Consider the following 72,089-nt stretch of genomic DNA (forward strand, 5'->3'; position numbering starts at 1 on the left):
ACTTCCACCTTTTTCGGGAAGTTAGTTACTTGTTTTTTTCTTATCTTTTAAGGGGAAAATGAGCTCAATTAAGGCACAACTCGTACACACCACACAAACAACACACAACACTCGAATTCTCTGCAAACACTTAGCAAAAAACACACACTTTCACTAGAAATTCATTGTATTGAGCTTGTTTTCTTCCGAAGTTGTACAAGGATCACTATTGTTTTTGCAATATAGTTGGTGATCGGTAGTTTCCATCACCCGAGGTTTTTTATGCCGGAGATCTTCTAAAGATCAAGGGCTTTTTCCTCGTATAAATCTCGGTGTTCATCGTTGATTTCATATACTTGTCGTTCATACAATTAACCAAGCATCATACCTCACAAAATCAGATTTGGTTGCATTTTCCTTGTGTGATTTTTGACCAAAACACTAATATAAATCATTTAACCCATTTATCTAAATGATTTAAAAGGGTTGACATCTTGCAAAGATTTAAAAAAAGTTTGTGTTTATAAATTGGTTAAACATGCAATAAATGAGTTGTTGAGTCCACCTATCTATATTACTATATAAAGTATACTAGTCTAAGATCCTGCGAAATTTACGGGTTTGATAAAATAATGCGTTTTCGGGATATAGATTCAAAGAACATTATACATTTATCCTTGTACGAAATACCATGATGGATAACTTTTAATCAACCACTTAAGGTTTTTGAACCTTTGGAACGAATAATTTAACACTTTTTTTGTTGACCATTTGAAAACCAATAATCACATATTAAAATACCTCATCTTTAATCAAATCACACCATCAAATAATACAAAATATTAATAAGAGCAATTCGTTGACAAACCTTGTAAATAGCAAAGTACTCCAAGAGTGAAAGCTAATTTCCATCACAAATGTCATGCTAAATGATACAATCATGGCTCGTTATAAACAAATATGATAAAATAATCTTTACAATAATATGGAATGAACTCCAATATTCAGTCTTTAATCTTTTTATAAGCATAACACCATAGCTCTTAATCCATCTTCTGTATAATTTGCAAGGTCCGTAAGTGTAGCAAGTTGGTATGTCCTGGAAATTACTCAATTTATATCATACAAAGTGTATTATTTGAGATTACTGAATTCAATCTTTAACATCAAATGAATAACCATAGACTTGCTTATCATCACTTTACACAATAAGAAAACTTGACCAAATTAACCACCTACTATCACTAACATCCTTTTCGTTGGGCTGCTAAAACAAAATCAATAGCTTGAAATTCAACCATAGAAATTCAAGGGGGTCAAGTTCAACCTACTAAATTTGTCTATTGATCGGGTATTTCAATGACATCAACAACTTAGAAGCTAAATATAATTCAATAAAAAACATTTGCATTAAATATAAATAGGCTTTGACTTTTAACCCCTTAAATTGACTTTGGCAAATTTTAGAACTTTTACAATTTTACCAGTTATACGCACAATATAATGAAATCGACCCATTTAGATAGAGCTCTAAAAAGACAAACCTCCATCACTCCATGATAGAAGAAATGGCGAAGTTAATGTGACAATCTCACAAATAAACTTATTTACTGGCTGTTACCCGCCAGGCGTTTTCACATTGCCCAAAAGCATCCTGGTTAAAAAAAAAACAGGTAAGCAATCATACAGATGTATTAAGGGTGGGTCATATTTGCAAACAAAAACTTGCTCATTTGCAAGCTGCATCAAAATCATTATTATTGTTATTATCATTTAGTTTCTTTCGGTAAAGGATGAAAAATTCAAGAGTAAAACTTGTTTTTACTGACCAAGTTGGCGATCTCTCAGTTCCCATGCTAGTTTTGTTAAATGCGAATGTCTAAAACCAATTGCCAATTGTTGCCTTCATCCCAAACTGCCTTGTAAATAACTCGAACAGATTCCGAACATCTCCAAATGCACCAACCGACCAGTCACCAATCAGTGTCTCCAAATCGAATGGAAACCAAGCATAAATCTATGATTATGCATTGCCCTTAGCAATAAAAGTGAAAAGTTAAAGTGCCAATTTCACAATTAGTAAAATCTAAAATGACATATACCAATTTGCCAAAACATAATCATATCAGAATTATGTCATGTATACATGTGCAACTCACTTTTGAAAATTATTGAAAATATTCATTTGATGATAAAATGACTTAAAAAGTTAAAAGTTGTTCAGAAAGTTAAAGCATGGATTGTCTATTTCTGTGTTTTTTTCCTCAATTCACTCAACATTTCAAAAAAAACGATTGTGCCCGCACCTGCATTCTCGAGAGCACCAAGAAGGTTTGTTTTTTTCTTGAGAGAGTGCGGCCGTAAAGTAACCCCACTCATCGAAAACCGAATCTGCACAAGTAACACATTTTCCCCATTCGTGACGCCAAAATTTCAAGTTGTCGCCACCTAGGCTCGCAAGTGTTGGCCAATGCTCTTGTAATTCAAGATTTAAAACTTGTAAGTATACATCACAAACACCATGATATACATCAGATTTATTATAAAAGTTCATAATGGATTCAAACTATAGATAATGCCTTACTGTTCCTAAACTGTTCTCGGAGTCATCGGTTAACAATATGAAGTCCACTTGTCCTCTTCATGGAATTACTCATGTGTTCCTTCTTTAGTAGGCATCATGTAAAGCCTACCATATTTTAATATAAAATACGACTTAAAGTAAAAAAAAAAAAAACCCGAAATTAATCATGTTTGTTGGCTTAATCGCTATGTCTTCTGTTGAGATACTCTAATAAATTCTTTCAAGTACCAAAATCACATAATGATCTTTGCATTAATGTTGCAAAATCAAAGCAATATATGTATAGACATAAGGTGTGATTCAAGATTTTTGAATACCAAAATCACCTCACATTCTATCAAAGACATTTCATCGAGGAGCATGTGGTATGCACAAAATAAACGGAATTTAGTAGTAAGAACTTATAATCATATCAAGAACTTGAAATGCAGATTTTACAGATTAAAAGAACCTCTAGAAACTAATCATATCAAGAACTTGAAATTGAGATTTTAGATAATTTAAACTTTTTGGACCCATTCTGACCTGCACTCGTGTCCGTGACAACCCATTCTGAGCCGCTACGTTGCCCGACTTCCAACCGTTTTTGCTAGGTTTACCAATAGTTAACACAGAATGTGAAACCCCAGTTGGCTGATATGAGTCTAATTTTTTTTGTGTTAAAAAGTCAGTTAACCAAACCAAATCGCTCAACTTTTTTAAAGTAAAGAATTGAACATTTGAACCTTCAACTAAAAACAGCTTGTCTTCTTTCCTGCTATCTATATTCTATAGCATTAATTAACTAACATATTGTAGTTCTTAAAATTTTGATGTTCACCCTAAAAACATATACTAAAGGCACCTAAAATTTTATAGTTTAAGTTGAAATAATCCTAAAAAGAGAAATGTTGCATCTTCTAATACAATAATTGGCTTACTCTTCAGTTGAAAAGCTTCTGAAGCACCAATCCATATCAAACATTACACTAACTATCCCAAAAAAGTTTAAATCGTCAGTTAACTACACAACTTTGATTTTGTTTCATTTTGAGTACCAGAATTAAACACAATAATTAAATGAGTAAAAGAAAACGCATATTCTAAAAAGGTATAAAAACATACTTTTCAAAACTTTTAAGAGAAATTTGGAACTGCATGCATGTTACCTTTTTCTCCTCCTTTATTTGGGCAATCAAACCGTGTTGATGTATAAACAATTATAATTATAAAAATGTAAATGAGATTGAATAATTTAGGTTATGAAACACAACATGCATTGTACCAGGTATCCGGTAGATAATGCCACATGCTGAGACACATAACAAAAAGTGAATATCTCAATATTTACTTAAAAATACATCCCTTCTTCCATACATCTAACATAATGAGCATCAATGTGTAATGTGTGCCTGGACTCTTGTTGAAAAGAATCGATATAAGAAAGCATGGTCATTAGTACCTAAGAAAGCACATGTCTAGTAACCTTCTTCATAGCCAAGCATTATAACCTTTCCAGCTCAACTGTTTATATCTTTAAATTATTTGATTTTTTCTTCTTTTTTTAATTCCAAATCTTCTACCAATGGTGTCAATAAATATTCTGTAATTTAACTGCAAAATAGATTATTGGTTATAATTCTTGATATATTATCAATTCAATCAGTTTTTATCAATCATACTCGTTTAAATCTTCAACGAAACGACATAGATGTATCATCTATGCTAACTAATCTAAAATTAATAGGATCACTCAAACAGGGTAGGGGAAATAATACAAAAAAAAATGCGAACTTGAATGAGGCTAGTAACAATTAGAATCAAAAGAAAAAAACTAAAAAAATCTGAAACATATCTGTTGCGATTCAGAAACCGACGACTGATTAAGGGTTCCTACAGAAAGAGATGCAAACCCTAATGGAAGAACAAAGGAATGGTGAACATAGATCTAACAAAAAGAACTTCATAAACGAAATAAGAACACTTAAATTACCTTGAAAGAATCAAGCAAACAGGTGGTGGTGGCAGCGTTATACGAAGATTTAGGGTATTTTTCATCGGAAGATGCTGTGATTCTCTCATGTTTAGGGCTCAATCAATTTTGAAAGATGAAGCAGATACAGAGGTTGTAGTCCGGGGAAAACAAAACATGAGAAAGATTGAGGGTTTATAATTTGAATAGACAACTTGCAAGGGAAGGATTTCATAACTGATGGAGAGAATTTCTGGGAGGCGGTATATAAATTGAAGGAGAATTGAGAGAATTGAGAGATGGCGCCTAAAACACAATTCTCTGGCCAAAGATCTATGCCACATCATGGTCAAATGGTCAACATTATTTTGCTTTAGTATAAGAGATTGATTATTGAAATATAGATGTAATTTCACAATGTTTTTAAGACACTTGTTCTAATATTTGAAGCATAGGATACAAGTGTTTTACGCAATAGTTCCTAATTTTCTCATATTTAATATTTTTTTTAATTAATACACATGATAATATCTAATTCATTACATTAGCTATTATCTTATTTACAATATTTTAAACTAATATTTAAATTTACATTACTATTTATATTTTTATAACTAAATACTATTTAAATTAAATATTAAATATATTATTACTAAATATTTACAACAACAACAACATAATAATAATAATAATAATAATAATAATAATAATAATAATAATAATAATAATAATAATAATAATAATAATAATAATAATAATCTTATTTATAAACCTTTAAGTTAAGATTTAAGTTTACATTTATTATTTATAATTTTATAACTAAATAATATTTAAATTAAGTATTATTTTTTTAAAATACTTAAGTATATAATTAATAATATTTACTTAATAATAATAACCAAATATGTTCATTGAATATTTCATTAATATCACAAGAAGGGCAAAATGGTAAATGACATATTCTTTATGCATCAAGATTTCTATATCAAATGCATTATAAAACCAATATGTATTCTATAAATCAAGATTTATGCTGCCCGACTTGACCCGACCAATACGTATTATTAAGTAACAAACGTATTATTAAAAAATGAACAAAAGAAATTTAAATTTAAATTTAAAATATTAAATTCTAATAAATATTAAATATTATGATATAAATAAAAGTAAATAAAATTATATTTTAGTAGGATTTATTAACATTTAAAATATACATTTAGTATTTATATTTTTATAACTAAATATTGTTTAAATTAAGTATTATCTTATTTAAATACTTAGTTATATAATTGCTAAATATTTACATAGTAGTAGTAGTAGTAGTAGTGGTAGTGGTAATGTTAAGCTCTTTGACAGACTCGGCTGTGAACATTCTCTTAGAGAATCGACTGTTTGACGAGGAAACGTCCGATTGTAGTGGCGGTGCGTGGTAGTAGTGGCGGTGGTGGGTAGTGGTGGTGGTGGTAGCGGTAGTGGTAGTGGTGGCAGCGGTAGTGGTGGCAGCGGTAGTGGTGGCAGCGGTAGTGGTGGCAGCGGTAGTGGTAGCAGTAGTTGGTAGTGGTAGTGGTGGTATTAGTGGTAGTGGTGTAGTAGTCGTAGTAGTAAGTGTTGTATTCGTAGTCGTAGTGGTCGTGGTCGTGGTAGTGGTAGTGGTCGTGGCCGTGGTAGCAGTAGCAGTAGCAGTAGTAGACAATAACCTAGTGGCATCTTAGGGGTGGGATAAGGTTTATGACCATTAGGTCATTGGTTCGATTCCCACAAGGGGGTTTTCCCAAATTTATTGGATTTCCTCCAGAATTGGTGTATAGGTATTATTACCTAGTGGAGATAGATGTGATCGAATGGTTCCGCTGATGGCACGATGACACTACAGTGAACCATCAGTCATTCAAGAAAAATCCAAATAAAATTAGTGTTTAAGACAGATCGGTTAGATTGCTCTTTCCAAAAGAGCTATATTTACTATTTATATTTTTATAACTAAATACTATTTAAATTAAGTATTATTTTATTTAAATATTAAAGTATATAATTACTAAATATTTATAGAACAATAATAATAATCCAAAAGAGATTTAGTGATATCCACCGTATCGTACGGACCAACCTACTAGAATTTGTGATTTGTTTATTAAACGAGTTAGATGTTAAGAATTTGTTACTCATAGTATAGTAATTTATGGCTTCTTAAAAATAATAGAGAACTAAATCTGATTTATGGTTTCTTAAAAATAATAGAGAACTAAATCTGAAAAAGGATTGTATAAGATTGTTGAGAAACTTTTTTTTTTTGAACGGCAAATTTAGATCACTGACGGACCACTGGAGTATAATCGTGCCATCAGCGGAACCACCCGATCATATCCATCTATCCATCTCCACTAGGCATAATGCCTATACACCAATTCAGGAGTAAACCTAATAAATATGGGAAAACCCCCTTATAAGAATCGAACCCAGGACCTATTGGTCTAAAGTCTTATGATCTTATCTCATCCCCAAAATACTACTAGAGTATAAAGCCATGGGTAGATTGTTGAGAAACTAATCATGTAACCCTAACTTGTTTATTAAATTAAAGAATGTGTATTTATGTCATCAACTACCAACCAATTATACATGTGTCATGATCAAAGAGTTTATTTTAATCTTGTTTACATGCTTACTCACGCCCAACGGGGCCATTGACCAAGACACTGCCTTTTATCGTAAGTTGCCTTTAATATATCTAAACGGATGGCCATCTATGATGGATCTACTAGTTTCCGATATTAACTATTAAGATTTATATTATTTCCAATTGAAATATAAAATTCATTTTTTATACATCTTGCTTTTCATAAGCCAAAGTAAATCTAATATATGACCTAGGAAGAGATTCTTAACCCACTTTTATATTAAATAGTACATGTTTTTTTAATATGTTTAGTGGTGTTTTAAAGTGTGTTTTGATTTGAAAATCATCAAGTGACATCGATAAATCATAATAAAGTGATTCATTTTTCATCTTTTTTATTATTTTTTTTTTGTCTTGAAGGACTTGCATATGACAATGCTAAAAGCCAATGAAAATAACATACTTTATGAGATTAAAGTTAGATATGATAATATTCGAATAAAGTTTTTAGTAAAGCCAAGTACATATTCACATTCTTATATGTTTCTATTGGCTTCATGTTTAAAAGTGAACTTATCTAAACCCAAGTCTTTTGAAGTAGGTATAAATCTAGTGGAGGTTTTCAAGCATCTCTAACTTACTTTTAGGTCTTTCAATTAGTGCTCACAAGGCAAATTGTTTCAATAGGACGCCCATTATATATCAAATCTGTAAGAACTTTCCTTGTTGAAAGTAAAGAATTTATCTTAATTATGGTGGAAGACTGCTTCTAGTTTTTATGGAACGACGACTTTCTTGCATTAGGCTATTACTTCTTAAATTGGAGAGCCCTATTGCCCTATTTTGGCCGAGCTATGTTGTCTTAACCGGGTCCGCGCTGGCTTCAGAGTTTGGCTTGGACGTTCCCTCGGGAAACTATACCACCACTTGACAGACGTTGTACCACCACAAGAGCTAAACAATCTCTGGCATAACACACGATGGGCGAAAACCCGGGTGGGCTCAGGATAGAACCTGACACCTTTGCAAGGAGGCTAAACTCTATCCATCATTTTCATTGCCTGAAGACTAATTCAACTAAAGTTTGTGTTAAGAAACATAATCTGTAGGTTTCAGAATTTGTAGGGCATGGATATCTCTTATGAACCGTAATGGGTTTAGATTAAGGTATTCCAGTGGCACTCTTGAAGGTCAATATAATACAAAACATAACAGTCACAATTATATAGTTCTGTTATGAAACTACCTACCAAAGTGAGAACAAAAGTTCTTATTTATCAGTTGGGAAACCATCATATCGTTTCAATTAATGCTTGCCGTTTATATCTATTACCAGTTACTCAGTTACATCAACATGAACTCCACCAACAGTAACTCATTTATTGCTAATCCTCACACTTGCTACTAGTAACAAATGGTCACAGATAAGGATACAATTATTTAGCATTTTAAAAGATAAAAGATAATCTTGTTTGATACTTAAAAATCTTGAAAAAGCCACGTCATTGTCACACCCTCCACTTTATTATTTCTTTTTCCTCTATAAATAGTTAAATTCACCACTAAAGTGAAGGCTCACGTAAATCCCGTTAGCACTTCACCTTTACCCCTATAGCTAGAATACAATCATATTCATTTGAGACCAACCATATATTGATTCATGAAGTTTTTCTTCTCGGAGCTTGGTTTTTGTTTCCGCGTAACACAGGCAACGGATATCGTCTGCGATGATGTCTCAACCACTCGTCGACGCCTAAGGCATGATAAATTCACCAAACACTGGAAGCCGGAGCTCTCAGCAATTGCTGAGGACCGGGGCACGCGCAGACAGAGCCATGAATCCGTCAGATCCGAGAAGAAACCGTTGAACAAAACCAGATCCACTGGAAAAGCTCGATCGCATTCGTATAGTAGCGGTGATTACAGGTAAAACTGCTACTCACGATTCTTGTCACTTATCATTTTTTTTTATAATTTTGTTAAAAAAAAGTTCATATAGAGTACTAAGGTGTTTTACTTAAAGACTCAATAAGAGTTGTATAATAACCTAAAAATTAAAATAAGAATAGTAAAAGTGTTACGGATTTTTAACATGTGATATTAGTTGTTTATTATTATTATTGTACTGTAAAAATGCAGGAAATTTACTCAGGCAATGGTGATTCCCGCTTTTTCTCCGACTCCGTTCGTCTTCTGATTAGGATGATAGGAGACGCTTGTTTCTACATAGTGTCTGTATATTGAAATTTGTGAATAATTTTACATTGGGTTGTAATTAAACTAGTAAGTTGTCCCCCGCGTTGCTATGTATTTGAAACGTAAGGTATATCGAATTTTATCGTCAAATAAAAAAGTACTATATTTGACTCGACTGGTTTTCGAAAAAAAAATTATGTCAAAACGTAGAGCTGAAAAATTACATCAAAATAAGTACGAAAACGTATTGTATTTGACCCGACTCATTTCCGGGAAAATAAAAGTCACGTCAAAACGTAGACCAACCGAAAACGTTACGTCGAAACATAAATCAACTTGAATTTATACCGCCAGATACATAAAAAAACACGTAAAACTCGATTACAAAGTCTTTACAAAATTAACGGGTTGGAAGTGTCAAAGCTGAAACTTGAGGGTAAAAGTTTACAAAAAGACATAAAAAAAGTCAAGGTATTATTCACACCATGGGCGGCCCTGGGGTGGGCAGGGATGACCACCGGCTAGGGCCCGATATTTCAAATGGCCCTTTATTTAAAAAAATTCCGATATGTTTATGTAAAAATAAAAAAATTAATAGGGTATATCCATACAAACACCAAAACAGACCCACTTACAAAACTATTCCTCTGATTTAGATTATTTATTAGTCCATTTGCATTAGGTTTAAACCTTTAATGAGCCCAACACCCAATTTCGTTAAGGCCTAAAGACACGTTTTTTCAAGCTCGAAAATGCTACACGAATTATTAGAGCCGGACCTAATTCACACAAGTTAATAATTGAAATATAGATAATGATATAAGTAGGATATTCATGCTTGCCAATTGCTTTATTGCAATAGAAACATAGTGTCTACAAATACAATTACAATCATGATATAGCTTATTACAATTATAAAAAGCATTATCGTTCTTATTAGTTACACAATAGTGGCAACCAACCACGAAAAAACATTGCCTTATTTTTAGATAAAAATCTCGATCGGCACTTTCTAAAGTATGATTGAACTTGTCGATTACCTTCTGTGAAAAAAACATGGGTCCATTACTAGTTGTTGATTGATGCATTTAATCACACAGTACCGGTAATATAAACATTATTGGTTATATACATTACAAAAGAGAGAACGTATAATCAAAATATCTTTTGGAATTTATAAGAAAACTGGTATTAAGCCCCGCGCGTTGCCGCTATGGGCGAAAAACCCTGCTAAATAGTATCAATGTCACGCCGTCATCAGCGACCATCAACACTGAAAAAGCTCGTAAAACAAAATAAATAAAAAATGAACGAAAAGTAGACATGAAAACGTTGAACACCATGCACGCTGAGGCAGCATGCTAATGATCAGCTGATGGTTATAAAGTGTAATATTAGCTTAGACATATCCGTGTAATTAACTCTTATTTTAATCAACAGATTGTGTATGAATAGTTTTTATTTGGATGTTTATTTTAGTCTACCTTTTTTTAATAAGTTGTACATATGTACTCTATGTGAATTTCTTAGTCTCATATATTTACTCGCCATTTACACACAAAAATATCTATCAAGTCCATATAAAAATAACATTTTAGCTTCTATTTGAAAACTTTAAAAGATATATAAATAGAAAAGAAAAAAAAGTCCAACCAGATCAAGTTTCTGCTAGTTTGGTTTGAAATGAGATTAAAGATTGGTGTATAAATTGATTAATTCTTGAAATAAACATGATCAAGTTTAGATCTTCTTGACAGTTGAATGTTGCCCCAGATATTTTAGAAACGGAAACTAAAACCATATACATAATCTGATAATCATATGAATATATATCGATGACCAGCAGCCCGCGTGTTTTAAACCGTACCAAGCCGAAAAACATTAACCAAGAACAGGAAAAACAAACAAACCTCAAGTTAATCACACCAATGTCTAAACCACTATGCCTATATACACATAATAAACTGCTCCTAAAATCTAAAATCCTCATCACCTAGTAGCCAGGCAGCATACCGAAACCAAGTTCGCCATTTAACACGTCATCAAACTCAGAACCATACTTGCGTGCCATCTCATGTAGTGTCTTGTTTCGGGCATATGTGTTAGGAAATAAGTCCATCTTTTGAGGAGAAAAGTCTGGATCAGCTTTACATCATTTCCATTCTCAACAAAAAGATCATTTCCTTCTATTCTCAATTAAATAGCCGTTGCAAATCAATCAAAGAAATATGCCAGCTTTTTATTCTCTTTGTTTCCTTTTTCTATTTCTCTGTAAGGCTATATATGCCTTGGTATTGTTCATTGTAAACATACACAAAAAAGGGTGATAATAAAAAAACAAACTTTCTGTGGTTCTATTTGTTCATATGGTATCAGAGCGGTGCACACGATCTTAGGATCATCCGCTCAAAAACACCAGCCCATCATCTATCAAAAGTTCCTACCCACAATTCGTCAAAGTACCTATGGGAGATGTCGACACCAGCAACAACAATGATCTTGCTGTGCAGATCACTAACCTTCTCAAAAACAGTCTCAACAACCAAAATCAAACCTCAAAACAGAACCTATCTGATGGTTTGAAAATCAATCTCAAGCTAAATAGTCAAAATTATGCTCTATGGGCTCGAATGATTCGAGTAGCCATAGGAGGGAAATCGAAAGCTCTCTTGAGTCATTTAACAGGAAAGCCGGCTCCACCAAAGCCAAACGACGAATCCTTCGATCAATGGGAACAAGACGATTTGGTGGTTATCTCATGGCTGATACAAAATATCGAACCCGCTTTGGCAAGCAACCTAACTGAGTTCCCCACTGCAAAAACACTATGGGATGCCTTAGTTGTTACTTACAGTAGCGGGAAGGATAAGCTGCAAACGTTCGATTTACACGTCAAGGCGAATGGTATAAAGCAAAATGGTTCGCCATTAGAGGACTTCTGGATTATTATGCAAGGGGTTTGGGGGGAAATAGAAAGGAGAGACCCTAACCCCATGACATGTCCAGAAGATATAACAACTTACAACAAGATTCGGTCAGAACAAAAACTCTTCCAATTCCTAAACGCGCTCGACAGACAATATGACACCGTGAAACGAGAAATCCTCCGTTGGGACCCGTTACCTTCAGCCGAAGGTGCCTATGCTGCTGTTCGAAAAGAGATGGCACATCAAGGAATCTTGGGAATAACCATTGATACCTCATATAACCCGAACGGAGTGGCGGCAGGTCTGAATGCCAACGGGTCACGCGAATCAGAGGGCCTAGGGTTTCTGTCAAGAGGGCGCGTCGATCAGAAGAGCTCCAATACGGGATCATCATTCCGAATCGATAAGAGCAAGTTGAAGTGTGGCCATTGTGGCATGTCAAAACATACCAAGGATCAATGCTTTCAGCTAGTCGGTTACCCGGAATGGTGGAATGATAACCACAAAACACAGAAAGGGGGAAAAATCAGTACCGCTGCCGGAAGATCATCAGCCGCCATAGGCAACCAGAAGGCTACCAGTAGTGGTGGCAAGGGACAGGAGGATACTGATGGTGGAGGAGCCAGCGGATTCGGAGGAATGGCAGCTGGAAACTATATAGGACAGGAGGAGGACACCAATGGAGGTAATGGGTTTGAGGGACTATCCTCAGACCCTTGTATTTGTAATCCCAATTTTTTTAGCCCTAATATTTTAAGTATATTAGAAAACAATTCTCTAGAACCATGTTTTCATGATACTGGGCAAACACATGGTGGATGGCAAAAAGGTGGGAGTAAATGTTTGCCATCTGAGACAAATGAAGAAAATATTTTTTTAAAAAAGCCTAACGATTTTTATTCAAAAAAACCCATTTTTTATAAACATAAATCAGATATTAGTGGAGGACATGCTAATATGGCTAAAAAACATGGACCATTAGAAAAATCATGGATTTTTGATTGCGGTGCTACTGACACTATGACGTATGACTTATCAGATATAACGATAAAATCAAAACCGAAAATTAAACATATTAAAACTGCCGATGGGGGAGTAGTTCCCGTAAAAGGAGGAGGAACTATCGAAATTTCCCCGAATTTGAAACTTTCAAACTGTCTTTATATTCCATCTTTGTCACATAAGTTATTATCCATTAGTCATGTCACAAAGGAATAAAATTGCATTGTTTTAATGCACCCCACTTTTTGTATCCTATAGGATATCATGACGGGGGTGATCATTGGGCGTGGCACTGAGCGACGTAGGCTATATTATGTAGACGAAGTGACTCATCATGGCACTGCTATGTTGGCTCATGGAACTACAAATAGAGAAGCGTGGTTATGGCATAGGAGATTGGGACACCCTTCTCTTAGTTATTTACATATTTTATTTCCAAAATTATTTCCTCTAAATAAACCATTAAAATGTGAGACTTGTATTTTGGCTAAAAGCCACAGACATAGCTACAAGTTGAACAATACCAAAGTTGGTTTACCTTTTTCTCTCGTTCACTCATATGTTTGGGGGCCAGCGGAGGTTGTGGGTGGACAAAAGTTTCGTTTTTTTGTTCTTTTCATTGATGATTGCACACATATGACGTGGATTTATTTTTTAAAACATAAATCTGAAGTTTTTGACAAATTTACTATGTTCTATAAACTGATACAAACTCAATATAAAACCATCATTCAAATCTTACGATCTGATAATGGGGGAGAATTTATAAATAAATCCATGGAACAGTTTTGTCAAGAAAAAGGAATAATTCACCAAACGACGTGCTCTCACACACCAGAACAGAATGGCGTCGTTGAACGGAAAAACCGTATTCTCTTGGAAATAACCCGTGCCATGTTAATTGAAGCAAAGGTCCCTAAATTTTTTTGGCCCGAAGCTCTTGCTACTGCTACATATCTCATTAACCGATTGCCAACTAAAGCTCTTAATCTAAAAACCCCCCTCCAAAGTTTATCAGAATTTACAAAAATCCCTCCTCCTCTCACACTAAAACCACGCATATTTGGCTGCTCTGTCTTTGTTCACATTCCTAAAATTAACCGGCACAAATTAGGTCCATGTGCAGAAAAATGCGTCTTTGTGGGCTATGGTATCAATAAGAAAGGATACCGATGTTATAACCCACAAAAACGACATATGTACACCACCATGGATTGTCATTTTTTAGAAACTGATTTTTTCTATCCCACCCAACATAGTGGACAGGGGGAGAAGGAGTATAATGACACACTAAGTTGGTTGAGTTATAACCCTATCTCTGAAGAAATTAGCCACGATACCCAAGACATTGAGCCCACGATCAGTGCCACTAGCCAAGACACTCCAGGTCCTATACCTGAGGTAAATGAATCCGAGACTCACAATGATATACAAAACAACAATATTTCTAACAATCATGAGACAGGAGCAACTGAACAAACGGTACATGAAGCATTTGAGGAGGATATAGAAAATGAAGAACATGACGAGGATATAGAGGATAATCAAGACGAAACAATCGAGGGATATGTTCTTCCTCCAAGGTCAAACCTGGGGGTTCCTCCCAAGCGATACTCGCCAGAAAGATACTCTAGATCTTCTAGGTATCCTCTGGCAAATATCGCCGAAGGGAACCTATCCCAAGAAGCTAAGGCGTTTGCTTCATCCCTCTATAACGATCAAATTCCCAACTCTATAAACCAGGCCTTAGAGTCAGAAAACTGGAAGAAAGCCATGGAGATAGAGATGGAAGCCTTAATGAGAAATGATACGTGGGAAAAATGTGTTGTCCCTCCAGGTAAAAAAACAGTGGGATGTCGATGGGTCTTCACAATCAAACGCAAACCAGAGAACAATTGAGAGATATAAGGCTCGTCTAGTAGCCAAAGGGTACACACAAACGTATGGGATTGACTAATCAGAGACATTCTCACCAGTTGCTAAAATTGACACAATTCGTGTTCTCTTCTCGATCGCCGCCAATAAAGGATGGCCTTTACATCAACTCGATGTTAAGAACGCTTTCCTTCATGGAGAACTGAAAGAAGAAGTATATATGGAAGCCCCAACTGGTTTCTCCAAAGACTTCAAACCAGAAGAAGCATGTCGTCTGAAGAAGTCCATTTACGGGCTTAAACAATCCCCTCGTGCATGGTTTGGGAGATTCACCCTAGCAATGAAAAACTACGGATTTCAACAAAGCAACTCTGAGCATACGTTATTCCTTAAGCGTAAAGGTAATCTGGTAACATGTTTAATTATATATGTTGATGACATGATCATTACAGGAAATGATGAAGAAGAAATGAAAAAGTTAAAAACGAATTTATTCATGGAGTTCGAAATGAAGGACTTAGGAAGACTTAAGTACTTTCTTGGTATTGAAGTATTGAGATCTAAACAGGGTATTTTTATATGTCAAAAAAAATATATTCTTGATCTTCTCGCTGAGACAGGAATGATCGACTGCAAACCTGCTAGCACACCAATGATAGCAAACCAGAAACTCTTTATGGAAAAAGACGGGAAACTTACAGACAAAGAAAGGTACCAACGCATAGTGGGAAAATTAATATACCTTTCGCATACTCGCCCGGATATCGCCTATGCCGTTGGGGTAGTCAGCCAGTTCATGCATCAGCCTCAAGTAGCTCACATGGAAGCAATATGGAGAATCATCAGATACCTCAAGGGTACACCGGGTCATGGGGTTCTCTTCCAACCAAATGAATATCTAAAGATCCAGGCCTACACAGACGCAGATTGGGCAGGAGATAAAGGAGACAGAAGGTCAACATCTGGGTACTTCACTCTCGTTGGAGGGAACCTAGTAACATGGAGGAGTAAGAAACAAAAAGTTGTAGCTTTATCTAGTGCCGAAGCTGAGTTTCGAGGGATTGCCCGAGGCCTTGCAGAAGTTCTATGGATACGCAAGTTACTTAACGAGATCGGTTTCCATCAAAATGAAGCTAGCAGGATCATGTGTGATAATAAAGCTGCTATACAAATCTCAGAAAACCCAGTTCAACACGATCGTACAAAGCATGTGGAAGTTGATCGACACTTCATCAAAGAGAAAATTGAAACAGGGATTATCGAGCTACCATTCGTCCGATCACAAAACCAACTAGCAGACATATTAACAAAAGCGGTCAACGAAAATATTTTTAATCACTGCCTAAACAAGTTGAGCATCCGAAACCCTACGACTCAACTTGAGGGGGAGTGTTAGGAAATAAGTCCATCTTTTGAGGAGAAAAGTCTGGATCAGCTTTATATCATTTCCATTCTCAACAAAAAGATCATTTCCTTCTATTCTCAATTAAATAGCCGTTGCAAATCAATCAAAGAAATATGCCAGCTTTTTGTTCTCTTTGTTTCCTTTTTCTATTTCTCTGTAAGGCTATATATGCATTGGTATTGTTCATTGTAAACATACACAAAAAAGGGTGATAATAAAAAAACAAACTTTCTATGGTTCTATTTGTTCATAATATGCAGTCTCAAACTCTACCTGAGCCCTCTCATTCCTCAAAGTTGCTTCAACCAACTCCAGCCTTAACGGGTCATTCCCAAATTTTAGATTTCTCACCATGTGTACCTTGTTACGGGCCCACGAAAGATCAAACCCAATCCTCCCAAAAAAATTTATATCCGTCTCAAGATTAGTGAGCTCATCCTCTTCCAATTTGTTGACAGATTTTTGTATAAAACATTTAATGAAATTGTGAAGTTCTTTCAAAGTTGACTGCCAATAACTCTTTGGAATGGTTTCTAGCCCTTGAAACGTTTGCGGATAGTGGTCCTCCACCGCCTGTAACATCTCTTTTTCTAGTTGTCCAACATCGTTCCCTCGCCACAATCCCTCCGGATCTTCTATTGGGACAGGCGTATGATCGAGTGATGGTGCTAAAGCATCTTGGGGATCGTCAGATTTCCATATCCAGCCATTCATACGATCGTCTGCAGCAACTATATTTGACACAAAAATAAGTAATGAGAATCAACACACATTAGGTTGTTACAAGATGTTGAACGTTGCAGTTTGCATACCATTGGTGAATTGATCTTGATTATCAAAAGGGAAATTACTCTGAATCGCATGATCAACAAACTACTTCTTGGTGAACTAACTTTCATTATGTGAATCATCATCTTCTGAATTTTTGGAACTGAGACAAGCAATACTTGTGTCTGCTCTTGAACCTGTGCTGTTTAATATATCATGAAACAACTTCTTCTTTTATTTGAGAGTTATACATTCAGGAAAGTTTTCAATTCCACTTGAAAATAATAACTCTAAAGCAACTTTCAAATCTAACAAAGAATCCAGCTTAGACTCGACATCGTCAAGCAGTTTAGTAATCTGTTTCAACAGATAACAAAAGAAAAATTTAACAACTATAATTAAAATAAATGTAGAATAACATGTATAAAATAAAAAATTTCAGTTGGAATATATCAGTATTTAAAATCACTATAAAATAAAAACGATTGAATATTACTAAAAGATTGAAAATAAAAACGAACCTCTAACTGATCAGATTCTTCTTGAACAACCTCTTTTTCTGTTAATTTTTTTATTTCAGATCGTCCAAAAGCGTTACACTCAATTTCCAGTAGTTCACGTTTTTTCATCTTCTCAACACTCCAAAATTTCATTGCTTGAACACTACTTGGAGTATTCAATTTTTCGAATGATGTAACTTCAAGATAGAGAAGCTGAAAAGAAGTAAATACTACAAGGAAAAACACCTGTGGAAACCAAATTTTTTGAACTTTTAGGGACGACTTATCGTCCCTATAAGTATTTTTAACCTATAGGAACGATATATGGTATCCACATCTTTTGTTCCTATAGGCCCCTCCCTACAGGTTATTAAGGTGGTCCCTATTGGTGTTGTCCCCATAGATCAACTTTTAGAGACCAAAAGTCGTCCCTATAGAGTTAAAATAAAAAAAAAAACTGGTTTAAGCTTTTAGATACCAAAAGTTGTCCCTATAGATTTAAAAATAAAAAAAATGGTTTAAACTTTTAGAGGCCAAAAGTCGTCCCTATAAAGTTAAAATAAAAAAAATTGGTTTAAACTTTTAGAGACAAAAAGTTGTCCCTATAGAGTTAAAATAAAAAAAAATTTAAAAATTTGGTTTAAACTTTTAGAGACAAAAGGTCGTCCCTTTAGAGTTAAAATAAAAAAAAAAATTGGTTTAAATGTATAGGGACGATATGTTGTTCCACCAAGTTCAAAAATCATTTTTTTCTTTTTTTCCTATAGGGACAATATGTCGTCCCTACAGATTATTATTTTTAATGTGTTTTACTTTTTTTTTACAATTATTAACCTGCTTTTTTAAACTGAATTTAAACAGGAAATTTCAAAACTACATATTATACTAAAGATTCAAAATACAAAATATTCGTCATAGTTATCAAGTCCAAGCTTCAAAATAAACATTAGTTATCGAGTACAAACTTCAAATTAAAAGTTTAATGCAAATATCTAAGTCTAATCATCATCTTCATCATCTTCGTCAACTTGACGCATTTTTCGTTTCAATTCATTAAGTCTAAGAATATATAAAAATAAATATATTTTAAAGAAAATAATCCGAACGAAGCCGAGCTGAGCTACCAAACGAGCCAAACCGAGCCAATTCGACTCGTTATGAGCTGAGCCGGGCGGGCTCACTTTCTAACTGAGCTGAGCTAGCTCGGCTCACTTTCAAACCGAGCCATATCGAGCGGGCTCACTTTCTAACCGAGCCGAGCGGGCTCACTTATGTTTTGATTAAGAAGATTTATAAACCCTATAAAAACTAAATCAAATTTATGTATTGTGTTTTATGTTTATGTCGAAATTAAGTTATTAACCAATTAACCAAAATTTTCAAATTCGGTTATGAAAACCCCAAAACAAAACCGAACCGGTTCGTGCTCACCCATATCACAGTACACACATACATACACAATTCCATATACATACACAAAAACACATAGATACGTACATACATACATACACGTATACACATACATACGCACACTAACACAATAACACAGACATACACATATACTAACACGTAGACACATACTAAACAAACACATATAGATACGTACGGGTATACATGCATACATATCCACATCCACATATACTAACACATGCACACATATACGCATACTAACACAATAACACGTACATACACATATACTAACATGCACACACATACGCACACTAACACATACACACTCTACATAATTACATACACATACACATCCGCACACATATACACTAACACATACACATACACGTCTATTGACACTTACACATCCACATACACGTCTATTGACACTTACACATCCACATACACACACGTACAATGCACATGCCTGCTCATGACCCTGGAGATGGTGTAACATTGAATCCTTATTAATTCTAATGGAATAATTTCCTGCCTCGTTTGCTTTATTAATCGCATAAGGTAGAAGTTTCATACGATACATACCTTTAGGAGAATTGGCAGACGACAACGGTGGCCACAATTTATGGTTGCTAACAGAGGAATCAGGCAAGCACACCTGACTCATGGTGGTTTGTAGCTTTCCAATTACAGGTTCCTTATTCGAGTAGATCATTAACTTCCTAGGTCATTTTCGACGATTCAAGATAGTGTGATAGCTGTTGCTCCATTTAGTTGTCATATATGGGGTCTCCGGTGACTAAATGTGTGGCATTCGGTTAAAGCCCTCATGACGTGGTTGAGAAGGTTATGGATTCGAAACCGGTATGAGCATTTGGTCATCCACTAGTTTTGGTTTCCCACTTGTGGTAAAAAGGACTGAGATTGTGATGGTCTTTGGTGGTAGGTTTGTCTTTTACGATAAACAAAATGATGGTCAAATGGGCCAACAACTTAAAGACAGTCATTGACGGTCAAACCAAGCAATTGAGCGGATGTTGATTCTATCATCATTTGAGGAGATCCGAAACTTAATCAACGAAATAAGCGTTTTTAAAAAATACACATACACACATACACCCACAAATATACATATACAATTGAAAATATTTTATTATTATTATTATTATTATTATTATTATTATTATTATTTATCAATGAAGAATAGAACAAACAAATTAAAATTAATATTTAGTATATAACCTAATTATTATAAATGAAAAACCAAATGATATATTTATTATAATTACAAAATTAAATTTATTAATAAGAATAGTTTTCAAAAAAGATAAAGTAAAATAAAATAAAATAACTTACATAAACTTTCTCTATAGGGACAATTTATGGTCCCTCTAGGTTGTGAAGTGGTGGGAAAATTTTAAAAAAAATGTGGGAAGTTTTGGCGCTAAAAAAAATTGACTAGTCAAAATTATTCGAAACCATATATCGTCCCTATAGCTTGAGTCTTTTTTTATTTCCGCCATTACTAAATTAAATTTAAAAAATAGTAATAATCAAAGCTATAGAAACGACTTATAGTCTCTACAAGTTGAAACATTTTTTTAGGTTTTTTATGATATTAGAATTAAAAAAATAAACAAAAACAATTTATCTTTGAGCTATAGGGACGACTTTTGGTCCCTATAGAAAAAACTTAAATGAAATGAAGGAAAACTCTATATGAACGAAAAGTCCTCCCAATTGCTTGTTGTATAGGGACGACTACTGTCCTCCCTATAGATTTTGTCCCTACAAGTGTTTTTTCTTTTTTTTAACTTTTTTTTTATTTTCGTCATTATTAAATGAAATTTTTTTAAAAATATTCAAAGTTATAGAGACGACTTGTGGTCTCTACATGTTAAAACATTTATTTGTTTCTTATTTATAATATTAGAATTTAAAAAAAAAAAAAAACAATTTAACTTCGAGCTATAGGGACGACTTTTGGTCCCTATAGAAAAAACTTAATTGAAATGTTGCAAAACTATATATGAACCAAAAGTCCTCCCCATAGCTTGTTTTATAGGGACGACTTTTGTCCTCTCTAAAAATTTTGTCCCTAAAAGTGTTTTTTCTTGTAGTGACATATATATAAAATATATGCTGTGAACGTATAGTAAGTAAAAATAGTTGAAAGAACTTACAATTAGGAAAACAATTGGTCCATTGAAACAACATCCTCTATCATTTCTGTTCCATAATCGTTTACACCCTTTCAAAGACTCAAAGATGTAGCCACACCCATCTATTAACTTTATCTCAACACACTCATCAACGCGTTCTAGAAGATCGGTCAGTAAACTTCCACTCGATGCACATTCAACCATCGAGTTCAGAAATAACGTTATAAAGTTTTGAACGAAAACCATGTCAGCATCATCACTTTCTTCAATTTTTCTTGCGATGTCACTTGGCCTTATGACTTTAACAAACTGAGATTGCCATATACGATAGCATTCTTTTGCTAATTCGTTAACCACCAAACTACTAACAGGTGTTCCTCCATGCGATATACGATATATGTGATGTATCAACTCAACAGTTATTTGGATACATCCATTGGGCAACCGCAATTCCATAGACTTAGGATCAAAACAGTCTACCACAAAGTATCCTAACTTCGATAGAATACCGCTGCAGTTATTTCCTAACAGAGCCCCGAATCCGATATCTATAACTTTTTTTTTTCTGTGCACTGTTTAAAGATTTTATAGCATTGTAGAAGGGTTTGGGAGTATTCCTAAGTCTTAATGTTTTGAACTTTTTATAATTGTGTGCACAAAGTTTTTTCCTTTTCCTTTTCCTATTAACAAGAGAAGTATTTTTTTGTCTGTTTTCTTTACGATGATATGCTGTTAAAAGATTTAAAATAAATTAGTTTACAAATCTTAAATAGAATGACGAACAAAAACAATTATTAAAAAACAAAATATTAAAAAGGGATGCAAACATGTTCGTACACCACTGGCGGAGTATCAGCAGCCATAGTTGTCAATAGCGAGCGTGTTGGTCGTTATAGCGTGCTACGTAGCGCATAGGTCTAGGCTTGCTATTAGGTTTTTGCGATAGATAGCGATAATGCCAACAGTTTATTTATTTATTTAGTATAAATAGCAATTATATATAGCTATAAAATAGTTGGATTTTAGGTTTTTGTTATATATATACATATAAAATAGTATATATACAAGGGTATTTTGATATAATATACATATAAAAAAAATTAAAAGTTCTTTTCTAGTGTATCACTATTTATAAAATAGTCATCCGCTATTTATCGCTATTCGTTACGTAGCATATAGGTACCTTATCGTTATTTGTCGCTAGGGGAAGGTTCATTTGAGAAGAAAAATTAATTGAGAAGAAAAAGAACAAAGGGTAATTTTGTAAAACATGAAATAGTTTTTCACTTATCTCATTTATTATCATTTTTGACTAATTAATTAGTCATAAAGACTATTATCCTCCACACTAACCTTTTTTTGCCTACACACATCAAAAAGTTGTCCTACATATTTCGAAATGCATCCTACACGTTGAAATTTATCTTACACAACTCGTAATTTATCCTACACAACTTCTAATTTATCCTACACTTTAAATTATTTTATTTTATTTTTTAAAAAAAATATATATTTTGAAGATAAGTTACAAAAAATTTAATGTATTAGCTATTAAAGAGGAAGACTACAAATTAAAGACCTATGTAGATTTACCAATGTACCCTTATAGTAACATTAAATACTTATATTAAATGAAGTAAAATAAAACATTCTTATTGGTTGAAATTTGTTCTTTTTTCTTCTTACAAAAAAATTATTCTCATTTGAACTCTCCACTTTGTCGCTATTGGCCATTAACAACTATGTCAGCAGCTTATAGCCCTATACAAGTTGTATAGATTATCAGTGGTGTCAGGTATGTCTTATGTCGTCTAATGACAACTCGTATAGGCTTATACTAGTCAAATAGGTTAAAGAATCTTTTAAGAAAATCATATTTTTTAATAAAAAAAAGTATAACATTTTGTAATAAAACTAAACAATATACAAAATTTTCTTTGTCAAATAGTAATTTCATTTTTAATAAAAGTAAACAATTGTAACACTTTGTAATAAAGACTAAACAAATTATGATATTCTTTTTCATAAAGATATAACTTTTTATAATGTGTTTTTTGTGAATGGGAAGAACTAGACTCAAATAACCCTATACGAGTCACAAATCAGGAGCTACACGTCTCGTAAAAATGATACGTGATACGAGCCATGTGTCCCTATAGGAGTCGTATAGGTATACAATTTGATTGTTTTAACACTCGCAACTTTGTTCAAAAATGTGAGCGGGTTGTACAGCTATACGACTCGTATAGGTGACCCAGCGGCACAAAACTAAAAGTAATATATAGTTAATAGTTAAAACTAATTTGACTATAAAGTATTAGTAAAAACAATACAAAAGAGTATAATTTCAGATCTAAAAAATAATAAACACAAATAGAAGCAAAAACTTAAAACCCAAAATTATATGATTTTCTAGCAACTTTCAACCTAATGATTTGCTTGGCATAAATGAATCTAGAAAAAACATCATTTCACATGTAAATAACAAATTTTCACAAACTTACTTAGGAAATCATCTTCATTTTCTTTGGATACGTGTTGTTGAGAGTCAATAGGAGTACGGTCTTCTTTTAGGGCTAAACACACAAAAACAAATGAATGTTAACGAAAAATGAAAAAAAAAAAAGTTAATAATAAAATACTTACATTCAATGTTTTGGCACATGGTATAGTAATCGGAACAAGACATGATCAGAAAACTTGAAAAAATGAGAAGATAGTTTGAAATTTTGAAGAAGAAGAAGATATTGTTTGAAAATTTGAAGAAAAAAATGATGGTACTGTACCGTCTATTTGACGGTACTCAATACGAAGAAGTACTGTCTATTTGAAGGTACTCGTAAAAGAAGGGTTTTTCCTTTTGATATTTTTCATGTAAATAATATGATTTTATCTGTTCTACAAGTAAATTGTGGTTTTAGTCTATGATGTTTGACCCAAATACTTTTTTACTGTTATTTTAGTTTAAATAGCTTTTTTTCGGCCATTTTAATTTAAATAGTTTTTTTCTGTCGTTATCATCCAATTCACTAACTCCATTAAAAAAAGTAAGTTAACTTAGGGGTATTTTGGTCAAACCAAATTATTCAACTTATGGGCATTTTGGTCAAACCCCATCGTTCAACACCACAATCCCCACCGTTCACCACCACCATCACTCCCCATCGTACAACAGAAACAAAAACCGAGTTCAAATCCAACAGAGAGAGAGGGGGAGAGAGAGAGAGAGAGCAAAGAGAGAGGGGATGAAATGTGGTTTGCAGGTGCGATTTGAGAAGAGATGTAGTGGTTTAAAAAGGTAGAGTAGTGGTTGTTTGCAGGTGCGATGACATGGGGATGGTGGTGTGCCAATTTACAGTGAAAATGATGGCGGTGGTTGCTGATTTACGATGATAGCGGTGGTGTTTGTTGATGACGTGGATGGCGGAAAAGTGGCCGGTGGTGGTGGAAATGGTAGGCGGTGATGGTGGTGGGTGGTGGCGGTGCTGGCATGTGGTGGCAATGATAGAAGGTTATGATGGGGTGGGTGGTGGGAGGTGGTGGTGGTGGTAAACACCCCCTAAAATAAGTCAATAAGTCAATAATGACCGAATTGTCCATCTCATTAACAGAAAAAATGGATGAAGTTAACACAGTGGACTAAAATGACAACAATGAAACCTTTTTGGACCCACAGGCGAAAAATGAAACCTTTGGACTAAACTGGTAAAATGACCTAAACCACAGGGACTAAAATGACATTTAACTGAAAACTAAAAATGGAGTATAGTTTTTTTATAGTAGTCAGTGTATTCATATTTAACATATTAACTGCTTATTAAAGTAGCAAATTATAAAAATGTATATTTAACGTATTAACTACTTATTTTAGTATCATAGGGGGTTCCATCGACTAGATCCTGTTAACATGGTCACGAACTTCCGGATGGCGCCGTGGGTGGCGCCTGCGTTTCGGCAGCGGGACACTGAGACACATCAGATTGTCTAACTGTAAGACTTAAATTGCATTACTAGACCCCTAGTTTAGAAAAGCACAGATTTTCCTAAATCTTTTAATTTTGAATTGTTTCTCTTTTTAATAAAAATAGAAACAATTCAAAATTAAAAGATTTTTATATAAAGACAAGTGAATCCCCTGATTTGTTTAGTTCACGTGTCTGTATAGGAAGACAGTTTCAGATTTAGAATTTTAGACCGATAAATTTTAGTGTCATTTCTTGCTTTCAAATTTTATATTTAGACCGACAAATTTTATATTATCTTTTTTGTATTATTAACTCAATTGTTGATCGTCATATTGTTTTATTCTTGTTTATGATGTTTCGAGTAACTAGGTTTATTTTTTTATTCTAGCGATTGTAACCGTAAATTAATTCTTAGACACAAATTGTTTTTATAATCTTAAGACACATATTTGTCTTGCAGTTGTTGGGCCAAATCCTGGGCCTAGCAATCGCAGTCCACTTTCAGGTTTTTTTTGGTAAACTTTTAAGAGCCCAACATATCCCTTCAACATAGGAATAGGATTTCAGTGAAAATTAATTTTTGTCTTAATATATAAAATTTAAAACATTATTCGTCTTAACAGAAAAAATAAACTAAGTTCATGGTTTAGATGAAAATTTATAAAAATTATGTGACAAAACTATTAATTTTTTGAGTAAATTGATAAAGTCGTCCCTGAGGTTTGGACATGTTTGTCAGTTTTATTCAAAACAAATTTTTTGTGTCATACTGTCCTTCACTTTTGAGATTTTTTATCATTTTCATCCAAACGCCTAACTTTTTTTTTTATCAAAATCGTCCCTGAGATTTGAGAATTTTTGCCATTTTCATCCGAATGTTTAACAAAAAAAAATAAAGCAAATTAGGATGATCGCTTGTTGAGTTTTGTGTGATCACAAGGAAGTAAAAGATGGTTCGCGTTGCTATTAATTAGTAATTAATAATGAAATGTATTTAAACGGGTCAATGCTATGACCCGAGCTAGGTACGTATAAGTAACACTATAATTGAAAGGTGCGATTTTGGTCAAATATGTTGTTGAAAGTCCTTCGTCGTAAAAGAAGTGACTAAGGTTGACCAAAATGCCCATGAACAATAAATCGGGCAAACGACCCTTATGAGTCGTTTGGAAATAAGTTTTGTGATAAAGTAAGGCTTTGATAGTGGTAAACGTATAAGTTCTAAATGACGTATATGACATATGAGTATGAACATCAAATAGGAGCAAGGGTCTTACAATAGGGTGGTTAGCTTGGGGTGGACTGGCATCCACACCGGATTTCCACGTCCACACCGAATGGTTTAAATGAAATATATATGACATATGAGTATGAACATCAAATAGGCTTTAACAATTTATTTTTCATAGTCTATTCGGACTTGAATACTTGAAAATGACAAAATAACAGATATTTGTAGAGTTGGAATTCTAATGGTCCTCATCACTCAAGGTTCTCCTAACCTCATTGTTTATCACAATATTTTTGTTTGTATATCATATAAAATTTAAGTTAAGCATAGAACCACACTAACCGTACAATACATTTGTGGCTGGTGCTTAACAAGTATAATAGAGTTTGTGGTTACATAACTGGTGTGCTCTGTGCATCACATTCCAAACAAAATAATTTGAAAATTCATTTATGAATGACGTAGTTTTTAAAATAAAAAATATGCGGTGTTTAAATGTAGGGATATATTGTCCATATACATGGGAACCCAAGTGGTTTATATGCTTTTGCATTTCCCTCGTCAATGGGGCAGCCATACCATAGGAAGCACACAAAACACACATTAATTATTGAATTTTGGACTTTAGATGTCATGTAGTTTAAGGTAATACCCTTAGATGCCGTCAGTCAGTCCGTCACATATAACATGGATTTTTGGCACACACAAGCATTGTTAGGTCTAGAATGGAGAGGGATGATCAAACATGCCATGCCCTAAAAGCTCATTGCTAGAAAACTGAGATTGTTATCGTAGTTTCAAATCGACATGGATGTGGTCACTATAGGAATCATTCGTGTAATTAAATAAAATAAAACAATTTTATTATTCAATTACAATACAAATACAAAGCAAGCTGGAAATAACTAGTAGAATTACAACTGGAAAACAGAATACAAGAGCTGAAAAAAAAATGAAACAGAAAATAAGGTGGCTGAGGGTTGTGTTTAACACAGGGCCCTTAAAACAAATTCCAAGTCTCTTAGGAGAACTCGTGTTGTTTCCCAGGGTACAATAGTCGAAGCAGTGTGTACTGCCGGAGCTGGCACAAGAACCCGAAGTCTACCTTGAGAAAAATAAGAAGATCAGAAGTGGGAAGAAAGTTGTTTGCATTAGTTGTGTAGTTGCTGGTGTCCATTCTGCAGCAGGGGTACCGTCCTCCATATTTATACTGAAAGTCCTGGTCGAAACTGAAAAATAAATTAAATGGGAGAATTAAATTGCATTAAACGTTATCAATGCACTTTAATTCGTCCTTTAATTCTTAGTCAAAACCGTTGACTCGTCAGTTTCGAATGCTGAAATGAAACTGCTCTGTCATTAATGTGTGTAAGCTTCTGCACGCGCGCGCGCAAGACACACTGGTGCGCGCGTGCCCTTTTGGCTCAAGTTTATGCGAGCGCAGGCCTGCACGCTCATGCGCGCGTGCGCCATTTTGGCTCACTTTTGTGCGCGAGCAGGCTTGCACATCTCATGCGCGCGTGCGCTAGCCGGTCCGCACCACCTTTGTGCACGTGCGTCAGCCATCAGTGAACCTATACGAGCAAGCCACACAGTCGCGCCGTATTGGCTCACACTGATGCGCTCGCGCGCGCTACTTTAGTGCCCCATGCGCGCCAACCTGCCACGTCACCCTCCAAGGTCTACCTGCCACCTGGTCCTTGCAGCCCATGTGCTTCACCACGCGCACGCAGTCAAAAATACAAAGGCGGATCTCAAGCGGCTCAAGGCGTTGCGAGCGTGTGAAGTGCGCCATCAAAGCGTCACATTGCGCCTATCGCCCACGCGAGTTAGGGCACCATTCGCGAGTACACTTAGTATGTGCTTGCATGAAACAATAAGGATGGAGAGTTCACACTTAAATACGTCTTTTAGTTTCATATCTCATCCTATGTGGGACAAGGTGTCACTATCCCAATTTTTCAACATTCAATGTTTCAAACATCAAATTTTGAATATTGATATCTCATTCATCTTAGCTCCGTTTTGGACGTGGTTTAGTTCGTTGCGAAGCTCTTCCAACATAGAACACAAATCCACAAATAAATATATGAAATCTCCTTCGTCCTTATATTTATTTCTAGTCCAAAATTAGGAAAAATGTTTTTCCTATATTTGTGAAAAATGCTATTTTCACAAAACTTCCAACAATCGGTACTTGTACGATCATTTTGTAACGAGTCACAGTTCGGCTGCTAATTAACTTACTGTGTTTACGAACATAAAATTTGGTGGTAAATACTTAATACCCAGCTTTATAGTAGTGGATAATTTTTTGAGTGTTTTGTTTTGTTTTTTGAACGGTAAATTAGCCTATTTCTAAATGTTTTATTTTAGCGACAATAGGACTTGAACTCTCTCGCCCTTTGTAAGGAGTGACTTCACTTAGCAAAAACATTAGCATCATTAAGCTATAAGGCCTTTTGTTATCGTTATCAGTCTTTTGTTACATGGAAGAGATTAACAACACCTTCCATATTTCTCCCTTGGAAAAGTGTCTTAATTGATAAAGGGCTTACTTTTATGAGTTGTCGTCGAGAACGCGATCTGTATACAAAATAGAAAGATACCCGAGTAATGTAGTGTATTTTTATACTCATCGATTTTGAAACGAGTATTTTAGTCGTATTTTTATATATCTTATTCATTTCAATAAACCTTTAACAATTTTAAAAAGAATTGTATAATTTGATACATGCTTAATTTATGGATCGTTTTTCGGGGCATGTTGATAGCATCGTGACCAGGTGACTGAAATATCACGTATATATAATTAATAAATTTAGGGCAGTCCCGTTATCTGTTTTAATTAAATTGTAAATAACTAGCCCACTCATCCATTTTTTATAAATTCCTTGCAATATTATTGGTCATTCCGTTTCATGGTTAAACGTCTTAATCAATGATTAGCTGTTCCGATGATTTTAGTCACAACAAAAGAAAAAAAGTTCGTTTATCACGTTATTAATTTTTTATTGAACTTTTAAATATTTTTGCATTTGTTTGAGGGTGGTGGGATATCTTGAACTCGTGATATGATAGATACTGGATATAGAATCAATATCAAGAATCAATCTAAAAGTTTGTATATAGGGTTTGGCATATTGTTATGGACTTATAGAGTATTGGTACCGTACTGAATTTATACCTATCGAATAATATCACTACAATGTTTATTTGTAGGGGTTTCAATTTTAGTACTAGTTTTTTCATTAACGATACCGAACTAGTACTGTACCACCACAATCTTAGGGTGTCCGGGGTGGTTTCGGCTAGCGGTGTAAACAAGTCCAGAGGCTCGAGAGCTACTCGTTATCGGCTCGGTTAAAAGCTCGAATGAGCCGAGCTTTAATGAGCCCGAGCTTGAAATAGAGCTCGTTTAGTTATCGAGCCCGAGCTCGAGCCTGAAATACAAAGCTCGTTTAGGCTCGTGAGCCTAACCGAGCCCAAACAAAATTTTTATTTATTTTATATACAATATAATATAATATAATATAATATAATATAATATAATATAATAATAATAATAATAATAATAATAATAATAATAATAACAATAACATTGGCAAGCCGAGCTTTGGCTCGTTTAAGCGATACTGAAGCGAGCTCGAGCCGAGTTTTTAGCTCTTCTGAGGTTGTTCTTAAAATAGCTCGAGCCGAGCTCAAGCCGAGCTCGAGCTTTGGGTTTTACTCGCGAGCTGAGTTCGAGCTCAAATAAGCAGGTTTGAACCGAGCCGAGCTCGAGCTTCAAAAAAACATGACGAGCCGAGCTCGAGCCCAGTCGAGCTCGGGCTCGGCCCGACTCGTTTACACCCCTAGTTTCGGCAAAGGAAGTGGCAAAACCTTTTGCCGCATGGGGAGTCCACCGCCATCAATATTCATTTGCCGTGAGGGGCAAGCTTTTGCGGTGAGTTATTGCCGCTTGCGGGGAACTTGAGGGAGAGGGTAAATGGTGGGGCACAGTATCTTCTAAACCAATAATCCCTTTTTTAAAAAAAAAAAAAATAGTTTGGGGGAAACCACCCCTTTGTGTTTTTAGGGCAAGAGTGGAGAATGTGAGGGGAAATGACATAGCACAATATGATTGGGTGGGTGGAAAGTTTGCCTCATCTCATTAGGCATGCACCCCTTACACCCTTATATGGTATTCGGTGGTACTTTTTGAAATTTTGAAACCAGTACGGTACTGATCTCATAATCGCTATTTGTATACCAATACATATATTTATTTGTGTTAAAGGCATCAACTCCAATCAAGACATATTTAAAGTTGTATAACACTAATACAACCTATTTAATTCAATTATCTAAACGAGTCAAACGCGTTGACATGTTAGTAAACATTTTATTTAAAACAAGTTGGTGGTGGTAATAAATTGGTAAAACATGTCACAAATGATTTGGTGGGTCGACCTTTATAATTAAATGGGTTAAGTAATGATCTAAATATGACTTGCTTAATTAAATGGTTTAAACATGTTCACAAGAATGAGAATTATTTTTTTTAAACGCTTTAGATATGACCTTGTTAGTTTATATATGTCGTGTTTTGGATCATATAAGCCAATTGTTATCGCTTATCATAGTAACTTATGTTTTCTTAAAGAAAGAACTAAATCTATAAAAAAGGATAAGAATAAGATTATGCAGAAACTCAATGTTTTAAAACAAACTAATCAATCACACAACCCAAACTTGTTTATTGATTTAAAGAATGTGAATTTATGTCATCAACCGCCAACCAATTATGTGTCATGGTCAAGGAGTTTATATTAGGCTACTGGGTATGGTGATGGTCCATCCTTGGAGGATGATCCGCCACGTAGGCGTCACGTCATAGTCCTCCCAAAGATGGTCCATCCTCCAAAACTAGAGGGCATGGGAGGATGGTGCTAGATGATCCTACCCCACAAAACTATGTACAAGTATTAAGCATAATGTACAAATCTCACAAACAAACAAACAAAAGAAATGGGGCCCACTGTTTTGCTCCGTCCTGGACGTCGGAATACCGACGGAGACGACGCGACGTTGGGGGCCGGCATGGCTGGATGGTCGGCGACGGTCCAAAGTCGATCCCCATACCGTATAGCCTTAATCTTGATTACACTCTTACTCACGCCCAACGGGGCCATTGACCAAGACACTGCCTTTCATCATAAGTTGCCTTTAATATATCTAAACAGGTTGTCTTTAATATATCTAAACAGGTGGCCATCCATGATGGATTTATTAATTTTCAATATCAAGATTTATATTATTTGAAAGAGTAAAATGACAAATTTGGACAAATCTCAGAGACTAAAATGACAATTTACTCTATTTGAAATTGAAATATATAAAATTCATTTTTTTAAATGACAATACTTACATTTTAAATGGCAATACTTACTCTACACTAGTACTACTACTCCAGTAATTCTAAATGAATCGTCCTTGCCCAGGTTTGAACCTGGGAACTCACCTCTAAGAGGCATATGTGATGTCTCTGGAGATATTTTTGGCTTGTAAATCTGAAGACGATGACTTAGTTGGAAGTGCAGGCTATTTGAACAATTCTGATATAGTTGTAGTGAATGAGTAATTTGATGATGAATGTGGAGACGATGAACGAGATGATGAATTCTAGGGTTTTCAATTATAGGATATGAATATGACATAGTTGGGTTTTAACAAGAGAAGTAAAATAAAAAAGACAAATATACTCTCACATATCAGGCATGTGATAGGATTTAACTGATAAAAGAAACTTGGTTAGTCGTAAAGGATTGAACCCGTAACAAAAATAAACGTAAAAGTTGTTTTTCAGCAAATTTTAAAGTTAAAGGCTGAAACCTGCAAACATAGAGAACGTTTTGTGCATTTTACTCTAAAATTCATTTAATTATACCATGTTGCTTTTCATATTTTGTGTATAGAGTTAATGGTAGCTATGGAAAATCTAATATGACCTAGGAAAAGATTCTCAACCCCTTTAATATTAAACATGTACATGTATTTTTAATATGTTTAGTGGTGTTTAAAGTGTTTAGAAAATTATCAGTGACATCAACAAATCATAATCTAGTGATTCATTTCGCTTCATTTTTGTCTCGACAGACTTGCATATAACAGTCTTAAAAACTAATGAAAATAACATATATTATGAGGTTAAAGTTAGATATAGTGATATTCGAATCTCGAATTCGTTGACAAAGTTTTAATGCTGGTTGAATGGTCATTAGTAAAGCCAAGTACATATTCACATTCTTATATGTTTCTATTTGGTTTCATGTTTAAAGGTGAACTTTTGTAAAACCACATCTTTTGAAGTAGGTATAAATCTAGTGGAGGTTGCAAGATTCGCCTTGCATATTTGTTTTCAAGTTGGAAGTAAAGGGGTTTATCTTATGGTGAAGGCTAACTTTTCTAAACTTTGTGTTTAGGAACCTAATGTGTAGGTTTCAAAATTAATAGGGCATGGATATCTCTTACGAATCGTAATGGGTCACTTTCAGTACTGGCGAAGGTTAGTTGGTGCCCGGGGGTGTACCCGCCCACCCCAATGTTTCGGTTAGAATTGTATAGGTTCCGATTTTCGTCCGAAAATTTTAGAAATTATATAGGATCGCCTTCCCCCAATTATTTTTCCTAAATATTTATACAATATATAAATTAAAGTAAAGTTTGTTACCACTTTGTATATCCTAAATATTTATACAATATATAAATTAAAGTAAAGTTTGTTACCACTTTGTATATAAGTGATGGGTAGTTTTGTTAATATATTTTAACTCTTATTTGTTTAACCCTAGATTACACATCACACAATAAACTTAATCGCAAGTTTTTATGTATAAGAACGGGTCCTTTGAATGAATGAAATTTTTTAGTTTTATTTGGAACTATTATTATTTGACCTGACCCAAATCAATAGCCGGCCCGACCTGAAATATAACGATAGAAAAAAAAAATTGGGTCCCATCACTTTACGCCCCCTCGAAACTTTTGGTCAAGCTCCGCCACTGACTTTCAAATTGAAATACTTCGGTGGTAATCTCGAAATTTCAATATAATTCAAAGAGAAAACAATCATGAAAATGCAGTCCTGTTATAATAACAACATACCAAAATCCAACCACATATTCTCAATAACTAATTGGGGAACCATCAAAACCTTTAGTTGGTGGTTATAATTGTCGGCAGCTATTTAGTTACATTAGCAGAAACTCAATTACTTCTAATCTACCTAGTTGCTACTGCTACTGATGACTAGGGGTGGAAACGAGCCGAGCTACTCGCGAGCTACTCGAGCTCGACTCGAAAAAAAGCTCGAACGAGCCGAGCTTAAACGAGCTCGAACTCGAGCCCGAGCCTAAAAACAAGCTCGTTTAGTAAACGAGCCCGAGCCCGAGCTTCGCTTATCAAGCTCGAGCCGGCTCGCGAGCCTAATCGAGCTTTCTGTTTATATATTTTTTTATTAATATATTAAACATATATTTATATAATAATAATTACCATTTATATAAATGTAAAAAAATAACTAAATTATATGTATAATAATAATTATAGTTAATATAAATTAATTAATAAATACTAAATGAGTCGAGCCCGAGCCGAGCTCGAGCTTGAAAAATTACCTTCGAGCCGAGCTCGAGCTTTAGAAATAAAGCTCGAATCGAGCCGAGCCGAGCTCGAGCTTTCATATGTTAAACGAGCTCGAGCTCGGGCTCGGCTCGGCTCGTTTGCACCCCTACTGATGACCTACTTACCTACCGACGACCAAGTAGCTTTTAGTTACTATTGATCAGTTATTATTAATCAATTACCATGGATCGCACTTGCTAGTGACAGGCAGAATTAAACTTGATATCAGTTACCGTTAATAATTAGTAGCGACACTCATAATTAGTTCCAACTAACAATCAATTTCATTTAACTTTCCATCAACCATGCTATCACTCCCCCGTCCTTCTAAAAGTACTTCTAACGATTTATTGATATAAATACTTAAAAAATGATACGACAACTTAATGTCGGCGAGTTCATGAAACAAACATTTATCAAAAAACATGCTTTGATAAACATACTTCACAACAAGTCTATTTAGGTACCTTAATTGCATATATTTAACTAAATATGTACCTTATATTTAGTTTTAGTTATATCATGTATATGATTGAATTCCAAGCCTCATGCATGTAACACAATACCGTTATATACATCCGATTTTTTCTAATTTTAATCAGCATGCGTACACGATTCAGATATTCATGCTTCATCAACATGTAACCTACTTTTGTATTTTTTTCATACACTTGTAGAACGTTTGGTTATTGCGGATTAAACCTACACCATAAGTCATAACCATTACAATCATAGACGCGTTATCTCCACCTAATAAACATTTCATCTCCAAATTTATTGCATATTAAATAACTAAGGATACTTTTCGGTCTTCTCTTCCTTTCATTCCCAAGTTATACCAAGTCTTCTACAAGAGTTCCATTTAACTTTCTTCCTTTCGATCCCAAGTTAAACCAAGTCTTCTACAAGAGTTCCCTTTAACTTTCACTACGGGTATATTTTCCTCAGTTCTTTTATTTCCTTATTAAGATTTATCCGAAAGCTTGTTACAAAAGACCAAACCTAAAAATGTGTGAATTGCATACCCTTGGTGCTCTACACAAATAAGACTGTTGAGTGATATTGTCTTATAAATGAAAGAGTGGTGCTAAACGTACCCATAGAGGAGGAAAAAGTGAAGTGATGATATGACTAATTTAGTAGAGAAAGAGAGGTAGTTAAGTAAAAACCATAGAGGGATATGGTATATTTGCACACAGAAAATAATTGCAAAGCACACTCTCACATCCATCATTGTACCCTTGCTAAAAGGGGTTAATATTTTATCATGGCAAATTGCTATAAAGTGACTTACGACAATGGTATCTCACTATCTTGCATTTGGGGTATGGACCTCAGTTATCCCTTTGCCAGCTTATGACTACAATCAAGAAACAAAAAGCATATCCTATTATATTGGATTGCAAAGTTGCTCGAGATTTGTAAAAACATTTATCTCAATAGCTAAAGACATAAAAATGGGTTACCTTCAATACCTTAATGTTGAGGATCAATATTATTTGTGATCATTGTAATTTTCTTTTAACCCGAGTTCCTTTTCCAGGGTGACTAGATCGTAAAACATAAAAATAACTCTTCTCCAGATGCCGCTTCCGCCTCTGGAATTTCTAGTGTTGTCAGCCACCACGACATGTAATTTTCTTTTATTCTTTTTTATTTCATTAATGGTTCAGACTGTTTGTTTTGCGAGCAGATGTCTGAATGGTGAATACGTTTGTCTCTGAATGATTAAACATTATATTAAGACCTTTAATCTAAATTGGTTAAATATCCTAATTCAGCACTTAATTATTCAGAAGTTGATAAACAGCTCTTAAGGAACAAAAAGATGGCCCTTAATTTGTTAGTTGTATTAGTTAATTAACAAAATTGGAGTAGAGGGTCTGAAGTCCCTCTATAAAGATAATCTTGTTTGAATGATATAATATTTAGCATTTTTGAAGATAAAGATAATCTTGTTTGATATTTGAAATCCTAAAAAAATCCACGTCAGTATCACACCCTTCCACTAACCACTTATTTTAATTTTTATATTTATTTTTTATTTTAATTTTTTGCTTTATAAATACATCAAGTGAGGCAGTGGTTTTTCACTTTTAAATTTAAATACACCAATAAAGTGAAGGTTCACGTAAACCCCGAGTAACACTTCACCTTTCCCCCTATACATATAACCACACTCTCATCAAATACATTTGAGACTGAATCATATATTCATGAAGTTTTTCTTCCCAGAGCTTGGTTTCTGTTTTGGCGGTACCGTCGTAACGCCCACAACGGAGATCATCTGCACTGATGTCTCAACTACCCGTCGACGTGTAAGGCATGGTAAATTCACCAAACACTGGAAGCCCGAGCTCTCAGCAATCGCAGAGGATGGTGGCGTGCTAAACGCGCGTAGACAGAGTCATGAATCGCTCAGATCGGAGAAGAAACTGTTGAACAAAACCCGATCAGCTGGAAAAACTCGATCTCATTCGTTTAGTAGCGGTGATTACAGGTAAAACTTCTACTTCATAACTTCGAACCACGATTTCTTTAATTTGTTATAATGTGTTATAATTTGTTCATATATTTCTGTTTGATAAAATAATGATAATTATAAGAAATACAAGTACTATGTATTTATATAATAAAATACATCAAGTGAGCATCGCATGTTTTTATTAAAGACTCAATATGATAAGTTTGCATCCACTTGTTGCTTTTGATCACACGACCAACTTTTTATATTCATATTTGGTAAAAACAAAAAAACACAAACATAAATTTGAGACGGTCAATTAATGTGTTCATGTTGTAAAATAGAATTTTGTATATCCATTTATTTGAATTTGAATTCATGTTGTAAGATAAAGAGTTAACTGCCATTTTCGTCTTGTGCTTTCTTCAATTAAGTCAGTCCTGGCCAAATTTCAGATTTATATCATTTTCGTCCCTGACATTGCTGAAACATGTCAGTTCTGTCCAAAAAACTAACGTATGTTAAAACCTGTTGTTTAAGATATTTCACATGTGATATTAACTATTACTATATGGTGAAAATACAGGAAATACACTCAGACAATGGCGATTCCTGCGTTTTCTCCAACACCGTTCGTGTTCTGATTCGGATGATCGAAGGCGCTGGTTTCTACATCGCATTTTTATATCGAAAATTGTGAATGATTCTACTTTGGTGTGTAATGGTATTAGATCGGGATGATGTATCGCCAATTAGTTTATTGCAATAGAAACATAGTTTTCGACAAAGTAAAAATCTATATATTTCTTTTATTAGTTGCACGCTTGATGTTTGATGCATTTAATCCACACACGGACTTGGTGGTCATATAAACATCATTGCCACCACATTAAATAATAATAAAATGAAAGAGAAATGGATTATCTCTTAATTAATTCAAGGATGTAAAATGATTGAAAAACAATATCCTGTTAATCACGCGACTGCAAGCAACATGATTTTAGGTAAAGCATTTTCAAAGCAAAATACAAAAATAATCTAATATTTTAGTCTTTGAAGAGGTATGGTCCCAATTCTCTGCCTACATGGCAGGGACCACACCACTTTTATGCACACAAGGCATCCACGTCAACGAAACACTCCAGAAGCTTCTAGAAACTTCTGGATGATTCACAGTTGGCACCAAAGATGCTCTATCCGACATAAAGGACAAAACGTGTCACCACTAGCAGAATGCCACATAGGCCAGCGACAATTCAGGGAGCAGCACTGACAATACCGGTACGAGGTACCCAGCGCAGGCGAATGCAAGAACGCCACGTGTAACACCCCGTGTTTTCCAAAGTCAAAGTCAAGTGTTGACTGTTATTGGGATTAAAGATTTATAAAGGTTAATTTCATTTTAGTTTCATTTTAATTTCCGTATTATTTGGAGTAAGTGTTGTATAATTAAACTAAATCGACCGATAATCGAACTGTGAATCAACGACCGACTGTGAGTGATAGGAAGTAACAACGCAATAAAGCTAATCAAATCAATCATCGAACCCAAGTGTGGGGAATTTTAATGCTTTTATACGTGTGTGTGTGCCTTATGTGTTACTTGTGCATGCTTACTCTTATGTTAAAGTGTGTGGTGAATCAATCAAATCAATCAAGACTCAAAGGTGAATCAAACTCAATGGAAACCGAACCCGAAATGGTTGTAAGGATGCTTGTATGTTAGATATAGTAGTTGGGACTAAAAGTAATTTGATTAGGAAATTCTATCATTCTCAAATCATCGTTCGAAGTCGAAATATCAAAAATCGTCGCAAAACACTCAAAACCAGGCAAGCCGATCGAACAGGGCAACCTGATCGAACAGGCTAGCCGATCGAACAGGCTGTTCGATCGGACAGCTGCTCGATCAGGGATGCTGTTCGATCAGCTGGCCCTTTCCTCTTTTGGAAGCCTATAAATAGGGCTGTCCTTGTCAAACTTTCCACTTTTGGAAAGCTCTGACCGACCAGCCACTCTTCCTCACTAAATCCAAGATTTCTCTCAAACCGGTAAGTATTCCGCTCTAATCCTTGTACGTTTTCGTTCATTAATCGATTCTCCATCTTTCTATCTTTCAAAACTTGGATTTCATCCATGAAATCACCAAGATCTAGGTGTTCTTGAGTGATGTCATCATGATGTTCTTGGTGTTCATCAAGAACTTCATGTTTCTGACTTCATTCAACTATGAACAAGCTAGATCTAACCGATTTCCACATCAATAACTTAAAATCTTCCAAAGATCTTAACATTTCACGGTGGAAAAAGATTGGAAGATGGGTTTCATCTATCTTTCAACTCTTTTACACTCAAAAAAAAGGTGAAAACGAGACTTGAACCGATTTACAAATCAACCTAAACAAACACATGGTTCAAGATTCGGGTTTTACCAAGAGATTTCCGATCTCGGGTTGAATGTTAAACTTAGGTTCCAAACCGTCTCTGACCGAGTTTGGGTGATTCTTGCTCGAGTCAGTAGGCTAAGTAAGAACTTCAGTTTTGTGGTTCAACTCGTAGTCAAAATATCCCCAAATCACACCAAGTAACGGGAATAACCAAGTGTTAGGTGATAAGTTAACCAAATCGAGAAGCTGGCCGAACGGCTAGGCTGTTCGATCGAACAGCCCAACCGAACGACTATGCCAGCCGATCGGTTAGGCTAACCGATCGACTAGCACTTAGACCCACTAACTCACAAAGGTGTAGTATTGACGAGGTACTGTTCGATCGACTACGCCACTCGATTGTAAACATTACTGCTCGGATCATGAGATACTATACTTTAAAACACTTAGATTTTTGAAACAATGGAATGTCACCCGATCGAGCATGCTAACCGATCGAGTGACATCTTGCCAAGTCTGCAATGCTAACCGATCGGTTGGGCTAATCGATCGAACGACTGTTCGATCGACCAACTTGAAAGGTAGTACAACCATCATACACAAACACATCCTTCTCATCAAAGGAAGAAACAATCCACTTGAAGGAACCAGCCGATCGAGCCAGCCAACCGATCGAATGGATGTTCGAACGGACTTACAAACCAATCGAACAGCCCACTCGATCGAACTGCTGTCCGATCGAATGGCCTATCCGATCCAGTTTTCCTTTGGTTACTTTTTCCGCGTTACTCATCGTTATGTTATCGAACTATTCAGGCTAACCTATTCTCAGTGCTCCTTTCAATCCACATCAATCACTGTGAGTATACTCGATCCCCTTTTTGCTTTCAGCACTTTTGGGTGTTACATACGTAAACTATCAAAACCACAATCAACACAAACTATTTGAACGCTAACCTATTTGCATGTGCTACTTGACTAAATGATTGCTGTTTACACGTGGAGTGCTATCTACCTGCTTTAGCAACATAGTACTATAGTTTGGACTCAGCACCCGTTCACACGGGGGTTGCTAAGGACAATTACTTGCATGGATTACGGTGGTAATCATGTATTGCGAACTGTCTCGGACAGTCAACCCGCAGTCGTTGGTATCAATGGTCCCATGTTGATAATTTACATGCATCGTTTTCCCTTGTGTACGTGCTTGGTTATGCGTAAACTATTCGAACTTTATATGCTATATCAAACTTGTGTACTCACCTTTACATTATATGTATTGACTTTTATTTTAACGTATGTGACAGGTGTTTAAGCTACTAGCGTGCTAGGGAAGCGAGGCAATAATAAACTTCTAGGAGTCTGTGTCCTTAGGACAGTGTCCACGTACCTGTTCCAGGGCCATAATTATCTGTAGATCTTGCACTGGCACCTGTAGTCAGTAAGATCCACAGTAGTCGTCTAGGGGTCTTAAAACAACATTTACTTTTGGTTTGTAATAATTAAGAATCCGAGTTGTCGGAACAGTTCCCATATTGTTTAGTTGCTTTCTATGATAACTTGTTATTGTTTGGGACACGGTATGGGACGTGTTATATAACTGAATTGTATGATAGTTGTTGTGGAAACTTCTGAACAATCTGTTTCGCTCAGTGCCGCGCCCCGATGATTCCGCCATCGGTTGGGGTGTGACAGATTGGTATCAGAGCCATAACTATAGGGAATTAGGTTAGACACGATCTAGTCCGGATCGCTGTCTTAGAGACCTAGACTATAGTTAGGAACCGAGAGACTAAGTTTATGTGCTTATTTTATGTTGTTTCCTTCTATTCTATCATTACATCCGAACTCCGAGCCAAATTTTGTAATTTGGACGGGATTAGGAGTGAAACCCGCAAATTCCTGCCTAAATTACAGAATTTTGTCGATTATTTTGTGCGATTTTCTAACAAAACGGGGGAAAGTTATACCAAATTCGGGGCTGAAACCCATAAATTGATGAAAACTTCCTCTAAATTTTCTTAAAACAAGGAAGAAATTGCTAAGCTAGGGGTGAAACCCTAACCTTGGCAGTTTTTTTTTCCGATTCTATTTTATCTCGCCAAGGCAATTGACGGACTCCAACGACCTGAACTCACGAGTATGGCCTAGAATGCGCATGCATAATGCCCAAGAATCGAGGCAGAAACATGTCCCCTAGAGTCGAAAGTGACAACAAGTCAACTGCGAATAGTTAAATTGCCATGGTTAGTCAAAGTCTAGTAGCCGCAGACAATCCAATCTCCGATTTGAGTGTTGCTTTGTTGATTTTATATGATTTACCTGTTTACGTGCTTTAAGATTTGTTGATTGCTCCATTTGCTATCAATCAGCGTGACTTTCGTTGCTATCCTATCTTGATTCAAATCTCTGGAGAGGTGATCTAAACGAAACCAGTGTGCTAGGCTACGCTATACGACTAAGTTAGACGATACAGTGTGATACTATCCGATATGCAAACAAACGACACTCGACATGTGGACATAGGTTTCTGTTTTCTGACTGCTTCTGTGATAAAATTTCGTACGTGTTTAGGAAATTAAGTGCTCTAATTGCTTAATTGCTTAGGTGCTCTAATTGCTTCTGTGCTTATGTGTTTCTGTGATTATGTGTTATGTGTTTATATGAGTTACGTGACGTGAGATGCGACGTGATTCTAAGCTTTAGTAAAACTAAGACGTGCGAGATTCGAATTCGTTGTGTTGAGCCCTATGGCGATGTCTATTGCAGACCATGTCGTCATCATCAAGGCCTCGACAACGTCTTACTCGTCGGGAGAAGAGAGATCGTCGTTTTGCTGCTATCCTCTCTAAAACAGTAGCAAAGGCTGTGAGTGAAGTATTCGAGAACGCAAGCAAGTCATCTGAGGAATCCCGAACTATCACGCCCAAAGACTCCAACAAAGCTACTTTTAGCTTCAAACAATTCAAGGCATGTGGGCCAAAAGAGTTTACCGGTGAAGATGGCCCTACGGCTCTGTTTCATTGGTTTGACTCTGTGGAAGTTACCCTTCGTCAAAGCGGATGTCCAGATCATCTCCGTACTCTCAATGCTACCGGTGTCTTCCAGTCGCGAGCTTTGGACTGGTGGACCGCAGAAAGGAACAAGCGCGGGAACGACGCTGCATACGAGCTGACGTGGAAGGAATTGAAATCGATCATGATGGACGAGTTCTGTCCTCCCCACGAACGCCAAAAGTTGGAAGATGAGTTCTGGAGTATCAAGCAGAAGGAGGGCGACAACGCTGGTCTTACCGCCCGTTTCAAACAACTGAGCATTATATGTCCCGACCAGGTCAAGACTTCTGACATGACCATCAAGAAATACATCCGTGCTCTTCCGGATTGCGTTGCAGATTTTGTTCACGCCGCCAAACCCGCAACGATCGAGGAAACCTACCTACTCGCTGCCGAGATCAACGACAAGCGAGTTAAGGCGGGTGTCTGGGATAAGCCATCCAAGTCGTTGCATCAAGTTACTGCCGCATCAACCGACAACCCTACTGCTCAAGCCTCCAAGTCCTCAAGGAGAAGAAAGAAGAAGAGTTGCGCTGCCGCAACCACTGCTACTCCACTACAATCTGTACCAGCGCAGCCGCAACAGCCACAGCGTTCAGCGCCAGTGATCAATGCGCCGCCAGCAAAGCGTGCGTACACCGGCCCCCACCCACTCTGTGCTACATGTTCCTATCATCACCCGGTGGGTGTGGCCTGCCGATTCTGTGCCCACTGTAATGTCTACGGGCATTTCACTGCGAGTTGTCGCTATGGTCCCCGTCAAGCTCAAGCTCAAGCCGCTGTTAACCAAGCTCTACTCCCTGCTCCTCAAGCTCCTCAAGCTGCACAGGCCCCAGCAAACAATGTTCGGACCTGCTTTGCATGTGGTGACCCTAACCACTTCGCAAACCGGTGCCCGAACAGGGTGGTGAAACAAGAAGCTCAACAACCACAGCAACAACAACAACAGCCTCAACAGCAAGCAGCTCACGCCAGAACTTTCAACATCAACGCACGCCAGGCTCAAGCTGACAACAACGTGGTCAATGGTACGTTCCTTGTGAATGGTATATATGCATCATGTTTGTTTGATACTGGAGCCGATAACTGCTTTGTGTCATTTGAATTTGAGAAGCTTCTTAGACGTAAGCGCTCTTATCTTTCGACGCCCTTCGAAGTAGAAGTCGCTACCGGAAGAACCATTGCTGTCAATTCTGTGCTCCGTGATTGTACTCTCAAGCTCAACAATCATATATTCCCGATTAATCTCATTCCAATGCAACTCGGAAGTTTCGATGTCATAGTAGGCATGGACTTCCTTCGTGAAAACCGTGCTGAAATTGTGTGTTCCGATAAGATGATTCGTTTTGTACTAGCTAGTGGTGATATTCTATGTGTTTATGGTGAAACTACTGCGAAAGATCTCAAGCTCATGTCCTGTCTTCAAGCTCGCAAATATCTCCGCAAGGAATATCGAGCCTTCTTGGCCAACATTGTTGTAGCAGAGACGGACAAGAAAAAGAAAGTTGAAATCAATGATGTTCCTGTTGTCCGAGAATTTCCTCAGGTGTTCCCTGATGATCTTCCTGGATTACCTCCAAGTCGTGATATCGACTTTCGAATCGACCTTATTCCAGGAGCCAACCCAGTAGCCAAAGCTCCGTATCGACTCGCTCCATCTGAGATGCGAGAACTCTCGAACCAACTCCAAGAGTTACTTGAAAAAGGCTTCATTCGCCCGAGCACTTCTCCATGGGGCGCACCAGTCCTTTTCGTCAAAAAGAAGGACGGGTCGTTCCGAATGTGCATCGATTACCGAGAATTGAACAAGCTGACCATCAAGAACCGATATCCCTTACCCAGAATCGATGACCTGTTTGACCAACTACAAGGTGCTCAGTGTTTCTCCAAGATTGATCTACGTTCAGGCTACCATCAGTTGCGGATTCAAGGGGAAGACATACCCAAAACCGCTTTTCGAACCCGATACGGCCACTACGAATTTGTTGTCATGCCTTTTGGTTTGACCAACGCACCCGCGGTCTTTATGGATCTGATGAATCGCGTGTGTAAACCATTCTTAGACCGTTTTGTCATTGTATTTATCGACGATGTCCTGATCTATTCCAGATCGAGGGCCGAACATGCGCAGCATCTGCGACTGGTTCTCGAGTTGCTTCAGGGAAACCAACTCTACGCCAAATTCTCCAAGTGTGAGTTCTGGTTGGAGGAGGTTCAATTTCTGGGTCACATTGTGAATAGTCGGGGTATACACGTTGATCCTGCAAAGATTGAGGCAGTCAAGGGATGGGTTACGCCAAAGAATCCGTCAGAAGTTCGCTCTTTTCTCGGATTAGCTGGTTACTATCGGAGATTCATCGAAGGATTCTCAAAGATTGCCGTACCGCTTACCTCCCTTACTCATAAAGACAAGCCTTTTGTGTGGGGAACCGCGCAGGAAACTGCTTTCCAAACCCTCAAACACATGCTGTGCCATGCACCAGTTCTTACACTGCCGGACGGAAGCGATGACTTCGTTGTCTATTGTGATGCTTCAAACCTTGGACTAGGCTGTGTTCTCATGCAACGAGACAAGGTTATAGCTTACGCATCTCGACAGCTCAAAATCCACGAGAAGAATTATACAACCCATGACCTCGAGCTAGGCGCAGTTGTCTTTGCCTTAAAGATTTGGCGACACTACCTGTATGGTACAAAGTGTACGATCTTCACCGATCACAAGAGCCTACAACATATCTTTAACCAGAGAGAACTCAATATGCGTCAACGCCGATGGGTAGAACTCCTCAACGATTACGACTGTGAGATCCGTTATCACCCAGGCAAGGCGAATGTAGTTGCAGACGCCCTCAGCAGAAGGAATTATGTGATAGGTGTTCGAAACATCCAGGCTCAGTATAACCTCGAAGCTCTCATCCGCGAAGCACAACACGCTTGCTTTAACGAGCGTACGTTGAAGAAAGAACGAATCCATCACGATGGAACTCAACTTGTGAGCAAAGCCAACGGGATATTCTATTATCTGGACCGAATCTGGGTTCCGAGGAGGACAGATTTGCGAAAGATCATCATGAACGAAGCCCACAAATCCCGATATTCCATTCATCCCGGTGCGGACAAAATGTACCAGGACCTTCGCTACAAGTACTGGTGGCCTGGGATGAAAAGGGATATTGCTCTATACGTTGGTAGCTGTTTAACTTGTGCAAGAGTCAAGGCTGAACACCAAAGACCTTCAGGCTTACTCGAACAACCGCCGATACCCGTATGGAAGTGGGAAAGCATAGCTATGGATTTCATAACTAAGCTTCCGACCACGCCATCAGGTCACGACAGTATTTGGGTTATAGTCGACCGTCTAACCAAATCAGCCCACTTCCTGCCAATACGAGAAGACTATAAGGTGGCCAAACTAGCCCAAATCTACACCGACGAGATCATTAAGAATCATGGTACGCCTCGAGACATCATTTCGGATCGCGATGCTCGGTTTACATCGAGATTGTGGGAAACTTTTCAAGCAGCTCTAGGTACGACGCTGAATTTGAGTACCGCATTCCACCCGCAAACCGACGGGCAGACTGAAAGAACGATTCGTACTATTGAAGACATGCTCCGTGCGTGTGTTATTGATTTTGGTGGTAGTTGGAGCAAACACCTACCGTTGGTCGAATTTTCGTACAATAATAGCTATCACTCCAGCATCGAAATGGCACCTTTCGAAGCCTTGTATGGTAGGAGATGTCGCTCGCCTATTGTATGGCACGAGGTCGGTCATTCACAATTGACTGGGCCCGAGATTCTACAAGAAACGACTGACAAGATCCACCAAATAAGGGAAAATTTGGTAAAGGCCCGGGATAGACAAAAGATGTACGCCGATAAACGACGCAGGCCCCGCGAATTTGCAGTTGGCGACTACGTGCTCCTAAAGGTATCACCTTGGAAGGGAGTAGTCCGATTCGGCAAAAGAGGGAAACTTGCGCCTCGATTTGTTGGACCCTTTAAGATTCTGGAAAGGATCGGTAAAGTGGCCTACAAACTCGAATTACCGGAGGAACTCAGCAATGTCCACCCGACTTTCCATATTTCAAACCTTCGAAAATGCGTAGCCGACCACGACGCAATAATACCACTCGACGATCTTCAGGTCAATGAGACGCTACACTTCGTGGAAAAGCCTGTTGAAATCATGGACCGACAGACCAAGCAACTCAGACGCTCTCGCATTCCTATTGTAAAGGTACGGTGGGAAGGCAAACGAGGCGCGGAGTTCACTTGGGAACTCGAAAGTGACATGAAGGCCAAGTACCCGCAGTTATTCAGATAGATCTGAAGCATCACATAGGTAAAATCACACGGCGATGTACGGTTCTCGGCCTAATTTCGGGACGAAATTCCCTAAAGGAGGGGAGACTGTAACACCCCGTGTTTTCCAAAGTCAAAGTCAAGTGTTGACTGTTATTGGGATTAAAGATTTATAAAGGTTAATTTCATTTTAGTTTCATTTTAATTTCCGTATTATTTGGAGTAAGTGTTGTATAATTAAACTAAATCGACCGATAATCGAACTGTGAATCAACGACCGACTGTGAGTGATAGGAAGTAACAACGCAATAAAGCTAATCAAATCAATCATCGAACCCAAGTGTGGGGAATTTTAATGCTTTTATACGTGTGTGTGTGCCTTATGTGTTACTTGTGCATGCTTACTCTTATGTTAAAGTGTGTGGTGAATCAATCAAATCAATCAAGACTCAAAGGTGAATCAAACTCAATGGAAACCGAACCCGAAATGGTTGTAAGGATGCTTGTATGTTAGATATAGTAGTTGGGACTAAAAGTAATTTGATTAGGAAATTCTATCATTCTCAAATCATCGTTCGAAGTCGAAATATCAAAAATCGTCGCAAAACACTCAAAACCAGGCAAGCCGATCGAACAGGGCAACCTGATCGAACAGGCTAGCCGATCGAACAGGCTGTTCGATCGGACAGCTGCTCGATCAGGGATGCTGTTCGATCAGCTGGCCCTTTCCTCTTTTGGAAGCCTATAAATAGGGCTGTCCTTGTCAAACTTTCCACTTTTGGAAAGCTCTGACCGACCAGCCACTCTTCCTCACTAAATCCAAGATTTCTCTCAAACCGGTAAGTATTCCGCTCTAATCCTTGTACGTTTTCGTTCATTAATCGATTCTCCATCTTTCTATCTTTCAAAACTTGGATTTCATCCATGAAATCACCAAGATCTAGGTGTTCTTGAGTGATGTCATCATGATGTTCTTGGTGTTCATCAAGAACTTCATGTTTCTGACTTCATTCAACTATGAACAAGCTAGATCTAACCGATTTCCACATCAATAACTTAAAATCTTCCAAAGATCTTAACATTTCACGGTGGAAAAAGATTGGAAGATGGGTTTCATCTATCTTTCAACTCTTTTACACTCAAAAAAAAGGTGAAAACGAGACTTGAACCGATTTACAAATCAACCTAAACAAACACATGGTTCAAGATTCGGGTTTTACCAAGAGATTTCCGATCTCGGGTTGAATGTTAAACTTAGGTTCCAAACCGTCTCTGACCGAGTTTGGGTGATTCTTGCTCGAGTCAGTAGGCTAAGTAAGAACTTCAGTTTTGTGGTTCAACTCGTAGTCAAAATATCCCCAAATCACACCAAGTAACGGGAATAACCAAGTGTTAGGTGATAAGTTAACCAAATCGAGAAGCTGGCCGAACGGCTAGGCTGTTCGATCGAACAGCCCAACCGAACGACTATGCCAGCCGATCGGTTAGGCTAACCGATCGACTAGCACTTAGACCCACTAACTCACAAAGGTGTAGTATTGACGAGGTACTGTTCGATCGACTACGCCACTCGATTGTAAACATTACTGCTCGGATCATGAGATACTATACTTTAAAACACTTAGATTTTTGAAACAATGGAATGTCACCCGATCGAGCATGCTAACCGATCGAGTGACATCTTGCCAAGTCTGCAATGCTAACCGATCGGTTGGGCTAATCGATCGAACGACTGTTCGATCGACCAACTTGAAAGGTAGTACAACCATCATACACAAACACATCCTTCTCATCAAAGGAAGAAACAATCCACTTGAAGGAACCAGCCGATCGAGCCAGCCAACCGATCGAATGGATGTTCGAACGGACTTACAAACCAATCGAACAGCCCACTCGATCGAACTGCTGTCCGATCGAATGGCCTATCCGATCCAGTTTTCCTTTGGTTACTTTTTCCGCGTTACTCATCGTTATGTTATCGAACTATTCAGGCTAACCTATTCTCAGTGCTCCTTTCAATCCACATCAATCACTGTGAGTATACTCGATCCCCTTTTTGCTTTCAGCACTTTTGGGTGTTACATACGTAAACTATCAAAACCACAATCAACACAAACTATTTGAACGCTAACCTATTTGCATGTGCTACTTGACTAAATGATTGCTGTTTACACGTGGAGTGCTATCTACCTGCTTTAGCAACATAGTACTATAGTTTGGACTCAGCACCCGTTCACACGGGGGTTGCTAAGGACAATTACTTGCATGGATTACGGTGGTAATCATGTATTGCGAACTGTCTCGGACAGTCAACCCGCAGTCGTTGGTATCAATGGTCCCATGTTGATAATTTACATGCATCGTTTTCCCTTGTGTACGTGCTTGGTTATGCGTAAACTATTCGAACTTTATATGCTATATCAAACTTGTGTACTCACCTTTACATTATATGTATTGACTTTTATTTTAACGTATGTGACAGGTGTTTAAGCTACTAGCGTGCTAGGGAAGCGAGGCAATAATAAACTTCTAGGAGTCTGTGTCCTTAGGACAGTGTCCACGTACCTGTTCCAGGGCCATAATTATCTGTAGATCTTGCACTGGCACCTGTAGTCAGTAAGATCCACAGTAGTCGTCTAGGGGTCTTAAAACAACATTTACTTTTGGTTTGTAATAATTAAGAATCCGAGTTGTCGGAACAGTTCCCATATTGTTTAGTTGCTTTCTATGATAACTTGTTATTGTTTGGGACACGGTATGGGACGTGTTATATAACTGAATTGTATGATAGTTGTTGTGGAAACTTCTGAACAATCTGTTTCGCTCAGTGCCGCGCCCCGATGATTCCGCCATCGGTTGGGGTGTGACACCACGTGTACCACTACACCTGCCATGACAGAGCAGACCAAGAGGATATTCCCCTTGGTCGGACAGCTGGCACGCGCTCACAGCTGGCACAGCTGCTCCTTCCTTCTTCACCCTCCGGCTATAAATAGGACCCTTCATCATTCAGGTTTAGGATCTTTACTCTCCTTACTCACTCTATACACACACTATTTATTTCCTCTCGGAACAGTACTTATTCTCACGCCGGAGCCTGGTTAAGAGGGAAAATCCCCTTCCCCCCTCTTAACGAGACTAACGGTGTTTACTGTTTTGCAGATTTCGAGCCATCAATACGGGTAGAAGAAGAGGTTGAACCCATTGGACGAAACAACCCCATCGATTATCCTTGTGATAATCACTGTTTCAACATTGGCGCCATCCGCTTTTTTGCAAAACCACTCTCACCTCTTTTCTTTCCTAAAAAACACTCGTAAAAATGGCAGAACAAAATCACTCACACCCAGTCGAAGGAGAAGTTTCTTCCTTTGAACTCGTTTCGGACACGGCACACGTCCAAAGGGGTCAAAGGAACGAGACCATCCAAGAAGGTCAGCTGAACAACGAGTTTCCATCCATCTTTGGAAATGCATCCAGGGCCGTTAGCCAAACCACAACTGGACCCACTTTCCAAACACCAGCAAGACATCACTCAAACCACAAACGGAGCTGCTCTCCAATCTCCAACGGGGATATTACACCAAACACCTCCGCCGATGCAGACTCTAAGCCATGGAGCAGGCCCTTCTGCTCCATCGGAACAAGCACAACTCAACTACTCTGCACTTTTAGGGCTACCCGAGGGAAAAACTCTGGCTTCCTGATATGCCGAACAAATGGCGTCCATAAACCTCGTTTATACGCAGCTCAGCGCACAACAAGCCTTGCTCCAAGCACAGGCTAACCAATCAGCATTCGTAACTCCACAACCAAGGTCTCTGAGTACACACACGGCTCAGCAGACAAACGCGTGGAACTTACGTCCAGAAAGAGGACCAGTGCAAAATATAAGAAGACCTAGCGTACACGACACGCGCGATACTTATGCTGAGACAGAGAGCAACTTCGTTCAAAACTCCAATCTACAACGAAGGCCGATCCAAACCCGTTTGGGCGCGCGCAACATGAATACGGAATGGGAAGAAGAAGAAGACGACCCAACTTACAAGGAGGAATCCACAGTGTTCAGTAGACTCCATCCGGAGCACGAAGCATACAAACCAACCAAGCGCGCGGGGTACAACCCCAAGGCAGAGCATGATTACACCTTGAGCTATCGTCCTGAGGACATGGCAGAAAATTCAAAATTCATCCGAGAAATCGCATGCGCGGCCATCGACAAAACGAAATTACCACACAACGTGGGTAAATACAATAGGTTGACGGACCCAGACGATCACCTCCAGGTGTTTAAAGGTGCAGGAGCAACAGGCGGATGGAACTTACCAACATGGTGCCACCTGTTTGCTCAGACATTCGTTGGCGCGGCGCGCATTTGGTTCGACAACTTACCGGCTGGCAAAATCAAATCATGGGTCGATTTCCGAGAGAAGTTCCTAGCACACTTCTCTCAGCAGCGAAGACAAGCCAGAGATCCAAGTGATTGTTTGAACATATGGAGAAAAGACTATGAAAGCGTAGAAGATTTCATTACAAGGTACAACAAAGAATGTTTAGAGATCGGAGACATACCAGAAAAGATGATGCGCGCACACTTCATGCGAGCGGTCAAGTGCGACGATCTGGTTAAAAGAATCAAAGGGCGAGATGGAGGACCCAAAGACTAGGAAACCTTCATCGAAGCAGCCAAGACTATCGCGCAGACAGACAGGCAACTGACCGGTGACGATCACCGTCAGCGCGCACACAACCATAACGATCGAAACAACAGAAGGGGTAGAAATCAACCCTGGGGGGCTTCTGGGCACAGAGAAAGAAGCCCCCCACGGGACGATGCACGCCATACGATCAACCAGATAGCCCATCGAAAAGAAGTGAAGCGCAAAAATAAAGAAAAGCAGTGGACTCCACTAACCAAAACACCTTCTGAAGTTTTGGCCACAGAGAACCATCAGTTCAAACCACCTTTGCAAATGCGCAACAAGAGAGGCCAAGACCCAAATCTCTTCTGTGAATTCCACAAAGATACGGGCCACTTAACCGACGACTGTTTCAGTCTAAAGCAAGAAATCGAGAGAGCCCTGCGAGATGGAAAGCTCACTCATCTGGTCAAAGGCGGAAAGCGCGACTACCGCCAAATACAAAGAAGAGACGAGGGACCAGATAACAAAAAGCTCAGAAAGCTAGAAACCCACATGGTGCAAGGAGGTCCACGAAGACCAAGGAAAAACTACAATAAGTGCGCGCAAGATGATTCATGGCGCGAAAGGCAAGTTATTTTTCCAGTTGTTAGAGGGGGTCCAAGAGAAAAGCGACCAATAATCATTCCAGGTGTGGTTGGCCACTACCAAACAGATTACATCTTCATTGATCCCGGGAGCACCACGGATATTATATATGAACAGTGCTTCAATCAATTCGACCAAGAGGACAAGGCGCGCCTAGAGCCAGTCGACTATCCACTAACTGGTTTCTGCAACGAGGCCGTTTTTTCCCTGGGATAAATATCATTTCCGGTGTTGCTTTCAGACGGGAGAAATTCAAGAACTGAAGAAGTCACATTCATGGTATTGCCGGCACACTCAAGACATGACATCCTTCTGGGAAGAGAATCCCAAGGAGATTTCAGCATGATCTGCTCTGCACCACATTCTGTTGTCGGATTCCCCACCGAAACAGGCATTGCGCTGATATATGCCAGTAAGGAAGTTTTAGCAACAGACGAAATCAGACCAGCCAAAGCAAGCAAGCCAGCACCGCGCATAGAGGCAGAAAAATGGGTATTGAACAGCGCATACCCAGAACAAACGGTCACTCTGGGGCCCGCCATGTCCGACCTGACGCGCGCGGCGCTCAAGAAATTACTGCACGACAACATGGACGTGTTCGCTTGGACACCGGCTGATATGGTTGGCGTTCCACGACACATAGCAGAACACCGTCTAAATGTCTCAGAAGACGCAAAACCAGCGGTGCACGCCAAACGCCACCTAGGCGATATCAAACACGATGCTATGAAAGAACAAGTGCTAGAGTTGCTAAACGCAGGAATCATCAGGGAAGTCCGGTACCAAACATGGGTAGCAAGCCCAGTAATGGTAAAGAAACCGAATGGTAGTTGGAGAATCTGTGTTGACTACAAGGATCTGAACAAAGCATGTCCCCGTGACTGCTACGCTTTACCAGACATAGACGAGAAAATAGATTCTTTGGCAACATTTCGGTGGAAATGTTTTCTGGATTGCTACAAGGGGTACCACCAGGTCCAAATGGCCGTTCAATACGAGGATAAAACCGCATTCCGCACACCAACGGGGCTGTATTGTTACACCAAAATGTCGTTCGGCTTAAAGAATGCGGGCGCAACATACCAAAGACTGATGAACGAAACATTTAGTGACGCCATTGGTAAGTACATAGAAGTGTAGATGGATGATCTGGTAATCATAAAGCAAATTAGGATGATCGCTTGTTGAGTTTTGTGTGATCACAAGGAAGTAAAAGATGGTTCGCGTTGCTATTAATTAGTAATTAATAATGAAATGTATTTAAACGGGTCAATGCTATGACCCGAGCTAGGTACGTATAAGTAACACTATAATTGAAAGGTGCGATTTTGGTCAAATATGTTGTTGAAAGTCCTTCGTCGTAAAAGAAGTGACTAAGGTTGACCAAAATGCCCATGAACAATAAATCGGGCAAACGACCCTTATGAGTCGTTTGGAAATAAGTTTTGTGATAAAGTAAGGCTTTGATAGTGGTAAACGTATAAGTTCTAAATGACGTATATGACATATGAGTATGAACATCAAATAGGAGCAAGGGTCTTACAATAGGGTGGTTAGCTTGGGGTGGACTGGCATCCACACCGGATTTCCACGTCCACACCGAATGGTTTAAATGAAATATATATGACATATGAGTATGAACATCAAATAGGCTTTAACAATTTATTTTTCATAGTCTATTCGGACTTGAATACTTGAAAATGACAAAATAACAGATATTTGTAGAGTTGGAATTCTAATGGTCCTCATCACTCAAGGTTCTCCTAACCTCATTGTTTATCACAATATTTTTGTTTGTATATCATATAAAATTTAAGTTAAGCATAGAACCACACTAACCGTACAATACATTTGTGGCTGGTGCTTAACAAGTATAATCACTGTTTCGAGCCATCAATACGGGTAGAAGAAGAGGTTGAACCCATTGGACGAAACAACCCCATCGATTATCCTTGTGATAATCACTGTTTCAACATTGGCGCCATCCGCTTTTTTGCAAAACCACTCTCACCTCTTTTCTTTCCTAAAAAACACTCGTAAAAATGGCAGAACAAAATCACTCACACCCAGTCGAAGGAGAAGTTTCTTCCTTTGAACTCGTTTCGGACACGGCACACGTCCAAAGGGGTCAAAGGAACGAGACCATCCAAGAAGGTCAGCTGAACAACGAGTTTCCATCCATCTTTGGAAATGCATCCAGGGCCGTTAGCCAAACCACAACTGGACCCACTTTCCAAACACCAGCAAGACATCACTCAAACCACAAACGGAGCTGCTCTCCAATCTCCAACGGGGATATTACACCAAACACCTCCGCCGATGCAGACTCTAAGCCATGGAGCAGGCCCTTCTGCTCCATCGGAACAAGCACAACTCAACTACTCTGCACTTTTAGGGCTACCCGAGGGAAAAACTCTGGCTTCCTGATATGCCGAACAAATGGCGTCCATAAACCTCGTTTATACGCAGCTCAGCGCACAACAAGCCTTGCTCCAAGCACAGGCTAACCAATCAGCATTCGTAACTCCACAACCAAGGTCTCTGAGTACACACACGGCTCAGCAGACAAACGCGTGGAACTTACGTCCAGAAAGAGGACCAGTGCAAAATATAAGAAGACCTAGCGTACACGACACGCGCGATACTTATGCTGAGACAGAGAGCAACTTCGTTCAAAACTCCAATCTACAACGAAGGCCGATCCAAACCCGTTTGGGCGCGCGCAACATGAATACGGAATGGGAAGAAGAAGAAGACGACCCAACTTACAAGGAGGAATCCACAGTGTTCAGTAGACTCCATCCGGAGCACGAAGCATACAAACCAACCAAGCGCGCGGGGTACAACCCCAAGGCAGAGCATGATTACACCTTGAGCTATCGTCCTGAGGACATGGCAGAAAATTCAAAATTCATCCGAGAAATCGCATGCGCGGCCATCGACAAAACGAAATTACCACACAACGTGGGTAAATACAATAGGTTGACGGACCCAGACGATCACCTCCAGGTGTTTAAAGGTGCAGGAGCAACAGGCGGATGGAACTTACCAACATGGTGCCACCTGTTTGCTCAGACATTCGTTGGCGCGGCGCGCATTTGGTTCGACAACTTACCGGCTGGCAAAATCAAATCATGGGTCGATTTCCGAGAGAAGTTCCTAGCACACTTCTCTCAGCAGCGAAGACAAGCCAGAGATCCAAGTGATTGTTTGAACATATGGAGAAAAGACTATGAAAGCGTAGAAGATTTCATTACAAGGTACAACAAAGAATGTTTAGAGATCGGAGACATACCAGAAAAGATGATGCGCGCACACTTCATGCGAGCGGTCAAGTGCGACGATCTGGTTAAAAGAATCAAAGGGCGAGATGGAGGACCCAAAGACTAGGAAACCTTCATCGAAGCAGCCAAGACTATCGCGCAGACAGACAGGCAACTGACCGGTGACGATCACCGTCAGCGCGCACACAACCATAACGATCGAAACAACAGAAGGGGTAGAAATCAACCCTGGGGGGCTTCTGGGCACAGAGAAAGAAGCCCCCCACGGGACGATGCACGCCATACGATCAACCAGATAGCCCATCGAAAAGAAGTGAAGCGCAAAAATAAAGAAAAGCAGTGGACTCCACTAACCAAAACACCTTCTGAAGTTTTGGCCACAGAGAACCATCAGTTCAAACCACCTTTGCAAATGCGCAACAAGAGAGGCCAAGACCCAAATCTCTTCTGTGAATTCCACAAAGATACGGGCCACTTAACCGACGACTGTTTCAGTCTAAAGCAAGAAATCGAGAGAGCCCTGCGAGATGGAAAGTTCACTCATCTGGTCAAAGGCGGAAAGCGCGACTACCGCCAAATACAAAGAAGAGACGAGGGACCAGATAACAAAAAGCTCAGAAAGCTAGAAACCCACATGGTGCAAGGAGGTCCACGAAGACCAAGGAAAAACTACAATAAGTGCGCGCAAGATGATTCATGGCGCGAAAGGCAAGTTATTTTTCCAGTTGTTAGAGGGGGTCCAAGAGAAAAGCGACCAATAATCATTCCAGGTGTGGTTGGCCACTACCAAACAGATTACATCTTCATTGATCCCGGGAGCACCACGGATATTATATATGAACAGTGCTTCAATCAATTCGACCAAGAGGACAAGGCGCGCCTAGAGCCAGTCGACTATCCACTAACTGGTTTCTGCAACGAGGCCGTTTTTTCCCTGGGATAAATATCATTTCCGGTGTTGCTTTCAGACGGGAGAAATTCAAGAACTGAAGAAGTCACATTCATGGTATTGCCGGCACACTCAAGACATGACATCCTTCTGGGAAGAGAATCCCAAGGAGATTTCAGCATGATCTGCTCTGCACCACATTCTGCTGTCGGATTCCCCACCGAAACAGGCATTGCGCTGATATATGCCAGTAAGGAAGTTTTAGCAACAGACGAAATCAGACCAGCCAAAGCAAGCAAGCCAGCACCGCGCATAGAGGCAGAAAAATGGGTATTGAACAGCGCATACCCAGAACAAACGGTCACTCTGGGGCCCGCCATGTCCGACCTGACGCGCGCGGCGCTCAAGAAATTACTGCACGACAACATGGACGTGTTCGCTTGGACACCGGCTGATATGGTTGGCGTTCCACGACACATAGCAGAACACCGTCTAAATGTCTCAGAAGACGCAAAACCAGCGGTGCACGCCAAACGCCACCTAGGCGATATCAAACACGATGCTATGAAAGAACAAGTGCTAGAGTTGCTAAACGCAGGAATCATCAGGGAAGTCCGGTACCAAACATGGGTAGCAAGCCCAGTAATGGTAAAGAAACCGAATGGTAGTTGGAGAATCTGTGTTGACTACAAGGATCTGAACAAAGCATGTCCCCGTGACTGCTACGCTTTACCAGACATAGACGAGAAAATAGATTCTTTGGCAACATTTCGGTGGAAATGTTTTCTGGATTGCTACAAGGGGTACCACCAGGTCCAAATGGCCGTTCAATACGAGGATAAAACCGCATTCCGCACACCAACGGGGCTGTATTGTTACACCAAAATGTCGTTCGGCTTAAAGAATGCGGGCGCAACATACCAAAGACTGATGAACGAAACATTTAGTGACGCCATTGGTAAGTACATAGAAGTGTAGATGGATGATCTGGTAATCATGAGCAAGGAAGAGAGCGCGATGCTGGCAAATATCCAAAAGACCTTCAACACGCTGCGCAGCGTAAGTATCAAACTGAACCCAGCAAAGTGCTCGTTTGGAATGGAAGAAGGGAAGTTCTTGGGCTTTATAGTCACAAAAGACGGCTTCAAGGTGAATCCAGAGAAGGTCCAAGCTATAGAAAGAATGCCTTCGCCGTCAAACATCAAAGACATGCAGAAGCTAGCAGGACGATTAGCAGCACTCAATCGTTTTCTAGCTAACCATGCCGCAAAATCCTTCCCATTCATCAAGACCTTGCGTAACTGCATGAAGAAAAGCCAGTTCCAATGGACTCCAGAAGCAGAAAGCGCATTCCGCGAGATGAAAGACTGCCTCATCAAGCTACCAACTTTAACCGCACCAAACAAAGGAGAGCCTTTGGTACTTTACCTCTCAGCTTCCGATAGGGCAGTCGGGGCCGTACTGCTCGTTGATCGTCAAGGTGTCCAAACACCTGTATATTACGTATCTCGAACCTTGACCGACCCAGAAACCAGATACGCAATCATGGAGAAGCTTGTCCTTGCACTGATCCACGCGTCAAGAAGGCTGCGCAGATATTTCGCTAATCACGTCATCCACGTGCTAACAAACTACAATATCGGAAATATCCTAGCAAGGCCAGAAATATCGGGAAGGTTGGCCAAATGGGCAATAGAGCTAGGGGGACACAATGTGGTTTTCAGACCACGTCCATCAATCAAGGGCCAAGTCTTGGCAGATTTTATGACAGAAGTCCCAGACGACAAAGACAGAGAATGTAAGGCGATGGAGAAAGCTGAGAAAAAACAAACAGAAGAGCCATGGCTACTGTACACAGATGGTGCATCTAACGAAGATGGGGCAGGCGCAGGGCTAAGGCTAGTAAGCCCTGACAAACACGAGTTCACATACGCCATACGCCTAGACTTCAAGAGCACAAACAATGAAGCGGAGTACGAAGCCTTTCTGGCCGGCTTGCGTTTGGCAATCAAAATGGGGGTCCGACACATCGAAGCACATGTAGACTCCATGTTAGTAGCAGGCCAAATCAACGGCCAGTATGAAGCCAAGGGCGACATAATGGCACTCTATCTCAACCAAGCGAAGACGTTGCTACAAACTTTCTATTCCTACAAGGTGCATCACATAAACCGCAGCGAAAACAAGCCGGCAGATGCTTTAAGCAAGCTTGCGTCGACAAGTTTCCAGCACCAAGCAAAAGATGTGCGCATAGAAGTTTTGAGCAACCCATCTGTTCCACTCAGAGAAGTAAGCGTCATCCAAACAGGAACCACGTCTTGGATGACACCTATAATCATGTACTTACAGTCCGGGATACTTCCAGAAAACAAAGCTGAGGCGCGAAAGATCCAATACAAATCAGAACATTATCAGATGGCAGACGGGATATTGTATCGGAAGTCATATCTCGGCCCGCTGCTAAGATGTGTTGACGCCGACGACGCGAATTATCTGATCCGGGAAGTGCATCAAGGCATTTGTGGTATCCATGCCGGGCCGTGAATGGTAGTGGCAAAAGTAATGAATGCCGGATACTACTGGCCCGGGATGCATCTTGATGCCGTGAAAGAATTAAGAAAATGCAGTGGCTGCCAGAGGCACGCGCCAAAGACCATGCGCCCCAAGAACGAACTGGTGCCAGTAACGACCGCATGGCCTTTTCAACAATGGGGCATAGACATGGTAGGCCCTTTCCCAGAGGCTCCAGGAGCAGTCAAGTTTATAATAGTCGCGGTTGATTACTTCACCAAGTGGGTAGAAGCAAAGGCCCTCGCATCAACCACATCGGCAGTCGTTAAACGATTCATATGGGAGCAAATCATATGCCGGTTCGGCTTACCCCTCAGAATCATCACCGACAACGGAACAAACTTTGCAGCAGATGATCTCGAACGATGGTTCAAAAAACTGAACATCGAACATACCTTCTCTTCGGTTGCTCACCCGCAAGGGAACGGTCAAGTCGAAGCAATCAACAAGAGCATCGTCGACGGCATAAAGGCAAGACTCGGTGAAAAAAGACGAGGGTGGGTCGATGAACTACCCAGCATATTATGGGCCCATAGAACAATGCCCAAAACAAGCAACGGTGAAACACCTTTCAGCTTGGTCTATGGGTCCGAAGCTGTGATCCCAGCAGAAATCGGGCTCCCATCTCCGAGAATGCTCTCCATGAACTTAATCAACAACGAAGAAGAAAGGAGGATCGACTTAGACCTCCTAGAAGAACGGAGAGAGATGGCAGCAATCAATGAAGCCAAATACAAATCAAAGCTCGAAAAGTATTACAACTCCAGAGTTCGAATCTGCACATTCAACCCAGGAGATTATGTCCTAAGAGACAATGAAGCGTCCAACGCGGAGAAACCAGGAAAACTGGCTCCCAAATGGGAAGGCCCATACATCATTGACGAAGTACTCGGCAAGGGAGCTTACAAACTACGCACCATCAACGACAAAGAGGTTCCACGAACCTGGAATGCCCAGCAACTCCGAAAGTGCTACATGTAACACAGCCATGTAATCGTAAAGGGCGTACAGCCAACACATTTACTCTAATACAAGAGGTGTTTGGCTACTTTTATTTCATGCAAATTTCTTGTCACAACTGCATTTATTACTTTGGGCGTACACGAAAACATCAATGGCTCGACCATAGGAAACGTTGTAGACCTCCAAGGCTCGTCACAACCAAGTGAACAGCCGGGTCAGAAACACAACCAAAGCCTACAAAACGCCAAAACATAACTTCGTGCCCACATAAACACGAAAATATCGATAGCAAGGTAACTAAACATTGTAATGCTCCCAAGGCTGATTACAGCTGAGCTCACACAATAACCTGCAACTCGATCACTTCGTATGTCACATACAAGCGCACATACTTAAACGACAGAATAAAAACGTTGTAGTAACACAACATCACATGTCAGCGCCATCATTCATTCGTGACACCTGATCAAAGTAATTAAACATGCACATATTATGACAATAACAAAATTCGCATAACCATAGAAAAAAGCGATAAAATATTCACAGGAATCCCACAGGTAAACAAAAATTTAAATTGTTTTAAACAACCAACATTACAGGCCCATCCACGGCCATACACGGCACACAGGCCGGAGTCCACCTTTCAAGTCTGGCTGGGGCCAGCACCCCCGGCCGCATCACTACCCTCTCCTAACGCTTTCTTCAACAATGCTACCCCATCCACTTTACGAGCCAACTTCTCAGCAGCTCGAACAACAGCAAACTCAAGCGTAGCAAATTCTCCCCGTTTGGCAGTAAAAGCACCTTCACAATCTTCCTTGTACAGCTCAAAATAATAATCCTTCTCTTTGTTTATGACCGCTGCTTTACCTTCAGCATAACCAAACTTTCGGCCACTATTGTAAGCTGCCCTACCCAACTCAAACATATAAGTGGCAAGCTCAGGAGAATGCAGGACGCGATCAGCCAGCTGCACAAAAAGGAAGCTCGAATATGATGAGTAGAGAAAATAAAAATAAAAAGGCAAAAGCAAAAAGAAAAGAGAAAATAAGGCAAACAAAGAACATTACCAAAGGCACACCACGTGAAAGCAACCACCTGCTGTCAGCTGAGGCCTCCTCAGCAAGAAGCTCGGAAGCTTGGCACTCAGCCGTCTTCTCAGTAAGCAAGCCCTGAACAGTCTCACACTCAGTAGCTTTCTCCTGAGCAAGAAGCTCCAGCTTGTCAATCCGAGCAACATACTCCTTCTCCTTTTTCTCAGCAGCAACACGCGCCTGCTGCGCCTCTTCAGCAAGGGCCGTCTTCTCACCAGATAACCGCACGATGGCATCACGTTGCGATTGCATCTCCAAATTCGTACGCGCACACGCAGACTCCCAATCTTTCTGTTTTTGCTCATTTAACTGTTTCTGCTCTTCAAGCTTCCGCTCAGCTTCAGCAACCCTCCACTGTAAACCCTTCTTCTCAGCATTAAACTTTTCCCTCTCTTCAGCAAACGACTTCTTCGCCTCCTCAAACGCAAGAGTCTCCTCTCCCATCGACCGCCACTCGCGAAGAATTTCTTGCGAGGTGGCAAAGAAATGAACCCCAGCACTAACATGATCGTCCATAAGGGCAAAGCGGTTACGATTCTTCTGAAACATCCTCTCAGCAGGCGGAAGAGACAATGAGAAAAACTGTCACACCCCCGCTTTCCACGTGTCACCGGTGGGCCCGGTGTGGGGTACAGTGACGTAGTTGGCATCGTCATAGACAAACACACAATATAACAATGCACAGCGGAAGCAGAATAGATACATTTCAACTTTAAATAAAGTGCAATAATAAATATCACAGTAGTTGAAACGGATCCACAGGCGGATCAAATAAAATAAGATAAAAATAGTTCAACAGATATTTGTCGTCCGAGCTTGCGAGACTATAGTGGACGCTCTTAGGATACAGCCAGCCTATTTTCGTATAGTACCTGCACTTAACCTTTTGGGAAAAATACGTCAGTTTACACTGGTAAATACAAATCGACTGACTCATTTTGAAAATGATTGAAAATTGATTTAAATGCACAAGGCATAAATATTTTTATTAACTTGGGACAATTATATAATATAAACTTGTGAACGATTTACATGCACTCGTATCTTTGGTGGCCCGGGATCTGCTGTCCGGGCTAAGAATTAAATGACACACCACATTAAAGAGTTATACACGACGAGTGTACGCCTACACCCCGTGCTCTGGTCGTGGCCATCTCGTAAGATAATGCCAAGGATATCCGGGACACGGTCAATAACCCCCCAAAGCCTAAAGTAAGACAAGACTGTTTAAACGAGTCGCACAAGCTATTCAAGACTGTACACCCATAAGGTGCAGGACTTGTGCGCCCGATCAAGCGGTATTTTAAATACCGTACCCCAAGCCCGTATAGGGAAAATAAGTCAAAATGTATTTACCTGAGCAAGTATGTAACACAAACGGTAAGAGTGGTAGCTTTTACTGGGCCTCCTAATCTGGAACAAAGGTTTATAATTAACCTATTAGATTCCTAACGGGTCTTTTATTTAAGCCTAAGCTTTGACCGGTTAGTTTTAAGAATGATACGGTTTACGCATGATTAAGCGAAAGACCGGATAGAATGTGATTTAGACCCGACAAGTTTGAATACTTGTATAATATGGGTATACTAAATACATTCTGGATTTTGAAATAAAAATGATATCGGTGGACCCGTTTCGGTCAATTTACGCAAACTAGTTACGTAAACCGAACCGAACGCGAAAAGGGCGATACGGGTAAACCAATGATTCAAATGCAAGTTCCCTGATATAATATGCTTAAAATATGATATTATATCAGTAAGTTATGTTCTATATTGCCCGGAATAATTTTAAACCCAATTTATGCCTTAGAAGGGCATTTTGGTCATTTAAAAGATAATAAAAGAGTAAAATTAGAAATCTGAGTTTCGGGTCTGGTTCATACAGTAAATATACCTCATTTAACATATTATAACAGTAGGGTAAGACCCATATATCAAATTTATTATTTAAAACCAAACTATGCACCGTAGGGGTATTTTAGTAAATTCACAAGGGCTAAAAATGCCAAAACTGGAAATCTGAGATCATATACTTATACTTACTGTTATTATATGAAAATATGCTAATTACATCAGTAGGTATAAGTCTTACACGTTTAAAACAAGTATAACGCTTACTATGCGCTTAAAACGCTAAATATGCGATTTAGAGCCGTTTCCGGGTTTATATATGAAAGCTGAGATTTTTATATTTCCAGAAGGCTCATAATAATTTATTTAACATTTGAAATCAGTAGAAAAAGGTTTCGGGTCAAAAGGATGTGTAAAACTCATTTTATGGCTTAAACGGTCAAAACCGACATAACCCGAATTAACTAGGCGATCTAGGATCCGTTCAGCCAAAAATTAATTAAAAATCATCAAAATTCCCAGAATATTATAATACATCAGTTGGTAAAAAGTTTTATACCAAAACGTGGCCAGAAATAGGTCATATGCGAAAAGGGCCGTTTATGTAAATTTATAATATAGTTTTACGCTAATGGCCATAACTCACAATCTGGACCACCAACTGATCCGAAATTTTCGGTGCAAGTTTATATATTAGAAATAAAGATTTCTACTCTTTCACTTTTCCAAAAATCACGTTTTATATCAAAAAGGGCAAAATAGTCAACTTTATGCATAAATCGGAAACATGCATTCGAATCGGCTAAGCATAGACTTATGACATAAAATTTCCAGAAAGTTTAACTAAAATGCCAATGGTCAAAAATGCTCTAAAATACAGATCTCACACATGCATGTACGGATCCGAACCGATAGTTTACGAAAAAGTCGTTTATTAAGACTTTCGGTTCCAATCCGGGTTTACACTAAAGATCGTCGAGTTGATCGTGGTAAAATACATTCTTATATTCATAATAAAGCTTTCTATGAAGATCAAACAGATTGCATGTCATCTATATCATTATTCATGTCATTTTTCACAAAAATCGCTTCTGTTGACTTTTTAGAAATAGGTTTGACTCGACATTTAGCATGCATGTAGTGGGAATCAGAGAGTACCCTTTTGAGGGTTTGTTTCCCATAATATTACCAACATGTATCAGGTTTCAATTCGAGAAAAGACTGATTGAAACTTGTTTAATCAGAAAGTCAAAGCTTATGAACAAACAGTTTGACTTTTAGCAATAATCACAACAAGAACGGATTAAAGATTGAATTGAGAGCTTACAAGGGTCCTATTGATGTTTAGTGAACACTAGGAATCAGCCTTGACGTTCAGATTAGCTCCAGAAATGCTTGAGAGAGTTCTTGAATGAAGAGAGCTCCTTGTTCACAACTTCAAGTGCCAAGAAAATGATAAAAATCTGATTTAAGGAGTGAATCAGATGTTTGGAGTAGGCTACTGTAGAACTAGGCATGCAAGGGCACGTATTGGAGCAGATGGGAGGTGGAATGAGCTGTTATCAACTTAAATTCGGACCCAAATCAGCCTGTTTTGCGAATTCTGTCGCTGGCAGACCCACGCGGCCCGCTTGGGTCAGTCCAGGCGGGTCGCCTGACCCCCTGTTCAGCCAAACAAGTTTCAATCTTTGACAGCTTTGGCCCCTGAACTTGTAGGCGATGTTTCGGCTACTTTTCTCGACCCGTAAACCCCCAAACTTGGTTTCTAAGAACCTTAGGACTTTTACCAACATGGAAATGTCCTCGGAACATTTTGCGCTCAACCGAAAAGCCCTGAAATTCGACGTTGACGCTTTTAGTCCTTCAAGTACGGTTTTGGCCATAACTTTCTCATACGTTGACGAAACTTCATGAAATTTTTACCACATATTCTAGTGAGTATATTTTAGCTTTACAAAGCTTCGGGTCTGCCAAAAGTTCACTCAGAGGTATAAATTAAACATGTTGACACTTTTGGCCCCTATAGTTTGAAATACTTCACTTTTGTGCAATTTCCGCGCCGTATGATCCATGAACCATCCGTTTAAGGTTATAAACATTATGTAGGGTTATCATAGAGTCTATTTATCCATTGTTGACACTTTGGACCCTTACGTTCCATAGTTTTCACCGTTTGTCACTTTTAGTCCCTCTAAAGTATATTTTCACCTACCGGAACCTTATGACACGTGTCAAGACATTATTGGACGAAATTTTTCGAGGTGTTACATCCTCACCCCCTTAAAAGAAATCTCGACCCCGAGATTTATTCAAACAAATGGGGATATTTTTCTTTCATCGTGGATTCCACTTCCCACGTATACTCGGGTCCTCTACGGGCATCCCATTTGACCTTAACAATAGGCACGTGCTTCCGTCGAAGCTTCTTTACCTGTCGATCCTCAATCGACAAAGGTTTTTCCACAAATTTTAGACTTTCGTCTATGTGTATATCTGTATGCGGTATAACCAGTGAATCGTCAGCGAAACACTTCTTCAAATTACAGATATGGAACACATTATGAATAGCACTAAGCTCTTCAGGCAAGTTTAACTTGTAAGCGACTGACCCGACACGTTCGATAATCTCGAAAGGTCCTATGTATCTCGGGCTCAGCTTGCCTTTCTTTCCAAATCTCATCACACCCTTCCAGGGCGATACTTTAAGCAATACTTTTTCACCTACATCGAAGTGAAAATCCTTGCGCTTAGGATCCGCATAACTTTTCTGCCTATCCCTGGCAGCTTTCAAACGATCACGGATCTGAACGATCTTGTCTGTCGTCTCAAAGACGATATCTGGTCCAGACAACTGGACATCTCCAACTTCTGCCCAACAAATGGGCGATCTACACTTTCTACCGTATAGGGCCTCAAAAGGCGCAGCCTTTATGCTGGAATGGTAGCTATTGTTGTAGGAGAATTCAATCAGTGGTAAGTTCTTATCCCAACTACCACCCAAGTCGATCGCACATGCACGAAGCATGTCTTCCAGAGTTTGAATAGTACGCTCACTCTGACCATCGGTCTGAGGATGATAAGCCGTACTAAAATTCAAACGAGTGCCCAACGATTGTTGGAAACTCTTCCAAAAATGTGACGTATATCTAGTATCTCTATCGGAGATAATAGATATAGGTATACCATGTAGCGCTACTATCTTATCGACGTATAATTGTGCTAACATATCTGAGCTATACGTCTCCTTGATGGGTAGAAAATGGGCTGACTTAGTCAGTCTGTCTACTATGACCCATATGGTGTCATTTCCCTTTTTCGTTTTCGGCAACTTGGTGATAAAATCCATTGTCACCATTTCCCATTTCCATTTGGGAATTTCAGGTTGTTGAAGCAAACCTGACGGCTTCTGATGCTCAGCTTTGACTTGCGCACAAGTCAAACACTTTGCTACATGTTCAGCTACTGACTTTTTCAAACCAATCCACCAGTAGTTTGCTTTCAAATCCTGGTACATCTTATCAGCTCCAGGATGAACGGAGTATTTAGAGCTGTGGGCTTCCTGGAGGATAACATCCCGAAGTCCTCCATATACTGGAACCCATATTCGTCCGTTTAGGCGTAGCATTCCATCTTTATCATAGGATAACTGCTCCTCAGTTACTCCTAACTTTTCTGCAGGATAGTTAGCTTCCAACACAGCTTCCTTCTGTGCAGCTAACACCCTTTCGTTCAAATTATTCCTTATTTCAATGCGCTTGGCATTGATTCTGATCGGTTTCACCCTTTCCTTTCTGCTTAAAGCGTCGGCAACTACATTTGCCTTGCCTGGATGGTATCTGATCTCACAGTCATAATCATTCAAGGTTTCCATCCATCGCCTTTGTCGCATGTTCAATTCCTTCTGATTGAACAGATGCTGAAGACTCTTGTGGTCTGAATATATTATGCACTTGGTTCCATACAAGTAATGTCTCCATAACTTCAAAGCAAATACAACTGCACCCAATTCCAAATCGTGGGTGGTGTAGTTCTTCTCATGCACTTTGAGCTGTCGAGAAGCGTAGGCAATGACTTTGCCTTTCTGCATGAGTACACAGCCCATGCCAGTATGTGATGCATCACAATACACAACAAATTCATCTATACCATCGGGCAACGTCAATACTGGCGCATTGCTCAGCTTCTGCTTCAGAATGTCAAAGGATTCCTGCTGCTTAGGGCCCCAATCAAACTTAATCTTCTTACGGGTCAATGAGGTTAGGGGCGCAGCAATCCTTGAGAAGTTCTCGATGAATCTCCTATAATATCCTGCCAATCCGAGGAAACTGCGAATCTCAGTAGGAGTCTTCGGCTCCTGCCAATTCATGACTGCTTCTACTTTAGCGGGATCTACTTGGATACCACGCTCGCTTACTACATGTCCAAGGAACTGGACTTCTCGAAGCCAAAATTCACACTTCGAGAATTTGGCATAAAGCTTCTCTTGATGCAAAAGTTTGAGAATACAACGAAGGTGTTTCTCATGTTCAGCTTGGCTCTTCGAGTAGATAAGGATGTCGTCAATAAAGACAATGACGAATTTATCTAGATAAGGCTTGCAGACACGATTCATGAGATCCATGAATGCGGCTGGTGCGTTAGTGAGCCCAAACGGCATCACTAGGAACTCGTAATGTCCATAACGAGTCCTAAACGCTGTCTTGTGCACATCTTCTTCTTTGACTTTCAACTGATGATAACCTGACCTGAGGTCAATCTTTGAGAAGTAGCTTGCTCCTTGCAGTTGATCGAACAGATCGTCGATCCTGGGTAACGGATACCTATTCTTGATAGTGACCTTATTAAGCTCACGATAATCGATGCACAGGCGCATCGAACCATCCTTCTTTTTAACGAACAAGATTGGCGCTCCCCAAGGAGATGAGCTAGGCCTAATAAAACCTTTGGCTAAAAGCTCATCTAACTGCGTCCTCAACTCCTTCATCTCCGTTGGTGCCAATCTGTATGGTGCTCTTGCTACAGGTGCTGCACCTGGAATGATGTCTATCCGAAACTCCACTTGCCTATCCGGTGGCAAACCGGGTAGTTCTTCAGGGAATACTTCAGGATATTCTGATATAACAGGGATATCCTCAATCTTCGGCTTCGGCTCATCAATGGTAACTTGTGCCATATAAATGACACATCCTTTCTGCATGCATCTGGATGCCTTGAGCATGGACACTTGCTCCGGCAATCCGTGATGGGTATCTCCTTGAATAGTAAGTGACTCACCAGACTGAGTCTTAACTATCACCTGCTTTCTATTGCACAGAATCTGGGCTTGATTACTCGACAACCAATCCATGCCTATCACTATGTCGAATCCAGCTAGTTTAAATGGAAGCAAGGATAGCGGGAAAGAATGATTCCTAATGGATATAACACATCCATCTAGAACAGTCGAGGCGGTTTCTATGGTTCCATCGGCTAATTCCACCTCATATTTCACACTTAAGGTTTTAACAGGAAGGTTCAACAGTTTACAAAACTTATCATCTACAAACGACTTATCGGCTCCTGAATCAAACAAGACTCTAGCAAAAACATCATTTACAAGAAACGTACCGGTAATGACGTTGTCGTCAAGAACTGCCTCCTTGGCGTCCATTCTGAAGACTCTCGCATTAGTCTTCTTTCCTTCATCTGCCTTCCTCGCATTCTTTGGGCAATTTGGCCGGATATGCCCTTTCTCGTTGCAACCGAAACAAGTTGCATCCTTCATTTTCTTGCAATCCACAGCTTTATGATCTGTGGACTTGCAGATCCCACAACGTTTCTCGAAAGACTGGGACTTAGACTCCTGCCTGCATCTCCCAAAATGATGCCTCTTACAAACCTTGCATTTGGGTTTCTCACCCGACTGATCCCCTTTCTTGAACCCCGACCCTTTCCTATGGTCGTTGTTTCCCTTGTGTCGTTTCTCAGATCTTCGTGAGGTGTCATCCTCACGTTTCCTTTTGTTCTCTTCCGAGCTCTTCATAGCTCTAAGTCTGACGACATCTTGAGTGAGGGAGAGGGATAGATCAGCTACTGATCTAAATGTAGTAGGCCTTGAAGCCTTGACGCTTGCCTTTATCTCCGGTGCCAGACCCCCAATAAATCGAGCAATCCTACGCGGCTCCGGGGTCACCAGATAAGGCACTAACCGGGATAAGGTGTTGAACGTAGTAAGATACGCTTGACAATCGAGATTCTTCATAACTAGAGACACAAAATCCGATTCAATTCTTTCAACCTCATGCTGCGGACAGAAATTCTCCTTGATCAGTGCTACAAACTGATCCCATGTCATGCTATACAGAGCGGTCTTTCCAGTAGCTTGTAGAAGCGACTTCCACCATGCTAACGCGTCTCCCTTGAACGACTGGGATGCGTACTTCACAACATCCCTATCAGCACACCCGCTGATATCAACCACAGTATCCATCTCATCAATCCACGTCATACAATCGACGGCTCCCTTTTCCCCAGTGAAATCTCTGGGCTTGCAAGATACGAAGTATTTGTACGTACAGGACCTGCTGTGCGTATCATGGTTCATCTTAACTTCTTGCTTTGGGATGCTGCTGTGGTTGGAGGAGTGATTATCATCCTCAGCTTTCTTCGGCTCACTCTTTTTAGAAGGTGGCTTACTATGAGCCTCAGAATGAGTCTTGGGCTTTGCGTGCGGTTCTGTTCGGGTCCTACTCCGAGTACCACTAGATTCCCTGAATTGCCTATCCATAGCTTTGGCAACAGCGTTATCTATCAGTGCTTGCAACTCTGCACCGGTAACGTGAATCCTTGCATTATCTGAGTGTTCCCCAGAATGACTGTTGGTCTCCTCCGATTTGGCCATTGTAGCTTTAAGCTACAATAAAGGACAAGGTCTATTTAGAACCTAACAGTATCATCGTTCTAAACGATTTATTAACCATGGTATCAAGAACCTTAACAGTTAATTTAATAAATTTCATTCAGGCTCTTATTAGCAATCAAGGAATGAAAATATATATATTGGCACCATAGGCCTAGTCACATGGACAATTACTAAATTATAAATTTAGATTTTTATAGGATTATAAATTGTATAATTAAACAATTAATCCTTTACTAGACAGAGGGTCATAAACCACAACTGTCACTATATGACATAGTCATAACCCGTAGGTATCAAGTCATTAATAGACTTGTATACAGATATAATCTGTAGATAATTTATTAAAAAGGGTGGCTTGTGTGATTTTACAGATCACGCTTGGCCAGGAATGTTAACATGTTTTCAGATGTTAACAGGGAGTTGAATCCTTTCAACCAGGTTTTACCATCATGGCCAGGCCTGTTAATAAGGCATTCAAGCTAGGTTATACCTTACTAAGATTCTTATAAAATGGCAATTAAAAAAAATTTATATTTTCCATTATTTAATTGTTAAATTCATGCACATAATTAAATGAGAAATTCAAATTAACTATTTCAAATTTTAAATAAAGTACCAGTACATCTTTGCCCTAAACGGGACTTTGAAATAACATGAATAACATGAATAACATGCCCGCGCAGGGGCTAAACAAATAACAACAACAACTAAGCAAAACAAACCCACGCAGGGGTTAACAGAACAACATACCCACACAGGGGTAGAATAAGGGAAAATATACCCACGCAGGGGTAGAGTACAGGAATAGATGTCCACGCAGGGACATGAGTAATGAGATAACAATCAAAGGATTCAATGATCCTTCTTACTCTTACCCTTGAGTAAGTCAAACACCTTCTTGAACATACCACTGTTGCGTCGGCGATCAGCTCGCATCTCGTGTTGAAACTCGCGTCGCATGCTATCAATCCCATGCAGGATTTCCTGAACCTGCGGCAGCGACATCATAGGCGCCGATGGCGGTGGCTGGTACTGCTGCGGCTGCGGTGGCTGCTGGTAACCCGGTGGGTAACCAAAAGTAGACTGCCCAGCAGCCCAAGTGTCTCCCAATGGACCACTAGGTGGGAGTGAGCTGTAGTTCACAGCTTGCCAATAAGGGTCTCCTGTGTAATCATAACCCTGAGGGAAAACATGCTCGAACGGGTTAAACTGAGCTGCACTAGCATAAGCCGGAATCGGCTCTCCATAGTTCTGCGGCGGCAGAGGCGGGATCGGTACTGAAGTGACCTCCGATACGGGATGCTGAGACTCCCCCGTCTCTGACTCCTCGGGAAGAGGTGTGTAGCGGCTGCTACCAACATGTGGAGGGGTGCCTATGCGAATCCCTCCGCGCGTAGACATGCGCGCATTCCTCCTTGGCCTCTGAGGCGGAGGAGGTAAAACTGGTGGCGGCGGTGGTGACGGAGTGATCACGTCACGCCATAGGGCCTCAGATAGGTCCTGCGGTAGAGGCGGCTGCTGCTGAAGCTGCTGCTGCTGCGAGTGGTGCTGCGAGTGCACCGGCGAAACCTGGTGAAACTGGAGCATCGGAGAGTTGTGGCGGCTGGGGGTGTAATACCAATCGTACTGCTTAAATCTCTCCTGAAAGCTGTCCACACCATTGTAGGGTGATCCCCTAAATGGCGACCCATCCGATATCTCGATGGGATGGTTGGGCGTACCTGACGGTGGCAGTGAAGGGTCCGTGTCTTCATCAACTTCCATCTCGTGATCACCAGGAAAGTGGTCCTCCGGTCCTAGTGGGTTATGACCCACTGGCTCATCCACAAAAGCATCAGGGTTATACAGACCCTGGTAAACTGGTGCTGGGTACTGGTGAGGTGACTGATGGAGCGGTATGTAAGATCCATGAGAACCATGGGGCCCATTCTCCGAGTGGGGCCCAAATGATTGGGGTAGTGATGGCGAAGTGCTCATAGACACCGAGTGTCTAGCCGGCTCGGCGAATGATCCCCAAAGATCATTGGCTGCAGTGTGGTGCGTGGCTGACGGAGCTCGTCTGTGTGAGGGTCCTGCCTCATGGTCGTGCGATGTAGCGAATCCTCCTCGACCTCTCATTCGTGGCGGCATAATGATCCTGTCAAAAATTAAACAAGTTGCACAACAAATATATAAGACAAAGCAAATGATGAGATTAAAATAAAATAAACGAAATGTTGAACATTTCCTAAGTTCTTTGTCTAGACTCGAAAATCGAGGAATGTGCAATTGTGTAACTGAGATTAAACACATTAGGATAGTGTTTAATTCACTCAGCGTTGGCTCTGATACCAACCTGTCACACCCCCGCTTTCCACGTGTCACCGGTGGGCCCGGTGTGGGGTACAGTGACGTAGTTGGCATCGTCATAGACAAACACACAATATAACAATGCACAGCGGAAGCAGAATAGATACATTTCAACTTTAAATAAAGTGCAATAATAAATATCACAGTAGTTGAAACGGATCCACAGGCGGATCAAATAAAATAAGATAAAAATAGTTCAACAGATATTTGTCGTCCGAGCTTGCGAGACTATAGTGGACGCTCTTAGGATACAGCCAGCCTATTTTCGTATAGTACCTGCACTTAACCTTTTGGGAAAAATACGTCAGTTTACACTGGTAAATACAAATCGACTGACTCATTTTGAAAATGATTGAAAATTGATTTAAATGCACAAGGCATAAATATTTTTATTAACTTGGGACAATTATATAATATAAACTTGTGAACGATTTACATGCACTCG

The 72,089-nt window shown here is 39.2% G+C and overlaps 3 protein-coding genes across 3 annotated transcripts; all 3 read left to right on the forward strand.

The window, feature by feature from the left end:
• Positions 1–8,695: 8,695 nt before the first annotated feature.
• LOC110911622 lies at positions 8,696–9,502 on the forward strand. The gene is made up of 2 exons (XM_022156248.2): positions 8,696–9,057; positions 9,271–9,502. The coding sequence occupies exons 1-2, from the start codon at positions 8,792–8,794 to the stop codon at positions 9,326–9,328; spliced, it is 324 nt and encodes a 107-aa protein (XP_022011940.1). The 5' UTR covers positions 8,696–8,791; the 3' UTR covers positions 9,329–9,502.
• A 1,615-nt stretch (positions 9,503–11,117) lies between these two features.
• LOC110911621 lies at positions 11,118–17,278 on the forward strand. Its single transcript, XM_022156247.2, has 2 exons — positions 11,118–12,939; positions 13,515–17,278. Exons 1-2 carry the CDS (start codon positions 11,793–11,795, stop codon positions 13,550–13,552), a joined length of 1,185 nt encoding a protein of 394 aa, XP_022011939.1. The 5' UTR covers positions 11,118–11,792; the 3' UTR covers positions 13,553–17,278.
• Positions 17,279–36,320: 19,042 nt separating this feature from the next.
• Positions 36,321–37,519, forward strand: LOC110911620. Its single transcript, XM_022156246.2, has 2 exons — positions 36,321–36,734; positions 37,285–37,519. The coding sequence occupies exons 1-2, from the start codon at positions 36,451–36,453 to the stop codon at positions 37,340–37,342; spliced, it is 342 nt and encodes a 113-aa protein (XP_022011938.1). The 5' UTR covers positions 36,321–36,450; the 3' UTR covers positions 37,343–37,519.
• The last annotated feature ends 34,570 nt before the right edge of the window (positions 37,520–72,089 follow it).

This window comes from Helianthus annuus, chromosome 15 (genome assembly GCF_002127325.2).
Source record: "Helianthus annuus cultivar XRQ/B chromosome 15, HanXRQr2.0-SUNRISE, whole genome shotgun sequence".
NCBI lineage: Eukaryota > Viridiplantae > Streptophyta > Magnoliopsida > Asterales > Asteraceae > Helianthus > Helianthus annuus.

Coding starts and splice junctions, on each gene's coding strand:
- LOC110911622 (XM_022156248.2), top strand. CDS start 8,792: ATGAAGTTTTTCTTCTCGGAGCTTGGTTTTTGTTTCCGCGTAACACAG. Junction 9,058..9,270: donor TATAGTAGCGGTGATTACAG/GTAAAACTGCTA, acceptor GTAAAAATGCAG/GAAATTTACTCAGGCAATGG.
- LOC110911621 (XM_022156247.2), top strand. CDS start 11,793: ATGGGAGATGTCGACACCAGCAACAACAATGATCTTGCTGTGCAGATC. Junction 12,940..13,514: donor GGAGGAGGACACCAATGGAG/GTAATGGGTTTG, acceptor TGTATCCTATAG/GATATCATGACGGGGGTGAT.
- LOC110911620 (XM_022156246.2), top strand. CDS start 36,451: ATGAAGTTTTTCTTCCCAGAGCTTGGTTTCTGTTTTGGCGGTACCGTC. Junction 36,735..37,284: donor TTTAGTAGCGGTGATTACAG/GTAAAACTTCTA, acceptor GTGAAAATACAG/GAAATACACTCAGACAATGG.